The sequence below is a fragment of the Pinus tabuliformis genome, chromosome 3_2 (assembly GCF_031772625.1).
Source record: "Pinus tabuliformis cultivar Carrire ecotype Pingquan chromosome 3_2, CPIR1, whole genome shotgun sequence".
Taxonomy (NCBI): Eukaryota; Viridiplantae; Streptophyta; class Pinopsida; order Pinales; family Pinaceae; genus Pinus; species Pinus tabuliformis.
Window position 1 is genome coordinate 327,200,370 of NC_142302.1, and position 72,089 is coordinate 327,272,458.

A 72,089-nucleotide genomic window follows, 5' to 3' on the forward strand; every position below is an offset into this window, starting at 1 on the left:
TTCTCGGGCATTCACTAGTTTTATACCATCGACCTCCGTTACATAACTAACATTTCGGTATAGAACTGACTAGTTACATTTTACCCAAAATTACATAATTGGTTGTTAAACTAACAAATAAGAAACATCATCTATGGCAACTTATCTCACTTGCCAATAATAAGGCAATTTAAAGGCTGCTAAAAGAGCTCAGTTAGAATTGAACCTGCAGAAGTCAGCAAGAAAGCTAAAGTAGAAACCCATCATGGCTCACCTACAACTAGCTTCAGAGGCACAAAATTTGGAACAGAAACAGTAGCATTGAAATTGGAATAAAAAAAGAGGCCAAAGCTGGAACGGAAGCTAGAGGCACTCAAACTCGATTTGAAATAGAGGTCCTGCACAAAAGCTTATGCAAGTAAATGTGTCAAATTTGTGTGTAATGCGCACTAGAGATGGGATTCAAGGGGGGAGGAACATTGCTGAGTGCACCAAAGAAACAACAGGGGAAGTACTCAATGAAGCATATAGTGATGTTTCAAATAAGACTGTAATCAATAGGAACACGTTCAAATTCCAAATTGAAAATTGAAGAAAGACAGTAGAACTTATTGGCACACACATTGCTAATCCTTTTTATAATGAGTTGTCATGGAAAATCGAGAATAAGTTCAGTAATATGCACCAGCCGTGTTAGTTGCCTCTCTTCTCTGTTGAAACCTTAATCTATGCTTTGTTTGAGAATATAGTATTGCATCTCGAAAAATGTCTGGCAACAAATTGTACTGGAAGTGGCAGCAAGTTACAGACAAGTCTCTTTTTCCAGCAAGTTCATAAGAGGCTCGAAGGGTCACCTTCCGGTGGTGTTACTGTTCCTACCAGCAGTGCATCGTTAAGGCCTTCTCCTGCAATACTTTTGGATCATGCAAAATGGGGAATCATGTTGACGTCATCCATCAGGTAAAACATAGTGGAGGGCATTGATCTTCTTTGTTACTGAACTTATCTAATTTTGCAAAGCTCAAGGGAATACAGGGAATATACATGTGGCAAGGACAGTTTCACTGGTGTGCTGATACTGAGTACTGCATGGCTACAGACACCTTTGCATCTTTTGAACTGGTCAGTACAGATTCACCTTCAACGTATCAGGAGGCATCTTGTGTGTGATGGTATGAGGCATCTTGAGTCATATGGTGCCTACCCTCGAAAAAAAAAACTTCAAATTTTTAAAGAAGTAAAACAAATATTTAAGATAAAATCGATTTCATCGATGCATGATCAAAGATACATTCAAAATGCATTCCCCCGCCTTTATCTACAATTGAAATTGCTAAAAGAAAATAGAATGAAAAATCCTCATGAATCTTACAATAGGTGATATTTTTAATATAATTGTAGAGACATTTTTTTTTTATGCAACCGTACATTATCAGCATTATTTTGGCGGTCGACAATATTTTGAAGATACGGATATTCTCTAGTCAGTCACAACGATTCTGGTTTAAAGCAGTGTAAGAAGATACTCATGGATGTCGAATAAGTAAAACAATGTCAATATTAAAATGACTGACCGAATCCATTATTGCACTGAGAAGCCCTATAGAGTGTTATCAGCTTATTTTGCTCCCTACGGTTAGTACCTCTGAGTCATTATGTTGTTGACCTTTTTCTAGGCCTTAATTATATTTTTTCCCAGTGTTATGCCACAACCGCACAAAGCTAAGCTTGTACGTGCGGTTAGAACCTTCTAACCACACGTAGGACACACTGTTCGTGTGGCTATAGCCGAGATTTCACTGTTTTGTATGTGCGGTTGGGAGACTTGTTCTAGAGACTTATGGTTCCTAGGACATCAGATTGACTCATCACCTTATCCTATCCATCCGCGCTGGTTGAGACTCATTTTTAGAAGCTTTTTAACTTTTCTTTGTCCTAAGCATCTGCATTCATCCTCCTGGCAGTCCTCTTCAAGTTTATACTGGGTCATCTTAGAAAGTGAAGCTAGTTTTGGAGAGGGAGCTTCAGATAGTTTATGTTGTGATTGTGATTCAGATTTGAGGGCTTCATGTTGTTGTGACTCTGCAGGAATGATGAGAGGAGAACCAAAGCTTGAGATAGTTGATATACTTTCATTTATATGGTTAATGAAATCTATGTTCCTTCATCTTATATTAGTATTTGCAGTGATTTGTATGTGTAATTTCTGGATGTTTTGAGTTGACGATCCTCTGCGGAAAATTACTTGCCATCTTCATTTATTTGTATTTGTGTGCAAGCTTTGGATTAGAAGCGGATGAAAGGGATCACTTGATTGGAGCGCAAGGATTTTGCAGCAAGCCCAAAACCCTTCACCGACCTACGATGAGTCAAAGTACTCGCTCATCTTTTGTAGAATTAGAAATTGCATAAAAGTTGCATGCATGGCCATCTAGTTTGAAATTTTTTGTTGGATTGTCTTAGTCATTCTTTTTGTTGTCTAGTGATCTCAATCCAGCATAGATCACAGAGCAATAGCTCCTTGGATGTAGAATTTATAGCGACATAAAGCCCATTATAGGGAGATGTGTAGACGTTAGGTGTGATGTAAGAAAGATAATGTTATTTCTATCATTTTTTAAATGTACACTTGTTTAAATTATGGTGGGAAGTAATTGATGGTAAATATGTGATTTACGTGAATATGCGCTATGTTCAAGGATTTTATTTTTGGATTAAAAAATTACTACACAAATATCTAAAAATCATGCATGAATATCGGAACCATATCCATATATTATAGCATTTATCCACATAACATTATATTATGCAAAGGCTACAATAAAACATTCAATTTATGGTCCAATCAAATGTTTGAAAAATATTATAAGTTGCATTAATCAATGCTAAACTAATATTTGTCAATGGGAAAATCGATTGCTAGAGTCATGTCTTGATTAAAGTTAATTAATAAGCACATAAAAACTTAATATTTACAATATAACAAGATTCTTAACCATGGATATTCACCCCCACTTTACCATGGATATTATTAACTTGTAAATAGGCTTTGTTACAATATCATAGTTTATCAATACCACATGCCCAAAAACCATAACTCATTTCACAATCAAATTATTTTATTTTAATTTAATTTTATAATATTTTTAATTTAAATCTAAAAGAAAAAAGTTATATTTTTCAGATATATCTAAACTCTCTACCCTCACTACTACTAAATATATTCCATGGATATTCCATAAAGATTAAATTAAGGTTTTGATAGAATGAAAAATGAAAATACTTTTATATATAGAGATTATGAAATTTATATTAACTCCGGAACTACCAAGCACAGATAAAAATCAAATCTCTTTTTACTTCAAAAGAGGTTTGCACCTCAAGAGATTTGATCCCTCTCGACGCTTGGTAGAACCTGGGTTAAGATGGATCTATGCTAGCATTGGACCAAATAATCACTACATTTGCAACTTTGCTTGGCAAATCACACTTAATAAGATATGTAATATATAGATATGACCTACATTAGCACAATAGTCAATGCAACTTCGCTGGTCAAGAATAAGAAATAGAGTAGTTTAATGAGGCCACAGCTTTGTCCAGAAAATAGTGGAAATTTCGACAAGATTTTGACAAAATCTGGCAGAAATTTTGGGAAATCTTGATTACAGCTGTCAAGCTTCAACATTTTAAGTATCCTAGGAGCTTTTGATGGAGCTGAATCTTTTTCGCTATCAAAAAATGATTCAAACACTTCTTTGGTTAGATTTTTTTTTTTTTTTAAATGGCCATATTCCAGCAAAACGACAATTTTCCCGACCAAATTATAATCTCAGTAGGCAACGCCATAATAAATTGTTATCCCTCAGATTATCATACTAATTTCCAAAACAATGTCCTTCCCCAAATCCGTTTCATTCTAAGCTTTCAATATAGCAAGACAGCATTCTTTACTCTCATGGACAACAATCATGAAGCAGTATTTGCTCAAGAAATAAGACACTCTTCATAAATAGCTCAAATTTCAAAATATAATTAATCACGTAGTTGTCAATATTCAAACCAGATTAATGTGGCAATAAATTAATAACTGCGATGCTCAAGACGAACTCCCTGGCTCGGGAATCAGCTGTTTTTTGGTTTTGCCGTCAAAAAAGCGTGACTTATTTTTTTCCAGCATCTTACAGCAATATATTGAAGGTATTACCAACCAGAAGCTGTTTGCCAACACAAAGTAAAGCCAATAGTAATATCGACCAGCAGAGAAGTTGTCACCTTCCAAAAATGCTGTAACAAAATATACAATGTCACCATAAAGTTGGCCCAAACAAATTGCCAATTGGAGTGTGTAATTGTATGGCTTCCTTGCTGCTATTGCATACCTGTGGCCAAAAGAAAAATGGAAAAAGTTAAAACTATGCCTTGGTTCTTATTTAGGAAGGCTTGCATCCATGGATTCTAATTTTCCTATTCATTCAACTACAATATCTAGTTGAACAGGTGCAATGCAACAGGAAATTTCTTGTTTCTCCAATGGTGGAGAGATAAATTGTATGCCTTGTTAATGTGCCTGTAATCCTTGCAAATGGATTTAGGCCTAAAATAAATGGGGTCAATCACATGAATTCCTTGTATGCATATAGTTCTCAAAAAAGGATGCATCATAATATTTAACAATTTGAATTTTAAGGGATCTTAAAGCTAATATTCATAAATCATTAACACAATGGAAAGCATTGAAACAACATATAAGTGTGTAACATTTGGTTCGTGTTCTTACACAGCAAGAAGGCAGGCAGGTCCCTCTATTACAGCAGTGATTCCTTCTACTGTAACTACAGCAGAATCTCTTGCTGCATACCTTGAATCACCCTTGCTGTACTCTTTCCCTGCCAATTTATCCACAGGCATGCCACAACCAAGTCAGCAAACTACAGTTGAAACAGATAGAGAAGGTAAAGACGGTACATTAAATTTTTGGGGAAAGTAAAGAGATTTTATATCAGGAAAAGAGAGAGAGAGCTCACAAACTTCCGCCAGGTAAAAAGGAGATTCGAGCTTGTAAAAGTTTGGAGAGAAAACAAAATACCCTTCGAGAACCAGATGAGTTAACCCAGTAAACGCCCACCAACACATAAGAATTCTATCAATGGATGAGATCTTGGAGCATCTTCCTGTAGCCAAAAAAACTCATTTGAGCATTACTCGAAACCCAAAACATCTTCTCCCTTAAAGCCAAAATATTTGACTCTAGCTTCAAACCATACTATTATGCGTCACCATTTTAGAGTTAATCTGCAGATTGCCATGGAACGTAACAAAGTTGATTTTATGCATTTCATTTTAAAACTGAAAACATTTGAGAAATTCTTCCATGTACAGATATCAATTGGCCTAGCCTGGATCATTGAGAAGAACGTTATCCTCTCCACCCAAGTTAAATTCTCACAAGTGACGTGTTGAGCTCTTTACGTGTATATTGTTGTGATTGCAAAGTTTTTCTATGTACAGATATCAATTGGCCTAGCCTGGATCATTGAGAAGAGCGTTATCCTCTCCACCCAAGTTAAATTCGCACAAGTGACATGTTGAGCTCTTTACATGTATATTGTTGTGATTGCTTTGAGCCCTGTTGTTAACCTTACCTTGTGCCCTGAAGAATCTAGGATATGCCCTACATACCATACTTGGAATGAGGGGAAGTGCCCAAGGGATTTTCCCTGATATGTTATTACAACAACAAAAAAATATTCCAGGTAGAGACAGTAAGGAATAGATAATATTTGAATATCAGAGGCTCAAGAAGTGAGATTGCGAATATGAATGGTTTGTGAATCCCTACTCTGCATGCTTACCATTGAATTGATAAACGACCATGATAGTCCAATCACACAGGCTCTAGGAATAAGCTGAGGATACACAGGATGGGGTGATGTGACAAAGGCACTAATGTCTTTCCTGAGGAGGGTGTCATTCATCAGTCATATTGTTCTTCCATAAACTCCAAACCAACATATTAACAACCTGGAATAGAAAGGGATGTTTATCTTCGAGCTATTTAATGATTCCGTACTACTAACTGTTGGTACTTTAAGTCACTACATGTGAATTTGGTCCTGAAGTTTCCATCAACCTAACTCTAGCCGACCCAATTTCAGCGACAAACAAACCAATAGTTTCAGTGTTCTATCACTAACTAATTCTATGATCTATCCAGAACCAGGGACCAGCCAAGACAACTAGCTTCTCTTTCTCTGAGGAAGAGACTACAACAAAAAAAGGTCTTTGGAACATAAGTGGAAGTTCAAAAAATTTAATCGAGAACCAAGATCCTTTGAAAATCTAGATCAAATCTCTACTTGAGAGAACCATAAATGTACTAGAGGAAGAGTCACTTATAATTTTGAGAATGAGAAGATCTGCTTTAGAATTGCAGTTCCAAGGGAGTTTGGGCATGGCGAACAAGGAAGAACCTTCTTGAATAGTAAGAGTTCCTCAAAACCATTTTGAATGGAAGTAGAAGCAAATAAAATTAGTGCGCGAATTGAAGATGCCTTAAAGGTGCTTAGAAGCTTAGTACCCAAGAAGGGGTGGAGACAATGGGAGCAGAGAGAATTATTAGAAACTGTAACTAGTTTTGGTCTTCATAATTATCATTGTACTTGTATCATTGTATATTTGGGATATATGCTAGGTATATGTACTGTTTTTATTTTAATAGAAGCAGCATTTTTTTCTTCTGAAAAAAAAATAGATATATATATATATATATATATATAAAATCAAAAATAAGAAAAAAAAAAATATTTTTCAAGCATAAATTTATGCTCAAAAATTATTATTTCATTAGTTAAGCACATTTTTCATGCTTCTATGATTTGATGAGTCAAAGAATCAAAGCGTTATTTGGATGCTTCTAGGATTTGATGAGTCAAAAAATCAAAGCGTTATTTAGACCTATGGTAAAGAAAAAGAAAAAAAAAATTTAAATATATATTTTGGATCAAAAATACCTTTAGATGCCAAATCGTCCTGCCCCAAAATACGTGTATTCGCACAACATAAATAAAAAATGATTTGAGCTCATTTGGACACACACTTCGCTTGATTAGTTCTGAACTTTAGCAGAAAAAGGGTCAAAGTCTGCTATTGAAAAAGAGTTTCTTATATTACCGGATCCGTCAACCCCAGTGGTTGAATACACGGATCCCCGTATCGGAGACAGATTCAGACTCGGATCCACCCAGCATCTGTCCGCGTCTAAAACTGTTCAATGTCCGCACAAAACCAGCACAGCTAATAATTAACAAGGAAGTTGGCTACTCTGGTTCATTAATTTTTCCTTTGGTTAACCATATTATAAACTTTAATGCAAGATTATAAGTTACCGCAGTTTGGATATTCGATATCCTAATCAAGTTTTATTTTTATTTAAAGTATAAAAAAGCGAGTTTCATGAAGTAAGTTCTATAAAGTAATTTTATTAATCATTTAACTTAAATATAAAGTAATTTTAATGATCATTTAATTTAAATATAATAATAGTTAATGCTCATTTAATTTAAATATAATGTAACTTTAATAGTCATTTAATTTAAATATAATAATAGTAATTAATGTTTGAATATTATGATACATTAATTGTAATATAATTAAATTAATAATTAATTGTAATATGATTAAATTAATAATTATTTTAAAAGTATTACATAGAAGTTTATATTTAAAATTTTAAATAAAAGTTATAAATTTTTTATTTATATAAATTTAATTAATATTTATCAATAATATATTAATTCTGATATTAATCATCTAACAAATATTTCTATAAGTATTATATATAAAAATTATATATTTAAAATTTAATATATGTTTTTATTTTACTTTTATATAAATTTAATTTTTTAAAATTATAAAATATTTTATATTGTTTGTACTTGTCATATCCAGATACGTATCCTGGCGGATCTGTATCTGAATCCATATCCGTCTCTGGATCCAAATCCTGGTAATTTAGAGTTTCTCTTGAACTCTGTTTTGTGAAAGTTTGTTTGTTGGTCTCTTGCTGATGGATTTGTTGTACAGAAAGGAGGGTTTGATTTGGCATCTAGAGGTTGTACAGAAAGGAGGGTTTGATTTGGCATCTAGAGGCTTGGAGTCTGTTTATGGTCATGGATATCTCACTTTGAACTGATTCTCTAAGAAGAGATTTTTCTAGGTTTTCCCCTTGGAGGGGTTTTGCCCTAGCTTGGAGCCTATATCTTGTGTTCGTTATGTTTTATACGTTTGATAATTGTTTGATGAAAAAAAGCATAATTAAATTAATAAAAAGCCAACAAATTTCACGAGCAGTTATCAAAGAAAGAGAAATCTAATATAATCTGTAAGCCTCCCAATTTCTCAACAAGAATCAGACCTTCCACCTTGTGAGAAGAATCCTGAAGAGAAAGCTCACACATGGCCTGATCTTATAGAAGGACTTGAAGAATCCCCAGGAGTACTGAGCGAAGGTAGAAAACCAAAGACTACGAATGGGTGATCAAGAAATCCTACTGCACCTTAAGACAGATCTTACACTCACTCCTTTAGTCCAAATTTCAACACCACCTGAGAAGAATCGAGAATCTCTCACCTAGATTGGAAAAAAAATTGCACAAAAGAATACCTCTCATAGGAGTACTTTCTAGTGCAAAGATTTTGTGGAAATGAACATCTACAGAAAACTTCTTGAATATATAAAATCTCAATGTTGATTGAATCATCCAGAACTGATTCTGCCCTATGAGAATGTGCCTGCCAATTGTAGAAGCTATTATTCACATAGGCATCTTGCATCTTTTTGCCCCTGCCATAAAACGTCACCTTCCTTGGAATAGAAAGGCACACAGGAGCCAACTAAGAAAAGGAAAAGAATAAGAATGGAGACGAAAAAATGACATTCTCACTAAACACTGAAATGAAAAATGTTGTAACTAAACACAAAAAATCGGTCATGTATAAATGAGCTGTTTTGTATGTAAGCTAATTATTTGTAATGTAACAAGTTAAAGTTCTGGTTGTAGCCTCTAGGTCTTTAGAATGTTCGTTGTACGACTGTACAAGACAACTTATATTAAGCAAGACCAAAACAGAGTGATTAGTGTTCATAAAGGCATAATTACGTATAAAGGTAACTTGGGCTTAGGGCTTCACTCCCACTTCTGTATAAATAGGAGATTTCCCCATCTCTATGTAACTGAATTCTATCTACCAGACAGTCAAATCATATTACTCTTTTTGGAGTTCTTCCTTCATGAATCCAGATTTGCAGAAGCAATTCAATCTTGGGTGTGTAGGTGTTCCAAATATTTTTGTGATTTTGGTGCCTTTATCAATATCTCCTCCTTTTAGTTCTTCCATGGCGAGCTTCTTTCTACTATTATTTCATCTTCGTATGATCATTTTGTTGCAGGAGTGTCTATTTTGCACTTTGGGCATTACAAGTGGTATCAGAGCAATGATTGTGTGCAAAGTGCACAGAAAAAGGAATGTAAATTGCAAAAGCCATAACTTTCCAGTTTTGACAGCAAGCTCAGATGGGAATCAAGGCGGTGTCATTTGAAAGTGAGCTCCGAAAGCCTTCAGAAAACTGGTAATAATAGAAATTCTGAGTAAGTATTCAAAAAGTTACAGCTCATCAGACTCAACCTTCTTGAACTGTCATTTTTGCAGGTGGAAACAGTAGACTAACTTGTGAGAGACAACTCTTTGCTCAAACCTCTGAATCAGGAGATTCAAAGGTGGTTTGGACCATAGTCAAGAGAAGCATCCATATCTAACTTTTCAGCCCAAATGGACTAGTGGTTGCAGAGATATGAATATTTGAATTCAAAGTACTCAAAAGACTCTATTGCTGAAATTTCTGAAGTTCCATGTTAAAAACTGATCTTTTTGTTACTTTTGGATATTGGCCACAAATATTCACTATGAATTTTATCCTTATAAAGGAATTTAAAAGTTCAATGAAAATAATAAGATAAAATATACTAGATAAGATAATTTATTTATGAACAACAAATGAACACATGATTAACAGATACACCCTGTGTAAATACAGTGTGGGAGTATCAAAAACAACTCATAGATCAATACTAAGAACAAAAAACAAAAAGAATGAAACAGAACTAGGTGCCTAGATAAGAGCTATAAACCAGCAGTCTAACAAAAAGAAAAGATAGTGTAAATGTAGTGATATAGTAAGAGGGCCAGCGACTGGAGATCTCAGTGCTGTGTGTGTGTGAGAGAGAGAGAGAGAGATGATGTCAAATCCTGCTGATCCTGATGGCAGAGGATGAGGGAGGGGACCAAGAGATGGGCTCACCGTTGGAGTCATCAATCACTATGAAAAGGCCAATGCAATAGCGGATGATATCCTACTGGGAGTGACCAGGGATAAGGGGAGCCAGTGGTACAAAAGCACAGAAAAGATACTAAAGAAATAAGGCAATGAAAGATATTGCTCAAAAATGATGCAAGAAGAATACGAAAATGAAGATGTTTGGTGTTAGGGCCCTATAATACTAGTGTAGCCCCTATATTGTTATTGTTGTGCCCTATAGAAGTCCACTATTGTTATTGTTGTGCCCTTAGATTAGTATTATTATGTAGGCACTAATTATAGTTTTACGCTTTAGACTCCTATATATACCAAGGAAGTCTTGTCATTTGAATCATTCAAAAATTGTTCATTTATGTGATGTAAAAGGAGGTTGCCCCCTCGAAGTGGCTTATTATCAAGGAGATGATCTATCTTTTCTTATGTTTTTGTGTTATTTTGATCTAGGTACGTAACATTTGGTATCAAAGCACATGAATCTCGGGATTGTCTTCCTCAAAACTAGTCATCTTGGAAGTTTTGCTATAACTTCTTTTTGGCTAGGGCTAAGGGTCTAACACTTTTTACAGTAAGAATATTGCAAGTCGAAGTACTTTGGGTTAGGGTTTCAGAAAAATATTCACTGCGGTTTGAATGTTATGATCAATAAAAGTTAGGGTTTTTTACAAGCCCTGAATTTAGTCTTCAACAGGTGTCCTGCGGAAAATCAGCATAACTTCCTCTTCAAGCATCTGATTTGAATTCCTAAAAAGTTACTGAAAAAATGCACGAACTGTAGTTTTTCTGGTACCAGTTTCAAAGCCTAAGGTTGATACAGTGACACGTAGAAGCCTGTGAAAATTCACTATACTGAACCAGTGCATAATCAGGTCATCATGGGAGATTTGGCATAACTTTATCTTGAAGAATCCAATCTTGATCTAACTTGTGTGGTTGGAAAGAAGACACAACAAGCTACCTCAAGATAAAGTTTCAGATCTTGGGAGGCTGAAATCACAAAGATACAACAGTTTTAAGGTCGGCCAGATCAACAAGCTCAAAATCAAGCATAACTTTTAAAACTGCATAACTTTTGTTTGAAAAATCAGTTTGAAGTGATTTAAAGGGCATAGTGAAGCATAGATATCATTATTTGGATCCAAATGTCTCCCAAACAAAAAAATGCTACACCCATTAAGCCCCAAGAATTAAGACCCGAGAAAGCTCTACTATGACACATGAAAAAGAAAAAGAAATTCAACACGATATATCAAAATTATGATACCAAGTGCAACAAATTTCCTCTCAAAAAGAGCAACCAAAGGTGAACTAGAAGCGATAATGAATGTTAAGATGGATGGTTTAAAAGCATACATAAAAAGGGGCCATGGAAGGTTTAAGAGCAGACATAAAAGGGGACATGGAAGGATTGACAAAATTGCTACAAGAAATGCTTCCTAGTGGTGACAAGATATTCAATGAAACTCATGATGAAAACAAAAGGAATGTGAATCATGATTTTAAAGACTCCAAATTTGGGTGGAAGACCAACCACATTACAAAGATCGATATCAGAAAGTTTGATGGCAAGTATCCAGTAACATGGATACTATAGATGGAGCATTTTTTTGATCTACACGATGTGCAACACACACAAAAGGTACGAATTGCATCTTTATATTTAGAGACCAATCAATTTGTGTGGTATCGATGGCTTTGTTCTCGTAAATCAATTGTCACTTGGACAGCTTTTACAGAGGAATTGATAGCACATTATGAGGATACAAAGAGCAATGCCTTCTTTATCCAATTGATAAATCTCAAACAAAGAGGTTCAATTGCGAAGCACATTGAGAACTTTCAACATTGAATATCAAGGTAACTATATTCCCGAGGAGCATCTAACTGATGTCTTCATAGGGACTTTAAGAGATAACATCCAACACGAGGTTCACCTTTGGGAACCTAAGACATTGGAGAATGCGTTCAAGGTGACGAGAAACGTTGAAGCAAAATTATGGCAACAAGGAGGTCAACCACTCACAACTATAAAGATGGAAGTGTTGTCACTCCTAGCCTCCCACAACCTACAAGGTTGACACCACTACAACTGGAGGAAAAAAGAGCAAAAGGGCTTTGTAACAATTGTGGTAGCAAATATAGTAAAGGTCATAAGTGCACTGAGAAGAAATTATTTTACATAGATTGTGAAGAGGAGGAAGATAAGGAACAAGAAACATCATAAGAAGAAGATGTACACCAGGGACCAACTCCAAGGGTTGAGATAGAAGAAATCAATCCGACCAAATCTTATAATGCATTGGTTGTAATCCAAATTACCACTCCTCAAACTCTCAAGATAGAAGAATATATCAAAAAGAAAAAGGTAATAATGTTGATTGATTGAGGTGGTACCCATAATTTTATTCATTGTAAGATAATAAAGGATTTGAATTGTTTTATATATCTAACACCAAAGTTCCAAGTGACGGTTGTAGGTGGAGGAACTATAAATTGCGTAGGGAAGTGCCATAATATCAATCTAACCATGGGGGAATATGAATTGAATAGTCCAATGATTGTCATTCCAATGGGTGGTGTTGATGTTGTATTAGGGGTACAATGCAAGGTTGCGGGGGAGCGCCCCCCCCCCCCCCCCCCGAATCTGCTCCCGAAGCGCTCTCCCTTTGGGAGCACATTAAGACCGCACTCCCAAAATTTGCTCCTATAGGAAGTGAATTTCAGGAGCGCGCTCTCTAGCTTTTTTCACAAAAAAAAAAAATCAAACACGTTCCAAACGCATTTTTTTTCAAAGAAACAAGAATTTTTTAGTGGGGCAGCCTAATGATCAAGCCTATGGCCCTAGTATTGATATGAAATTCATGGTAATGTTAAATTCTTAAATTAAAAGTAACAATCTCCTTTATCTTTCATTTTCATCCTTTTACTTAAATTTTTAAGATTACCATGAAATGACTTAGGATGTTTGAGAGTGGTTCCAACCTCGTTGGATTTCATATGAAAAAAGTAGAGTTTTAGATCTCACTCAAAATACAACAGACTTATCAGTTCAAGATTTCAAGATTGGGGGGATTGCCATGTTTCCATTGGATTTTGTCATGTACTAGGATATGAAACTCGAATTTAATCAAGAGCACCGATCCCGCTATGTGCCTTGATGTTAGTGACATTGGTTGTCAAACTCGTCTATCATGACCCTACTAAAAATGTACCCATCACTCTGTCGAAAAGTGTAACTAGGTTCGGTCTTCATAATGACATAAGTAATCATGATTTCACGTATTTGATGTAAAGAGAAAAATAAATTTATTATTTTCATTCTTCAGGCATGGGTTTCATGCTCAAGGTTATTTGATTTCTAGGTCAAGGGTCCATTGAGTGCTTCTAGGGCTTGTCTTTGAGTCAACAAGTCATAAGGGTCATTGTAATATTTTGAAGACCCATTTGGGCATCATGTATTATGAAAGAGAAAATTATTTGAGTCATAAAAGACTGTCCAAGACAAGTCAAACTTGTTGCAACAAGTCGGCCTTCAAAGGATGATAAGTCGGCCTTCCAAGAGGAACATGTTGGCCTATTAAGGGCATCCTAGTAGCCTATATATAAGAGGGAAGTCGACTTCATTTTGAGGATATCCATCATTCATCAAGAAGTTTGATCACGAGAAAAGAAGAAGTGTCATCTCAAGCGAAGAAGGAAGAGACAAGAAGAGAGATAAATCGAAGTATTTCAAGCACTGTTTTGGGTTTTTTTCCTCACACATGTGAAGTTAGGGCATCAATCTTGTTGCATCAAGTACCGAATTGCAGTCATACTAGGAAGCCGAGAATTGTCTCTAAAAGAAGTCTCCTTTGCAAGTCAAATTACCTAGGAGAAGAAGCCATCCCAAGCGAAGGAAAAAGAAGGGTAAAAACACCATATTCTCCCACACGTGCAGAAACTAGGGTTTTTGCAGTAGCTGAAATTGCAGTCATAAGTTGAGGTCAAAGAAGAGAGTTGCAGCAGTTGTGAAGTTGGTTTGACTTGTATTGACATTGCTAGAAGAAAGTTCTTCAAAGGAGAGGTTTGACTTGGTGTTGGAGGGGTCTTTGTCAAGGGTCATAGGTCTTGGAATTCGTCATTTGAAGTTCTATAAGAAGAGAAGAATTCTTGTGGGTTTTCCTCTCAAGAGAAGAGGTTTTGGCCTTGGCTTGTAGCCTACATTTTGTGTCCTCTTGTCTATTTGATCTCCATAGTTTGGTAGTTGTTTGATGATAAGAACATAATAATAATCAAGTTAAGTTAAAACACATCACAAGCAGTTATCAAAGTAAGAGAAATCACCTAATCTAGCTGCCCTAGATTCCTCAACTTGGTATCAAAGCTAACGTGACAAGACAAGGAAAGGCAGTTTGAAGAAGGATCATCAAAAGGAGTATCAAGAAAGTCAAGACATCAAAGAGGACATCAAACCATCAAGAAGGACTAGCCTACACGTCATCTTTAAGAAAGGATCTAAGGAGCATCAAGGTGGACTACCCATCTCATCGCAAGGATCATACCATCTAGAAGCAACATAAAGAGGAAGATCTCAAAGACTCTACTTTCAAGAAGGCCCCTACCTCCACTCAATCAAAGGACTTTACATTTGAAGCACCATGAGAAGCCTCCACATTCTACATTATCATCCAAGGAAGTAAAAAAGAAGCATTGCAATCATCATCTAAGACATCAAGGTGATCTCCCTCACATTGAAGCAAAGATCACATCTCAAATATCCTTGAAGAAGATCATCAAAGAAGCAACATCATCAAGAAGTCATCAAGTTGAATATATCATTATCGAGGAGCATCTTCACTTGTCAAGTAAGTATCTTTATATCTATGTCTAAATCTACTATCAAAATGACTTCATTCTGCAAGGAAAGCAATAAATTGGTTGGGTCATCAAATTTCCTTGCACGGAAGAAGTGGATAGATTTGATCCTCATAGAGTGAAGTTGTTGAATATGTAAAGGGCTCCAACTTGAAACCATCTCAAGAGCAAGCTCAAGCATTATCAAAATATATGAAAGGGGAAATAAGGGCTCAAAGAATCCTTATAGAATCAATTAAGGATTCACTCATCCCTATGTAACAAAGATGAAGACATCAAAAGCAATCTATGAAAAGTTGGTAGAATTGTTTTCTATAAGCACTGCTAGAGAAGTTATATCTTTGAGAACCAAACTATACAAGCGGTGAAGGTATTAAAGGAAGAAGGGATAGCCTCATATCTTACGAGGGTGTCACAAATAAGAGACCAACTACAAGAGTTAGGGTAAATAATGTCCGACAAAGGAATGACCACCGTTGTGCTCAATGCACTACCTAATGAATGGTGTAACTTTGTATCAAGTATCTATGGAAAGAAGGAAGCCACTCCATTCAGTGAACTTTGGTCATTATGTAAGATTGAAGAAACTAAGTTAAAGGCAAAGAGTGAAGTTGGATCAAACGAACAAGTTCAAGCATATGTTGCCATGGCCAAGAGAAAAGGAAAGTTTGGAAAGTTTGGTCCTCAAAGAAAGAAGAAGATCGATATGTCAAAGATACAATGCTATGAATGTAACGAATATGGGCACTTTAAAAGGAATTGTCCCAAACTCAAGAAAGACAACAAGAAGAGAAAGGAAAGAAATGAAGCCCATGTCACTGAAGAAGTGGAAGAACCTAAAAGGAAGAAATCAAATAAAGAGGAAGTGAAAGATATCTACTATGACTGAGATAATCTCCTTCACTTAGTTCTATTCATTTTTGTAAAAGATAGCTATCATGATAGGAAGCATCACAAGAATGATAGGATGCATTAGAGCTTAAATAGAGATGACATCATCATAAAAGCATGGAAGTATAGCTAAAGTAGAAAGTCTACATGGTTGTAGCAGTCATAATGATAAAAAGGAAGTAGCTCACGGCATCTCCAGTGAAAGCATATAAGGACAATTGAAGTAGCAATCTATATGATTGGAGAAAGTCATCTAGCATAATAGAAGATAAAGAAATCATCCTACATCATCATCATTAGGAAGGAGCATTTACAAGATGAGGATAATCAATATCCTCCATTGGAATCTTCATTAGAAGGTTCACCTTTACTTGGAAGAAAGCAAGTGTCTCACTGACAGTCTACGGTCCACCTTCTGTGGGATCCACTGGTAAGGTATGATGACGAAGATGTGTAGCATGTTGAGTTGTTTGAAGCACTTTCATCTTCAAGCAAGGAAAAGAAGTTGCTAAAAGGAAGTCTAGATGACCAAAAGAAGGAAAAGGTATGTATTTGATAGATAAAGTCATGTCATCATATAGTTGCAGATAGCATGGTTGAATGTTCGATCTCATAAGCATGATCGAAGAAGAAGGATCTCTTCCATTAGAATGAAGCATGAAGGCGTGTAGATAATGTGCCTTGAACTCTTCTACATATTGATAAGATGAAATCAACATAATATGACCTCATATGGAATGAGGGAGTTGAAATCATGGTTCCTATGATGAAGGAACTATGTATAAGAGTTCCTAGGGAAACAATATGTGAATAAAGGAAGAAGAAATGCAACAATTGTCACGTAAGATAAGTAATCAACATTCGATAACTAGAAGAAGTAACTATGACATCTCCATAGAAGAAGAAGGTATGAAGACCATGATATGTATAATGGAAAAAGAAGACCTTCGTAACATATGTCTTGGAGATGGGTTCATACATGTGCAGGATGTTGATGTTGCAAGAAGTTGTTGTCACGACGAAAGGCCACCACAAAAAGGTAACCTTGATTTGATGTTCATTTTGATTTTTGAAAACATCTAGATCGGTTGTTACAGGGTTACTAAAAGAAGATTGTAGAAGTCACCTACAATACTCATGTGACTGGACGGAAGATCTTGAAAGAAACATGACTTGGAAGAGGTAGTTGTATGAAGAATAGTCAGATGTGGACTCGAAGATCACTTTCCGATAAAGAAAAGAATGACATGACTATTGGTTCAACCTTATGGTTCATTGAAGGAAAGTGATGGAAGATCGATGCCCTAATAAGAAAAAAAATCTAGAAGATTAAGGCTCCATGATGAAGAAGTTTAAGTTCATGATATCGAAAGAGGAGCCCAACAAGCAACTAATAGTACCATGATCTCCACCAAAGAGAAGATAGTTGTTGATTGGAAACAAGTCCCTAGTTAAGAAGGAGCTTGAACAAGTCCCCAGGTAAGAGGGAGCTTGGGTATATTCCTTTTATAGGAATGTGTAGATCCTCCCTAGTTGAGAGGGAGAGATAGACACATCATTCTTGTCTTCATGTTATGAAGAAAGAATGGAGGATTAGGTAAGCATCTGAGATTGATTCTGATACTCTTTGAAGATGTGGTAGGGCATCCAATAGGCAAGAGTAGTCAAAGAGGAAATTCCTTGAGGATGTGTTATTCCAAGATAGGAATTGTCCTAAAAGGACATACCCTTTGAACACCCAGGTGGGGGATGTGCCTTGAGAGACAATGATGATGGTGTTCATTGGTCTTGCTAGCATTGTGCTCTGATCTTGTGGAGAGATAGAGTTGTTCGTCAAGGCCTTAATGTGACAATGTTGGTTGGTATGATCAGATGCACTGGTATAAGCTGATAAGATAGCTTATGAGATGGATTACCAATCAGACTCTTCTTATGGAAATTCTTCAATATGAGAATGTACAAGTACCTTGTATGGATTATGAATACCTCCCTAGTTAATATGGGGTGTTGAAACGTGTAACTAGGTTCGGTCTTCATAATGACATATGTAATCATGATTTCATGTATTTGATGTAAAGAGAAAAATAAATTTATTATTGAATGATGATAGAAGAAGAGCTTAGTGAGAGTATAACTTCTAAGAAATTGAAGATCTGCAGCTCTTCTTGCTATCTTTATTATGAAATTTTCGAGTAAAATTTCAGAATAAATATAGCAAGAAGAGTTGCAGACCTTCAATTTCTTAGAAGTTATACTCTCACTAAGCTCTTTTTCTATCATCATTCAGTAATTTTCCTGATGATGGATCCCTGTTGGGATTTGAAACGTTGACAAGTATGATTATTACTATGGGTACTCCGAGATTCAACTAAAAGAAAATGAACCACAGATGCCTGAAATCCAAAATTATATCCCTGTACGGAGGGGATACATGGAATGAGACCATTTTACTCGAAAATTTCAGAATAAAGATAGCAAGAAGAGCTGCAGATCTTCAATTTCTTAATATTTATACTCTCACTAAGCTCTTCTTCTATCATCATTCAGTAATTGTCCTGATGATGGATCCCTGTTGGGATTTGAAACGTTGACAAGTATGATTATTACTGTAGGTACTCCGAGATTCAACTAAAAGAAAATAACCACAGATGCCTGAAATCCAAATTTATTATTGTCATTCTTGAGGCATGGGTTTCGAGCTCAAGGTTATTTGATTTTCAAGTCAAGCACCCATTGAGTGCTTCTAGGGCTTGTATTTGAGTCAACAAGTCATAAGAGTCATTGTAATATGTTGAAGACCCATTTGGGCATCATGTATTATGAAAGAGAAAATTATTTAATTCATAAAAGACCCTCCAAGACAAGTCAAACTTGCTGCAACAAGTTGGCCTTCAAAGGATGATAATTTAGCCTTCCAAGAGGAACATGGCCTATTAAGGGCATCCTAGTAACCTATATATAAGAGGGAAGTCGACTTCATTTGAGGACATCCATCATTCATCAAGAAGTTCGATCACAAGACAAGAAGAAGTCCCATATCAAGTGAAGGAGTGTCAAAATTGGCAACTAGGGCCAAATTCCACCTTATGACAACTCATATGATGGAGATGATTATTGCATTGGATTCCTCTTTTCAAGAGGTCCAATTTTGATATAAAGATCATCTCATTTTGACAAGCAGAAGTAGAATTTTGAATTTATTCTCTCATGCAAAATTGTCAAGGTCGGCGTCAGTGAAATGTAGGCTCAAGAAGCCCAATAGATATGTCTCCACACCCTCAACGAATTGTATAAATAGGAGTGACCTCTCTCCTCATTTGGACATCACTCAACACATCACATCATCTCTCTCTCCTCTCTTGATTGGTTCGTACAGCTTGAGGACAATCTCTCTCTTCTTTGCATGTGTGGCAGGAGGCCGGATTTTCTTGGACAGAATAGGTCAAATTTCAAAGGAACAGACCAGCATTGACCAAGGCTCATTTGACCTCCATTGACTTCATTTTTCAAGGCAGAATTTCATTCTTTGGAGGCCACATTTATTGGCATAGAAATCGAGGTGTTTCTCTCTCCTTTGACTAGGTTTCACTGAACTGCTTTGGGCTGACTTTGACTCTCCTGCAAGGCCGAATTGGATTGTTGTTGACCGAGCTACTTGGAGGACATTTTGATGTTGATTTGACCAACGTTGACTTTCTGGTTAGGGCTACAGTTGACTGTTGTTGACCACTGATTTTGACAGGGTTGTTTTGTCTATGTATTGGGCAAGTGAATTTGATCTGTGTACTCTCTCTCTCTATTGAACTATTGAAGAATAATACGAAGATTTGATCAAAGGGTTTTCCCCACATTGGGGTTTTTCCATGGCATCCGCCAAATCTTGTGTCCTCTTGTCTTGGCTTGTCTTCTGCACATGTTTTTATGTTCTATCTGCATTTACTATCAATGTGTTTAAGTTAATGTGATTGCTACTTTTGGAAATTGTCATTGGGCTAATAAGGAACATTGAAGTAAATTGTGCTAAAGCATAGAACATACCATTGTTATCTAAAATTAACATGGTATCGAAGCTCAGGTGAAGACAAAGCCCAAGCAAGAGTGAGGAAAAGCAATCACTAAGGGAAGTTGTTGGACAAGAACTTGGAACTAGTCCCAGTGACGACTACATCTTACTTCAAATCCAAGGATAAGCTTAAGGACAAATTTGACTATCATGCATGCATGATGTCTCTAAACTTGACTTTGGAAGAAAATGATGCCATGGACTATGTCAATGGGAGAGAGTAGTGGAGCCTCCTTCAAATGCATCCGTAGCTGCACAAACAAAGTACAAGAAAGGTGAGGTTAAAGCTAAGAAAAATATTGTTGATTTTATTCACAAGCCTTTGGTTGCCTATATTTTTGATTTAGAAACATCTAAGGAAATGTACGACAAGCTAGTTGGAATGTTCAAAGTAAATAATGCAAATCAAGCTCTCTTTCTCAAGAATAGTTTGAAAGACATCAAGATGGATAGAGGAGAATCCATTTAATCCTACTTCATGAGGATTACCGAAATCAAGAATGATCTCCTATCTATTGGAGAAGTCATTGGTGACAGGGAGCTCACTCTTATTGCATTTGGAGGCTTTACAAGAGAATGGGATGTCTTCAATACTACCAACCTCAACAATGATAGGATTCTGGGATTTGATGAATTATTGGCTAGATGCACTCAAGAATAAATAAGGGTGATGGGAAGAGACAAATCCTCAAATGTAAACAGTCTTATCACCTTCTCCACTCATACTAAGAAAAAAAACAATGTTGGTCCAAGAAAACAAGGTCAAGGGTTCAAGTCAAGATTCAAAGGAGGAAGAAAAGGAAGATGCTTCAATTGTAACAAGTTTGGCCACTTTGCTAGAGAATGTCCTCACAAGAAGGATACTCCAAGAGATGATGATAACAATAACAACAACTACAAGGGCAATGGAAATCAAAGGAACAACAGGTTCAACAACAAAGGAAAGAGGAATGCTCCCGCTGCTCGAAATGGAAATGGTCGTCCTCCCAAGAAGTCGAGAAACTCCAGGTATGAAGAAGTTAATGTTGTAAAGCAAAAAGAATTTTATCTTATTTTTTCCCTCACCACCGCCTCTCCTCTGGATACATTGGATCATTGGTTGATTGATAGTGGTGCCTCAAGGAATTTCATTTGGTACAAAGAGGCTCTCTCTAACTTGATTGAAAAGAAGACAAATATGGAGATTATACTTGTGGATAATGCCACTTATCCCGGGAAAGGAATTGGGACTGTTACTCTCCACTTAAATCAAGGTCAAACCCTTCATTTACAAGAAGTGTTGTAGGTACATGATCTGAAAAAGAACCTGGTCTCTATTTGTGCGATGGAAGACAAAGGTTTCAAGGTGACATTCATTGATGGGAAATTTCGTGTTTGGAAGAGGAACCCAAGAGATGCATTCACTCTTGGATTCAGGGTTGGAGGTCTTTATTAGGTTGGAGGAAGTCTGTTGGGAGCAATGACTTGCGATACTTCTCTTCAACCCGAATTATGGCACTGAAAATTTGCTCACCTTCATTACAAAGCCTCACCCGATGTAAGGAAGATGGTCACAAGGATGCCCGAATTCAACTTAGATCATGAAGGTGTATGTCAAGGTTGTGCAGCTAGAAAACATACAAGGGGACCATTCCCCTCAAGTCAAAGTCAAACGACCAATATTCTTCAACTGGTCCATTCTGATCTATCAGGTATGTTGCCTGTGACATCTTTGGGTGTATATTTGTACTATGCAATTTTTGTGGATGACTTCTCTCGCAAAACATGGATCTATTTCTTAAAAAAGAAGGACGAAGTGTTCAAATCGTTCCACTCTTTCAAAGCCTTAGTCGAGAATTAAAAAGGGAAAAAGATCAAAATATTGAGGACCGATAATGGGACCGAATATGAGTCAATGAATTCATGGACTATTGTTGAGAAGTTGGGATTAAGCAGGAGACTGCTACTAGATATACTCCTGAGCAAAATGGAGTTGCCGAAAGAAAGAATCGAACTATCATAGAAGCCACCTGTGTCATGCTTCATGACCAAGGTCTACCAAAGTTCTTATGGGGAGAAGTTGCCAACATCGTTGTGTATGTTCAACACAGATGCATACATCAAGCATTGAACTTCAAGACACCCGAAGAAGTATTCGCCAATAAGAAAACTGATGTTTCTTATTTTAGAATTTTTGGTTGTCCCATATATTTTCATGTGCCAAAAGAGAAAAGAAACAAACTAGATGCATTTGGGAAGAAAGGAACATTCGTGGGCTACAGTGAAACTTTGAAGGCATATAGAATCTATGTGCCTAGTCAAAGGGAAGTTTAAATAAGTCATGATGTCACTTTCGATGAAAATTTTGCCCTTAGGAAAGTCCGAGATCTTCCTATCCCTAGGAAGGGCAATGACGATGAGGATACAGGAAAGCCAGATGAAACTCCGTCTGATGAACCGATGGCCGATGTGGAAGGTCCGATGGATCCTATTGATCCACCTCCTAGTGAGCCCACTACTTCAAGAAAAAGACCTTTGTGGCTCAAGGATACTCTTGAAGATGTTGAAAAACATATTGCACCGAGGGGGACATTTCGTGAAAGCAAGAAGCCAAACAGGTACCAAGGGTACTTAGTTGCCATGAGTACCATTGTACAATCTGAGCCTTGTACATTTGAAGAAGCCGTGAAACACCAAGTTTGGAAGGATGCGATGAATGAGGAATATGAGTCGATCATGAAGAATGATGTCTGGGATGTGGTTCCTAGACCCAAGGACAAGTTAGTGATCACTTCAAAATGGCTCTACAAGATCAAACATGGAGTTGATGGGAGTGTTGAAAAGCTCAAGGCCAGATTTGTTTCTCGAGGCTTCTCTCAAAAGAAAGGAGTAGACTACAATGAGATATTTGCACCAGTTGTCCAATATACCACCATTCGTTCGATCATAGCCCTTGTTGCTTCGCAAGGATGGAGCCTACACCAAATGGATGTCAAAATTGCCTTCTTGCATGGCTCGCTTAAAGAGGAAGTCTATGTAGAACAACCCAAGGGGTTTGAAGTTCAAGATCATAAGATACATGAATTAGGTTGAAGAAAGCCCTCTATGGGTTGAAGCAAGCCCCTAGGGCTTGGTATGAGAGGATTGATAGCTATATTATGAAGCTGGGATTCACAAGGAGCGACGCTGACCCGGACCTATACTTCAAGGTTGAAAAGGACAGACCTCTCATTCTGGTCCTTTATGTGGATGATCTCTTTCTGACAGGTGATGGCTCTCTCATTCATCAATGCAAGGGGGAGTTGCATTCCAAATTCGAGATGAAGGACCTAGGACTGATGCACTACTTCCTGGCACTGGAGGTCTGACAAAAGCTAGGTGAGATTTTCCTTTCTCAAGGAAAATATATTGTTAAGCTGCTTGAGAGATGTGAGATGGTCAACTACAAGTCCGTATCTACTCCGATGGAACTCAACTTCAAGAATCTATGTGGAAGTGTTGTTAGGCCTGGATTAGCGAACCCTTTCGGGTATCGTCAACTTGTGGGGGCCCTCATGTTCTTGGTCAACTCTCGTCCTGACATATGCTTCGTTGTGAACACATTGAGTCAATTTATGGTCGAGCCTCATCACATTCATTGGATTGCTGCCAAGAATCTCTTGAGATATCTTCGGGGCACAATCCACTATGGACTGAGATACATTGTCGATAACTTGAGGCTACATGGATATTCGGATGCTGACTAGGCTGGCAGTATGGTGGATCGTAAGAGCACGTCTGGGTGTTGCTTCTCTTTGGGGTTTGCTTCAATATCTTGGATGAGCATGAAGCAGAAATCAGTTGCTTTAAGCACCGTCGAGGCCGAATACATTGCTGTGAGTATGGCCTATTGTGAAGTTGTTTGGTTGAGGAAGCTCTTCAGTGAGCTATTTAAGCACGTGCTACATACCACTGTGATCTTTTGCGACAAATATAGTGGGATTTTCCTATCAGAGAATCCCCTATTCCACGACCACTCCAAGCACATTGATATCAAGTACCACTTTATCCGAGATATGGTACAATAGGGAGCAATAAGGCACAATCACATCAAGACGGATGAGCAAGTCGCAGACATTCTCACGAAGCCTTTGGGGAAGGTCAAATTCTTAACCTTCTGAGAGAGACTTGAAGTCGTGGAACGACCCTCCTATGAGGGTCCCGTATGAGTTGCACACTAAGCTCTGGGAGCTCCTGGGGGCTTGGGGTACTTTTTGGAGCTATGAGCGACCATAGGGTGAGTGGTTCACCTTCCCCCGTGATACCCCATAATGGTTGACATGTGTGTAGGGTGAGAAGTTCACCTTCCCCTACCATTGCGAACACATGTATGTAGGGTGAGTAGTTCACCTTCCTCTACGATTGACATATGCATAGGATGAATGGTTCACCTTCTCCTATGGCATATGAGCAAGATGAGTGGTTCACCTTCTCTTGTCGATGCCCCAACACACATCCTACCCATGGAATCCGGGACTCATGGGAAGTACCTCTCATCTGGCCAATGAGTTGGGAAAAGATGGTTAGGGACCATAGCACTACCAATGGACGCATTGTGTATTGTCATACTCCCTATGACTAGGATGCCTGGTGTTCAACAACTTGATCTGGGATCAAGGACTGACTTTGTCAGTGGAGAGTGGTATGATCTTATGACTCACTCTCGATCACTTCTTCTTCATTATTACTTCATGGTTCAACAGGGTAGTGATGACAGAGATGGTACATGATGACAGGATGACATGATAATGACAGATGGATTGGCAGGTGGAATTTTCCCTAGTTGAAAGGGAGTGTTAAAATTGGCAACTAGGGCCAAATTCCACCTTAGGACAGTTCATATGATGGAGATGATTATTACATTGGATTCCTATTTTCGAGAGGTCCAATTTTGATATAACGATCATCTCATTCTGACAAGCAGAGGTGGAATTTTGAAGTTATTCTCTCATGCAAAATTGTCAATGTCGGCCTCAGTCAATGTAGGCTCAAGAAGCCCAATAGATGTTTCTCCACACCCTCAACGAATTGTATAAATAGGAGTGACCTCTCTCCTCATTTGGACATCACTCAACACATCACATCATCTCTCTCCTCTCTTGATTGGTTTGTACAGTTTGGGGACAGCCTCTCTCTTCTTCGCACATGTTGCAGGAGGCCGAATTTTTCTGGGATAGAACAAGTTGAATTTCCGAGGAACATACTAGCATTGACCAGGGCTCATTTGACCTCCGTTGACTTCAGTTTTCAAGGCAAAATTTTGATCTTTGGAGGCCGCATTTATTGGCACATAAATTGAGGTGTTTGGGACAGTTTGACCAACATTGACTTCAGTGTTGACTTCAGATTTGACAGCATAAATTACAGCAGTGTTTCTCTCTCCTTTGACTAGGTTTAACAGAACTATTTTGGGTTACTTTGACTCTCCTGCAAGGCCGAATTGGACTATTGTTGACCGAGCTACTTGGAGGACATTTTGATGCTGATTTGACCAGCGTTGACTTTCTGGTTAGAGATACAGTTGACTGTTGTTGACCACTAATTTTGACAAGGTTGTTTTGTCTATGTATTGGGCAAGTGAATTTGATCTGTGTACTCTCTCTCTCTCTACTAAACTATTAGAATAATAACAAGATTTGATCAAAGGGTGTTTTCCCCACATTGGGGTTTTTCCCTGGCATCCGCCAAATCTTGTGTCCTCTTGTCTTGGCTTGTCTTCTACACATGTTTTTATGTTCTATCTGCATTTACTATCAATGTGTGTAAGTTAATGTGATTGCTACTTTTGGAAATTGTCATTGGGTTGATAAGGAACATTGAAGTAAATTATGCTAAAGCATAGAACATACCATTGTTATCTAAAATTAACAAGGTGACAAGAAGAGAGATAAATCGAAGGACTGTTTTGGGCTTTTTTTTCCCTCACACGTGCGAAGTTAGGGCATCAATATTGTTGCATCGAGTACCAAATTGCAATCATACTAGGAAGCCGAGAATTGTCTCTGATAAGTCTCCTTTGCAAAGTCGAATTACCTAGAAAAAAAAGCCATCCCAAGCGAAGGAAAAAGAAAGGTAAAAACACCATATTCTCCCACACGTGCAGAAACCCCTCCGAAATTGCAGTAGGGTTTCTACAGTAGCCGAAATTGCAACCATAATTGCAAGTCTGAAGTTGAGGTCGAAGAAGAGAGCTGCAGTAGTTGTGAAGTTAGTTTGACTTTGCTAGAAGAAAGTTCTTCAAAGAAGAGGTTTGACTTGGCCTTGGAGGGGTCTTTGTCAAGTGTCATAAGTCTTGGAATTTGTCATTTGAAATTCTATACGAAGAGAAGAATTCTTGTGGGTTTTCCTCTCAAGAGGAGAGGTTTTGGCCTTGGCTTGCAGCGTACATTTTGTGTCCTCATGTCTATTTGATCTCCATAGTTTGGTAGTTGTTTGGTGATAAGAACATAATAATAATCAAGTAAAAGAAGAAGTTAGAATACATCACAAGCAGTTATAAACGTAAGAGAAATCACCTAATCTAGTTGCCCTAGATTTCTCAACACACTCAAACAAAATCTTGCCTTGACATGCTACATTTTTTCTATCTTATGTTAATGTTTAGAGGGTGATATTAATGACAAAGATCCCAAGATATGCAATGATTTTGATGATATGTAGGTATTTGTTTTAGCATGATTTTTTTGGATGCTAGAGGTCATCTAGAGTCTGATTGTTGATGTGTTTTCGATTCAGAGATGGATTGAACTTTATGTCATTCTGGTTATGTGCACCCTTACATGCTATGTAGAGGAAAACTTGTAACTTGTGGACCTGTGGTTGATGAAGATTGTAACTACTAGATGATTGATGTTATATGGTTTAATCCATGTTTTTAAGTTTTTATAACTAATTCATCATTCTACATGCTTTTGTTGACATATATGCATCAAAATATATAAAAATATATATTATATAAAATTCACTCATCATTCGCTCCTGACCCAATTGATTTTGAAAATGTCACTCCCCGCTTCCGCTGTCACTCCCAAGCAACCTTGGTCCATTGGTTACAATCTTTGGGGAAAATAGCTTTTAATTTTCAAAAACATTTCTTGAAAAAAAAAATTGGCAGGAAAGGAATTTGAATTAAGGGGTATCGCAGGAAGACCTAGTAAAATAATCAGTTCTAATGGCATGACAAATTCTTTAAAGAATGAACAGCAAGGTGTAATTGCACAATTATGCTCACTAGATGTTCAAAACAAGTCATCCATTTCTCTAGATCTTCAAAGAGTCCTTGACAATCATTCCAAGGTATTTGATATTACCAAAGGTCTCCCACCTATTTGAGATCATGATCATGTTATTCACTTGATTCCAGGAAGCATTCCTCCAAACATAAGACCTTACAGATATCCCTATGCCTAGAAGAGTGAAATTGAATGTATGGTTGCAGAAATGTTAGAGGCTGGTATAATTCAACCTAGCCAAAGTTCTTTCTCTTCTCCAGTAGTATTGGTGCAAAAGAAGGATGGATCATGGCGTATGCGTCTAGATTATAGAGAGCTCAACAAGCTCACTATTAAAGATAAATTTATTATTCCTATCATTGATGAATTGTTTGTTATATTTCCTTAAAACTCAACAACTAATCTGTGAACTATGTTAAGTAAAGAGCTTAAAACTGAACTTTAACTTCAATCCACAAATATATTGAGTTTTCTTACTTGCATGCAGCAGAAAATAATTAACAAATGAAGACAAACACACCATAAATAGTACACAACAAATTTTACCCAGGAAACACCAACTGGGAAAACCTGCAAACGTGGTGGCTTTTATTAGCTTGCCTCAACAAAAGTATTCTTCAAAAATGGATTACAAATGTGGTGGGAAACTTTCATGATAATCTGCAAATCCTCAACCAACCTAGACAGCCTTGCTCTGCCTCACGACTCAATCCGTATGCACACTGTACGGATCTGTACAACTTAATACGACCTGAGTACAGCCTCTTCTACACCCTGAACTCGGCCCGGCTAAAGTATGATGGATGTTGGATAAGATCTGAGGTTTGTTTGCCTCTCTTTCTCCTTGAAGTTGCACTGATCTGAAGTCCTAGTTCGTTAAACCTTATTGAAATTTTGAAGTTCTATGTTGTTACAATCACTTAAATACAAAACTTCTTTATGCTGCAAAATAAGTTAAGTAATTGTAGATAAAACATAAACCATATGCACAATGGAAGACAACCAAGAACTCAATGAGACACAGAGAAGTTAGGTCAATGACGAGGGCAAAACCCACAATTTTGAAGTTCTATGTTGTTACAATCACTTAAATCTGGAACTTCTTTATGCTGCAAAATAAGTTAAGTAATTGTAGATAGAACATAAACCATATGCACAATGGAAGACAGCCAAGAACTCAATGAGACACAAAGAAGTTAGGTCAATGACCAGGGGAAAACCCACAAGGGGAAAACCCAACTAGATTCTTCTTTTGTTAGAAATCAATTGTTCAGCAGAGATACAAAGTGCAATGAGAGAATGAAGAAGTTAACCCAAATCTGAAGAAGATCTCTGATAGCAGTAGTTGATGTAAACATTGAATCACTTTGGCTCTCCAAGATCTACTCTTGCTCTTCAAGACTCACTTTCTCTCTCAATCTTCCTCTAGCCTCTCCAAGTCTCTTTCTCAAGTTCGAATCTCCTTTTACAAAGCACAAATATATAGGAAGAGCAAGGAGGTCATCCACTTGTCGACACATGACAAGGATCTCGCTCATCAAAGGCTCATCATTGCTTGGGGGGATCCACTTGTCAACACATGACAAGGATTTTGCTCATCCAAGGCTCATCACTACTTCGGGGGATCCACTTATCAACACATGACAAGGATCTCACACATTCAAGGCTCATCACTGCTTGGGGGGATCCACTTGTCAACACATGACAAGGATCTCACACATCCAAGGCTTATCATCCATGACCACCCTCTCTAGGAAGGGTCACATCTGTTAGTCCAAGTTGCTCTCTGAAAACCAAGAACTTTCCTTTCGGAAAAGGCTTGGTAAGAAGTCGGCAATCTGGTCATCAGCCACTATATGATGAAGTCTTACTGCTCCTCTTTGCACCATATCCCGAATATAGTGATATTTGATCTCAATGTGTTTGGACTTGTCATGGAACACGAGATTTTCAGCAAGTCGAATCCCACTCTTATTGTCACAATAAATTATTGTAGTATCCAATACTTGCTCAAACAACTCTCCAAAGAGCTTCCTTAGCCATATTGCCTCACAGCTAGCCATGCTAGCAGCAATGTATTCTGCTTCAGTCATGCTAAGGGCAACAAACTTTTGCTTTCTGCTCATCCAAGATATCATGGCAGATCCTAAGCTAAAGCAGCACCCTGATGTGCTCTTTCTGTCAGTAGAGTTACCAGCCCAATCAGCATCAGAGTATCCATGTAGCCTTACATCTTCGGTAGTATATCTCAATCCAAGATTGATGGTCCCATGCAAGTACCTCAACACATGCTTTGTAGAAACTTAGTGTGCATGAGCAGCCTTAATAGTATTGACTGCAAAGCATATATCTGGTCTAGTGTTCACTAAGAACATCAGTGCCCTAATCAGCGGACAATGCTCGAAAGGATTAGCCAAATCAGGTCCTGCAGCTTTACCACAAAGCTTCTTGAAATTCATTTCCATTGGAGTATTCATGGACTTACACTCGGTCATGTCAAACCTTTTTAGTAGTTTGACATCATATTTTCCTTGAGCAAGGAAAATCTCACTAGATTTTTGCCATACCTCCAGGCCCAAAAAGTAGTGCATCAAACCAAGATCTTTCATTTCAAATTCAGAAGCTAACTCCCTCTTACATTGGAGAATAAGAGGTTCACTACCGATTAGAAATAAATCATCAACGTACAATACAAAATCAAAGGCATACCTTGGATTGTCTTAAAGTAAAGATTTGGATCTACATTGCTTATGGTAAAACCAAGCTTCATCAAGAAACTATCTATGTGAGCATACCAAGGTCTTGGAGCTTGCTTCAAACCATAGAGGGTTTTCTTCAGCCTACACACGAGTTTTTGGATCATGTACTTCAAATCCTTGTGTTTGCCCCACAAATACTTCTTCTTTAAGGTAGCCATGCAAAAAAGTAATCTTTACATCCATTTCGTGAAGAGACCATCCTTGGCTAGAAGCTAGAGCTACAATAGATCGGATGGTGGTGTAACAGGCAACAAGTGCAAAAATTTCATCATAGTTTATTACCTCTTTCTGACAGAAACCTCCAGCCACAAATCTAGCTTTATATTTTTCAATACTACCATCAATGCCATGTATAATCTTACGCAACCATTTAGAATATACAATAGATTTACCTTGGGGTTTTGGAACCACTTCCCATACATCATTATGAATGATGGATTCATATCATTCAGCCATTGCATCTTTCCATACTTGGGCCTTTACAACTTCTTCAAAAACGCATGATTCAGCTTGAATAATGTTGCTCATGGCTACAACATATCCTTGGAACCGGCAAGGTTTCTTGTTTTCTCTAAAAGTTCCTCTAGGGGCAGCATGTTTATCAGCATCTTGAAGAGTGTCACGAAGCCATAAAGGTCTCCTTTTAGAAGGAGGACCACATGGAGGAGGATACAAAGGATCCATGGGCTTCATGGGTTCATCAGCAAGACCAGTTTTAGCTTCAAGATCTTCTTGTATTTCAAATACATCATCTTGACCATCAACATTAGCAAGAGGACGAGGAGTGTCTCTTGCTTTTCCAAGAGTTGCATCTTCGTCAAATGTTACAGCCCTACTAAATTCTATATTTCTTTGACCAAGTATGTATATTCTGTAAGCTTTAGAATTCTCACAATAACCAACAAACATACCTTTCTTACCTGAAGCTTCCAACTTGTTCCTTTTCTCCTTTGGGACATGGAAGTAGACAGGACAGCCAAAGATCCTCATGTGCCCAACTCCGAGCTTCTCGCCAGTGAAATCTTCTTCAAAAGTCTTGTTGTTTAGGGAAAGGTGAAGAGATCTATTTTGAACATAGGCTGTTGTGTTCACAACTTCTCCCCATAGAAATTTTGGCAACTTCTAATCATGCAACAATTAGCTTTGACAGCTTACATGATAGTTCTATTCTTTCTCTCAGCCACACCATTTTGTTCTGGGTTATATGGTACAATGGTCTCTTTTATCCAACTTCTTTGCGGAAGTCAATGAAATCACTGGAAGTGAACTCTCCTCCATTGTCGGATCTGAAAATTTTGATCTGCTTTCCAGTTTGCTTTTCTATTAGAGATTTGTAATCTTTGAACATGTTAAAAGCTTGACTTTTATTTTTCAGAAAATAAATCCATGTCTTGCGAGAAAAATCATCCACAAAGATAATATAATACAAGTAACCACCAAGGGAATTTATAGGCATTGATCCACATAAATCAGAATGTACAAGATGCAATACCTGACTGGTTCTACTTTTTCTTGAAAGGAATGGTCCCTTCACTTGCTTTCTGCTTGCACATCCTTGGTGTTGGACACCTAATCCTCAATGGGTTAGTGTGGAAGTCGAATGGACAAAAGCAATCCAAGAGACCTTGGGATCTGAAACCCAAGAGTCACATAATGTACTATAAATGTATATCTCCTGTTAATAAAAAAAATGTACTCACATGATTTATCTTTCCTATTCTATGTTTCCCATGTGTGTTTAACATGGTATCAGAGCGGGCGTATTCCTGCCCTGCATAATTAATGTGAGCCATTTGTCTTATGGCCTTTCTGTGCAGTCATTTCTGCCATCAATTCTGCATCTCAGGAATATCTTCTCACGAATATTTCTTCAGCTAAATGTTAGCTGCTCCTGACACTGCCAGCGCTGTCCAAGCGGTTCTGAGATGTCTGTCTGTCATTTTTATTGATTGCGCCCTTTGTCATATGCGTTTTAAGTAAACATCGAACGTTGTGGTAGGAACGCTGGTATAACAGCACTGTGATTATTCTCTGACATGGTATCTGACATGATATTATTTTATTCAGAAGAATGTCAGTTTGTCATGGATTTTCTGCCAATTTTATAACCGCCCTCGCTCCTCTGACATAGTCCTACTAAGTTTCTCTGCTACGCTGCTCAAATTGTGCTAAGACTCTGAATTTGGACTGTTGGGCTTCCATATACAACGCTGCCCTCTCCACGCTGCTGGCCTCATAGACGTTTAGATTCTCCTGCAACTCCTATTTTTCTGCCACATACCCAGTCCTGAATCCTGTGGTCACATTAATTCTCCTGCGCTAAACTAGGGACTGTGCATTTCTGTATTGTGGTTGGTACACTCTCAGGGAAGTTTTTGGAGCATTGAAGCAACGTATTGCGACTTTGGTGCATGACAGAGTTTCACCGACTTTTGAAGGCGCTGAGTATTTTATTTGAGGAACCAAGTCGCTGATGTGTAGAGGGACGAGTTCCTTTTTCCTGTGCCTATTTGGGCTGCCAACAGAATTGACAACGGAAGTCTGCCTCAAGAATGGCGTTATTCTGATCAAGGACAGCCAAGAGAGGAGGCCCCTCTGAATAAGGTTTGTTGAAACGGAGGAGCGATTGTCTGTTCTACATATTTCACAAGCCCTTCAAAGGGGGTCCGATCCATAATTGGAACATGCAAGCATCTAACTTCAAAAAGCTCCGCAAGAGTTTGATGATGCAAGATAAGTCCCAGTCCAGTCCCATCCATTCCTGGTAAGAAAAGCAGGAGTGGAGCATCCTTGGGAGCGCTACTGCACTCCAAAGGACAAAACCAGCGAGAAGGTCCACCGTCAAGTCGAATAAAGTCGAGTGCTCTGTCTAAGTAATCCTTTACGCTCAGAAGCTCGTACTCTCGTCCCTTAGATAATCCCGTTGGCAAAGATTTCGTGACTTCTGTAGCACCATAGTATTTTGTAGTGCTTTTAGCAGCCCCATTTTCTCTTTCATCCAGGTATTCCCCTCTTCCAGCAGAAGAAGCTTCTCCATTTAGTTTTAACCTGCCGATTGATTCTTCCGCTCTATCCGGCAACGGTGTGGTCGACCTGTCAGGTGCAAGAGTGGCGACTATTCCCCTCGTGGAGCAGTTGGACACATCTCTGTTCGGAGTATCAACATTCCGATGAACACGTGCGCCGAAAAATGAACTTCTATAATAGACCTTCTTTGAGAATATTGATGCTGCTGGCTGAGGATGCAATTGGAAGGCTGCACGATTTGCGGGACTGCAAGGCTGACAAATACTAGAAAAGCTTGTGCTTGTTGCCACTGTTGTACGTGACTCGTGGAGGAGACCGGGCTTGCCGTGAAGGAGGTAGCCTTCTGGGGTCTCGTTTCAAGAAATCTGGAAAGGTTTTCCCTGCCGGTGTTGTATCCCTTGTCTCTTTGATCATGACTGGTGGTTATCTTCATAGCATATTGCGCAGTTCTCATCATGAAAGTATATGAGGTTGAAAGCCATTTTGTGCGATGAGTGTTTATAATTGTAGATTTGGATCTCGGAAATTTCTTTGTGTATGACATTTCTGGTGTATTTTTTACATTAAGATACCGCCCATATATATGCGCACTTGATATTGCCCAGGATCGATGAGTAGAAAATTTGGGTATTTATACACTCTTTTTCTCTGAAATCAAGACTTCTTCTGATCAAGCACCAATGTTTGCTGAAATTCATGAGTTGAGTTTCCACAACCAAGGGACTGTACTCTCTGTGATACATTGAGATTGAAGTTCTGCCCACGAAAGGGCAAGTTTCATTCTGTTTCAAGGGACAAGTTCTTTTCCCTTCTAGTGGTCGACTTTAGTCTAAGAAATAGGTTGAGTTTTCCATCACAGTGAGTTGTGCTCTTCCTGTAAGTTGCTGGTGTGAACAAAATGCAAACAGAAAATCATTCTGGAAGATTGTGCGAGTTGTAGTTGGGGAGAGGGTAAGGGCATAAAGAATGATCTAGCCCCAAGGCTACAAACTTGTATTTTCTGTGGTTGTTTCAGTTGAGCAGCATATCACTGTACTTGTGCTTGAAATCTTAATGAGTATAGACTATTGGAAGTGATGTTTGGTGATGTACCTCTGCTATAGAGGGTCTCAAACTTCCTCATCTCATTGGATGTGTGGCTGTGAATATATTGAAGACACTCCATATTTATTTCTCTGTCTTGGAGCTGAATACGTTGCATATATTATCACTGTGGTGTTTTCTCTGTAATGATGGAGCTTCTTTGATGTTATAACACTTATCTGCAGCCACCGTTCTTCCTAACATTTGCTGGTATATTCTACTTCAGATCTCTGTTATTGTTAGAGTTGATATATCAGAGGTATATGTAATCCATTCCTGTAGTTGAAGTTCGAATTTCAAAGAAGAAAGAAGTCATTTAGTTGTGCATCCATACAAAGCGTATCTTGGTATACCTGAGCATTTTAAGGGTGAAATATATCTATTGTATCTGTGTTGGAAGGACTTTGAGCCTCTCATTCTTGCTGGACACAAATCTGTTAGTGATTGGCTAAATTCTTAGCTGGAATTAGTTGAGTGCCTTTTGAATACCTTCGGTGAAGTTTTTTACATCATTGGGGTCATTTCCAATCAAAAAAAGGGGTTGAGATTCTTGGATTTATTATTGAAGGAAGAGGTCGAGCTACCCTTGTGTATATTCGTGGAGTTTGAGCCGTGTCTCCATTGCTGGTATTCGCAGATTTTTTATTCTTTTTGCATTCCTGAGCTTCCAGAAGGGATATAGAGGCAAGTTCTATAAAGTTTGAAGGAATCAGCTACAAAGTCTAGTCAGATGTGAAATTTCTACAGAATTTAAAGAACAGAATCTCTGAAAGTCTGGTATTGGACAATGTATTTTTCAAACTGATATTCTTAATTTTTGAAATCTTCAATAGCTGGGGTTTGTCTAGACTTGCTATAGTCTCCACTAGGATTGTTGAGTGTTCATTTCTTTGTTGAGACAATGGCTAGATTTGATGATGTATTAGAGTTACTGAATACACTAATACACTCCACTATTGGTGGGAAGGTAAATGTTAGCAAAGACACTCTTTGTGACATTCAAACCTGCCTGCATGATGCACAAGAAAAGATTGATTTTTTGCAACTAGAATCTCAGTTCCAGCAAGATGAGCTTCAACAGATTTGTCATTCCAAATTGTTTTCTGCTCAAAACAATATGTTGTTCAAGGTTAAACCAGCAAGTGGTGAAATTAGTAAGATTGAGGTTGAATCAGATCCAGAATCCAATAAAGCAGCAGTTGTACATGCAGATGCAGAAACTCAGTCTGCACTTCCCAAGCCCATCATCAGACCTTGGGAACAGCTTGTCCACAACAAGCACAGAACTGGTCTTGGATATGACAAGGACTTGTCCTTTCATATTCCAGACTATGCCAAGCCCATTCAGTTTCAGAGTGCTGGATTCATTCATGACAGTTCACCTGCTCTTCATGACAGTTCAGCTTCAGCTGTTCCAGACTCTGCCCCTCTTCCACAGCAACAACAACAACAAAAGCAACAGATCGTGAAATGCCAACACTATGACCGAGTTGGCCATTTGAAAGATCATTGTTTTGATCTCCATCCATGTAAGCACTGTCATAAAACCAGTCATTCTTCACACAGGTGCTTCAAAAACAAACGTCCTGCAAGAACAAAGATTCATCTTGGATGGATCGCTTCTTGGCAATGGGCATCAACAGCCAAGAAGATATTCCAAACACATGTCAGAACTTGTTCCAGAATATTGAACAGTCTTGCAGTTGAGTTTTCTCCATCTTCTCACCTTGTATCTGACAGGGGGGGAAATGATGGTCATCTACAAGCTTCAAAGTCACATCAAGCGAGCCTGAGCCACAACCTGCCACACCAGTTTCAGAGTTGTAGCCAGAGACGAAGATGCCTGAACATGCCTTCAGTTGGCAATCTAGGACACTTCCTCTAGCAAAAGACTTCAGCGTCTTGCCAGTTTTGGAAGAGTTCCAGGAACACAATTGAGAACACTTCCTCTAGCAGAAGACTCCAGCTTCTTGCCAGTTTTGGAAGAGTTCCAGGAATTGCATTAAGCATTCCAGAGTTGTTGGTCATCCTTAAACCATCACAGGTTGAGACTTCCCTTTTCAGGTTGAAGTTTTACCTTTATGTGGGGTGGGACCTCCCTTTTATGGTTGAAGGTTTCCCTCTTTAAAACAATAGGATCACTTACTCTAGCAGAAAACTTCAGTTTCTTGCCAGTGTTGGAAGAGTTCCGGGAACTGCACTAAGCGTTCCAGTGTTGGTGGTCATCCTTAAACCACCGCCCTTTATACCAACATTTCATAGAGCACATTCAACCTAGTGTTGCCATGCATTTTTTGCACATTTTGTATTACAGCTCTCTTCTTGGACTCATACATAACCCTTCGGATTAAGGGGGGGAATGTTGGACACCTAATCCTCAATGGGTTAGTGTGGAAGTCGAATGGACAAAAGCAGTCCAAGAGACCTTGGGATCTGAAACCCAAGAGTCACATAATGTACTATAAATGTATATCTCCTGTTAATAAAAAAAATGTACTCACATGATTTATCTTTCCTATTCTATGTTTCCCATGTGTGTTTAACACTTGGCAAATGCCATCATGATCAGATCTGATTTTGGGCATTCCGGAAACCATCATTCGCACATGAGGTAATGCTTCGTAGTGTAAGTGATCGAACCTTCAGTGCCAAAGTTCACTTTGATGATTGATGTCATGGATTAGTGCTTGAATAGGTCTTCCATTAATTTTGTACAGACTTCACATCTAAACCCAGAGTGAGGGCATCTCTCATGTTGGATCTTGATGGCCAATTGAGAACTGTACCATTTATGAAAGCAATTTTCATTCCTTTATCTTCTAAAGCTGATATGGATACAAGATTCTTCTTTAAACCAGGTACATATAAAACTTCTTGAAGAGTCAAAGTTTTACCTTGATCCAGATGGAAAGAAACAAAACCAGATCCCTTTATGGGATATGTAGAGTTATCTCCAAGAATGATCTTCAAATCTATCTCCCTCTCAACTAGATTAGAGAGTACTTCTTTGTAACTAGTAAAGTGCCTTGAAGCACCACTATCAACCAACCAACTATCACAAGAATCTGCAGGAGATGAACTAGAAAGAGCAGAAACAAGAAAGTACTTTGATTGAGTCTCAGCTGCATTATTATCATACCTTTGGTTCCTTGAGGAACGATAGTTTCCTCTACAAGCAGAAAGAGCTTCTCTTCTTCTTCTATAATAAGATTTGTTGGAGCGATTATTGAAGTTGGATTTTGATGCTCTTTTGTTTTCTGAATAGTCACAAGCATAGTGGCCATGCTTGCGACAATTGTAGCATTGGAATTTTGATAAGTCTCTAGTCCATTGAGAGGAGTTGTTGGGAGCAGAGTTTCTCCAATAGTGCATTCTTCTTCCTTTCTTCTTTTTGCTTTGTACAACAAAGGCAGTAGGTTCTCCCTCCTCGTGCTTGGGAATTCTCCCTCTGGATCTCATTCTGGCTTCTTCTTGACTGCACTTTCTCAGTAGCTCATCAAATGTATGAACCTTGTTATTATCATTGATGGTAGTACTAAAAGTTTCCCAAGAAGAAGGAAGACCTTCGAGCGAAATCAGTATCAATTCTTTATCAGAAACAACTTCACCAAATGTTGACAGTTGACCTTTGATTTTTGATATCCTCATGAAGTATGCCCTCTGCTCATCTTAACATGCTTGAGTTGATTCATCATAACAAGAATTTGACTCAAGTTGTTCACTTGATACATTTCAACTAGCTTGTCATACATTTCTTTGGATTTCTTCAAATTGGAGACATAAGTGATGAAGTGGTCTCCAAGAGAGTCAAGGATTAACTTTTTGGCCTTGACTTCTCCTTTCTTGTATCTGGCCTTGATAACGACATTGGAGTTTTCAGCTAGTTCTGCTACCTCTCCTTCAACATACTCTAGAACATCATGTTCCTCAAGGGTAATATCTAATCTGGCCTTCCAAGGGAAGAAGTTTGATGCATCAACCAGTTTTACTTCATTCTTAAAGTAGGAGGAAGACATCTTGATCTGCTCAAAGTTTCAGTAGCAAATAGAAAGGGACAGCGAGAGATATTTCAGCAACAAAAGGGAAGAGAAATTTCAACAAAAAATGAGCAGCAAGTAGAAGGAACGGCAAAAGATATTTCAGGTAAAAGAGAGTTGTAAATAGATCAAACAACAAGCTATATTTCAGCAAAAAGAAAGCTGCAAATGGAGCATACAGCAAGCTATATTTCAGCAGAAAGAGCATTTCAAATGGAGCGGACAGCAAGCTATATTTCAGCAGAAAGAGAGTTGCAAATGGAGCAGATAGCAAGCGATGCTTCAACAAAAAGAGAGGTGGAAATGGAGTTGACAGCAAGAGATATTTTAACAAAAATAGAGCTGGAAATGGAGCTTGTCTTCACCAAAGCTCTGATACCATGTTGAAATTTTGATGTTCCATGTTGTTACAATCACTTAAATCTAAAACTTCTTTATGCTGCAAAATAAGTTAAGTAATTACGGATAGAACATAAACTATATAAACCAAACCATTTGCACAATGGAAGACAGCCAATAACTCAATGAGACACGAAGATGTTAGGTCAATGACCAAGGCAAAACCCACAAGGGGAAACCCAACCAGATTCTTCTTCTATTAGAAATCCATTGCTCAATAGAGATACAAAGTACAATGAGAGAATGAAGAAGTTCACCCAAATCTGAAGAAGATCTCTGATAGCAGTAGTTGATGCAAACATTGAATCACTTTGACTCTCCAAGATCCGCTCTTGCTCTTCAAGACTCTCTTTCTCTCTCTCTCAATCTTCCTCTAGACTCTCCAACTCTCTCGTTCCCAAGTTCGAATTCTCTTTTCACAAGCACACGTAAGTGTGTCAAATGAGGATGAGAGGCACAAATATATAGGAAGAGCAATGAGGTCGAATTCATGAGTGAGTAACTCCTATGCCTTGAGGAGGAGTTACATATGACATGATTGAGAGACTTGAATTTCTTTTTAATAATAATAATATAAGAATATCATAAAGAAGATAATAGTAATAATAATAATAATATTGATGATTAAGAAATTAAACAATTGAGATTGATTAAAGGCAAGTTAAGTGAATTTCCATCATGTATATATGATTACGAATTGATGGAAGGTGATTTACTATTTTTGGAAAGTCAGGGTTGCAAAGATAGACATGACTTTCTATTTTTATAAAGTCACTTTAGAAAGGTCATAAATGAAATTCTATTCAAGGAAATTCATCCCATACCTGTCAATTTCCAACAACCCTAGCCTAAAGTATTCTCTTCTTGCTTCCTTGAACAACCAAGTCTCTAGTGCATGAATGAACCTCAATTGTGCCATTTTCCTCCTTTGAAATTGACCTAGGCCCACCAGTCCCACGAAGGGCAAAGATTAAGTCTCCCTGGACAGTTGAGATTGTTCCAATTCTTGACTACATAAAAATTTAATTTTCCTAAGTCGAGGAATAAAGAAAAAAAAAGACTACGCCCCTGTCAATTTCCAACAACCCTAGCCTAAAGTATTCTCTTCTTGCTTCCTTGAACAACCAAGTCTCTAGTGCATGAATGAACCTCAATTGTGCCATTTTCCTCCTTTGAAATTGACCTAGGCCCACCAGTCCCACGAAGGGCAAAGATTAAGTCTCCCTGGACAGTTGAGATTGTTCCAATTCTTGACTACATGAAAATTTAATTTTCCTAAGTCGAGGAATAAAGAAAAAAAAAAGACTACGCCTTGGTCCACTTGTTGGTCCCTCTACCAAAGTTAGTGCACCTCTAAAGTTGGTTGAACCCTTCTCTAACTCCATTTAACATTGTTGGATGAATTACATGAAGCAATTTACTTCACCAAGCTGGATTTTTGTTCTAGATATCATCAAATTAGAATGAAGACAAAAGACATTCCAAAAATAGCATTCAGAACTCATGAAGGTCATTATGAATTTTTGGTCATGCCTTTTGCATTACTAATGCACCTTCCACATTTTAAGGTTTGATGAATTCCACTTTCAAACCCTTCCTTAGAAAATTTGTGTTAGTATTTTTTGATGATATACTAATCTACAACAAGTTTTGGAAAGATCATATTCAACATCTTGACAGGGTGTTCAAATTATTAGAGGAGAAACAATTGTATGCAAAACCCTCCAAATGTTTCTTTGGGGTACAGGAGGTGGAATATTTGGGTCAAAATTTCAAATTGTATCTCATGAGGGTGTTAAGGTAGACCCTAACAAAATTAAAGCCATCAAGGAATCGAAAATCCCCACAACCTTAAGGCATCTTCAAGGAATTATCTGGTTGACAAGGTATTATCACAAATTTGTTAAGAATTATGGGCAAATATCGGCACCTCTAACAACATTACTGAAGAAAGTTGCATTTTCTTGGACTCTAGAAGCAACTAAGGCCTTTGAACATCTTAAAGAGGCAATGTGTCAAACTTCGGTCTTAGTTACACCAGACTTCACAAAAACTTTTGTCGTGGAATGTGATGTCTCAGGAAATGGCATTGGTGTTGTTTTAATGCAAGAAGGAAAACCCATTGCCTTTGAAAGTCATCCAATCAAGGGAAAGAATTTACACAAACATATTTATGAGGAGGAAATGCTAGCAATACTACATGCCCTAAGGCAATGGTGCCCTTACCTAATGGAAAGACACTTCAAGGTAAAAACAGATCATGATAGTCTTAAATACTTCTTGGAACAAAGATTATCTTCAGAAGAGCAACAAAAATGGGTCACAAAGATGTTGGGTTATAACTTTGAAATCATCTACAAAAAAGGTAAGAAAAATGTTCTTGCAAATGCACTCTCAAGAAAGGATGAGGATGTGGAGTCATTGCTCTGTGTCATTTCTATTATCCAACCGAAATGGATAACTGAAGCAAAGGATGAATGGAAGAATGAAAAAGAGGTGTGGACACTCATTCAAAAGTTGTAGCAAGATCCCAATGCATCTGATACATTTATCTAGAAAAATGATTCACTGTGGTACAAAGATCACTTATATCTATGTAAGAACTCCCAACTCAAACAAAAGGTTCTTTTGGAATTGCACACCTCTCCTATAGGAGGGCACTCAGGATTTTTAAAAACTTACCACAGGGTCAAGAAGGATTTTTTTGGGATGGCCTTAAATCTGATATTCAGAAGTTTGTGGCAGAATGTTTGGTTTTCCAACAAAATAAAGTTGAGACAATTAAGACCCCGGGTCTTTTACAACCATTAGCCATTCCAAGTCAGTGTTGGGAGGAGGTCTCAATGAATTTTATTACAAGTCTACCCAAGTTCGAAGGAAAGAGTGTCACCATGGTGGTACTTGATAGACTTACCAAGTATGAACACTTTTGTGCACTATCTCATCCTTTCAAAGTCAGTACAGTCGCTATTGCATTCTTGGAGACAGTTTAAAAGCTACATGGAAACCCAAAGATCATTATAAGTGATAGAGATCCCACCTTCACTGGAAATTTTTGAACAATTATTTTCTTGTCTCGGTACTCAATTGGCTCATAGCTCATCTTATCATCCTCAATTTGATGGGAAAATTGAGATAGTGAACAAATGTTTAGAAGGATATCTTCGTTGCTTTGTATCTAATAGACAAACACAATCAGTCAAGTGGTTACCTCTAGAAAAATGGTGGTATAACACTTCCTTCCATACTGCAGGAAAAATGACCCCATTTATGGCACTTTATGGATATCATCCACGATCCATTACACCGTCTCTAAGATACAAATCAAAGGTTCAAGCAATGGAAGATCACATCGAACATCAACAACAAGTTCTCCAACTCTTAAAGGATAACCTAACTATGGCGCAGAAACGAAAGAAGCAACAAGCAGATCAACATCGCAGCGAAAAATGTTTTGATGTGGGTGATTGGGTATTTTACGACTACAACCATACAAACAAATGTCCCTCAAGCAAGCTAAGATGGATATTGAATTATCACCCAAGTATTATGGCCCTTATAAGGTGTTGCAAAAGAATGGTACTATGGCATACAAATTGGAGTTGTCTGCATCTTCACGAGTACACCAAGTTTTCCATGTTTCATGCTTAAAGAAGGTTATAGGTGACAAGGTCCTAGTTCAAACTATATTGCCAGGACTTGATAAGGAACGAAAAGTCATATTGGAGCTTGAAGCAATCACTGAAACAAGAATCCAGCAGCTACGGAAAGTTGAAACGATCAATTTCAGTGTATCTCATTTAATGGAAGAAGTTACCTACAAAAGATTCCACATGGGAAGATGAGTATTTTATTCAGAAGCAACCAAAACTACTCAAGCATTGAGGACAACACTTTTTTGAAGGAAAGGAGCATGTTAGGTCCCTATAATACTAGTGTAGCCCTATATTGTTATTGTTGTGCCCCATAGAAACCCATTATCATTATTTTTGTGTCCTTACATTATTATTGTTGTGAAAGCCCTAACTAAAGCCCTAACTATAGTTTTACCCTTTAGACTCCTATATATACCAAGGAGGTCTTGTCATTTGAATAATCCAAGAATTGTTCATTTATGTGATGTAAAAAGAGGTTGTCCCATCGAAATGGCTTATTATCAAGGCATTGATCTATCTCTTCTTATGTTTTTGTGTTATTTTGATCTAGGTACATAACACTTGGCTAGACTTAGATGATCAATTCAATGCAAATATGAGGAATATTGAAATTATTGAGATTAATCATGTGCAAGTGGAAAAGATCCAAAACATTCATTCCTCTCCACCTCAAGCAACTTTGCAAGTGTGTGTATGCAATATTTGATGAAATGTCTAAGCCATACACGGATCCATATGAACCATTCAAGTATTTCCAACCAAGCACAATTTTCAACTTCATCCATCAAGAATATTGATGAAGATTAATCTTTAAGCTTCTATCATTTTAAATGGGTTCAGAAGATGCCCTCCCAAACCAAGGAAAACCTATGTTTTCGCACACATGATCTTCACCGAGCACAAACCGAAGAAGCAAAAGAAGAAGGTGAAGACATAAGGAAAAGCTACTGTATGATCCCCAAGCTTTGTGGACAAGGCTCCTAAAGAGGAAGGCATGTTTTGTGTCTAAACAACAGTTTTTTTTATATGCAAATGAGTTAGTTTGCACAGAAACTCATTATTTTGTAATGTAATATGGCAAAATTAATTTCTAGGTCCTTACGACATTCGTTGTATCATTTGCACGAAGCTGCTTATCTTAAATAAGCCAAATTAAAATTATTAGTATTAATAAGGGCACACTTACCTCACAAAGGTAACCTGGGCTACAAGTTAGGGATTCACTCCCTTTTTGTATGAAAGGGTTCCCTCCCATCTATGTAATCAAATTTCTATCTATCAATCAGTCAAATCATATTACTCTTTTTGGAGAAGTTCTTTCTTCAATAATCCACATTTGCAGGTGCAATCCAATCTTTGGGTGTGCAGGTGCCCCTGCCCATTTTGTGATTTTGGTCTGTTCATGAATTTCTTTTAATTTTTGCTATTGCCAACTTCTTTATTCTACTATTTCTTATTCATATCAGTTTACAGAAGTAGTGTCTTGTAACATGCCTGATCCCTGTCTTTAGGAATGGGGCACCAATGTCGTCTCTTATAGGCAATATCATTGACATGGGTGAATGTGAAGAAAGACAGCAAAACTCCCCTGTATTGAAGTTTGTTCTCCATCCCCTATTGAAAAATATATACATCAGCTAAAACTTTGGTAGGTTTCAATTCTTGAAAAGAAAACATATAACATAAGAACCTGGTCGATGCATTCTCGCTCATGCACCAGGAACTGGAAAAGCATTCCTTGTCACTAGCTACACTCAATGTTTGTTGACAAAGTACCCAGAAGAGATGCCCTCGATTGTAGTACTAAAGACTATGTTGTGGTCATGGATGAAGGAATTTAAGGACTGGAAAGTGGAGGAGGTTCCTCTATAACACCTCTATGAAATAAGGAACAAAATAGAACAATTAAGATGCAACCAGCTTGAAATACTTGAAATATTAATGGAAAGGAGAGAGAAGAAAAGCATACTTCCTATCAGCTATGCTCAGTTCTCAAACTTGAGAAATCTGAGAATGGTAAGCCCACCCACCATCAAAGCCGACAAATTATTTTTAGAGTCCAGGGCTTTTGGTTTTAGATGGAGGACACTTTCCATGAAACATCAACACAAACATACTCCATACCTTCATGAAGTGCAAGCTAGACACTGGGTTCTATTCTTTTAGCGTGTACAGGGCTGTTGGTTTTAGATGGAGGACACTTTCCATGAAACAGCAACTCAAACATACTCCATACTTTCATGAAGTGCATATCAGATGCTGGGTTCTATTGTTGAGTACACTCTTTCAAAATAATATTACAGAGCTCTGCAATCTTTTCAAACTGGTAAGACCAGATAATCTTGAAGAAAAAGTGCTTATAAGCTATCTTCAAATGCATCACAACAATTGTAAAATAAAATAGAGTCATCAGATGATCTAATTGGAATTCTTATATTCAAATGCATCGTGGCATTAGCATATGCCTCAGCAACTGATCATGGCACTTTCTGGAACTAGGTTTTGGGAGCAGGCAAGAGATCTGGATTTGGCAGGCCATCTGGCAGAGCAATGGGACTCTTTGGTGAATAGGTTATTTATTTGTTCTATAAAATTCAGGGATCTTGATGATGAACTTGCATGGTCTCACAACTCCGCAATAGAGTATATAGCAGGTACTGATGACATGGCTATGTTCTTTGCAGAGCCTCAAGAGATTGTTAGCAGTGGAAACCGGCTAGGAAAATTCAAGCTCCTCTGAAGGCCAAGCTCTTTTGCTGCTTGGCTCTGAGTAATAAAGCTCCCACTCGGGATATTTTGGAAAGACAAGCTTGTTCAGGCTATTGTGTTCTATGTAAATTAAGTGTGGAATCCCTCCAGCACATCCTCTCAGACCGTTTATTTGCTGAAGAAGTATGGAAAGTGACCTCCTCTTTGGCTGATATTTCATGTTTTTGGAATGGTTCCACACTAGTTGCGAGCTTCAAGAAATGGATGGAAGATCCACTATTGACAAACCATAGAGCAGTACAAGTAATAGCTTCTTGGGCAATCTGGATCGCATGAAACCACATTCTTTTCAAGGATATGACTTACGCCACCATAGAGGTTTTCTATGAAATTAGATAATTCATATGAGAGAATCTTGCAAACTCCAAGACAGAAGCCACCAAAGCAGATAGGAAATTTGGAGATAGACCAAACTATTCATTGGGGGTTTTTCGATGGGGCTAGTTCCAGGGCCTAGTGGTTCGAGCAATATCCTATCCTTTTATCCTTTCCTGAGTTACTCTTTAAAAGAACATTTGGGTACTGGTAGTAGTAACTGGGGCAGAGTTATGCCCTAAGCTTCTTTTGAAATTGGCTATTGATAAGAATGGTCAAACTCCAAGTTTTTGGGGACTCGGGGCTGGTGACAGAATGTATAAGAGTTTTCAGACTTCAAAATTTGCTTTTGCACACATTACTGTATCATATCTTGGAAGCTGCTGGATTTTTTTCAAGAAAATTATTTTCTTCATTTTAATAGTGTTGAAAATTGGCAACTAAGGGATGAATTTCCTTGAATAAAATTTCATTTCTGACTATTCTCGAGTGACTTTCCAAATATAGAAAGTCATGTCCATCATTGCAACCAATGACTTTCGAAAATTACTAAGTCACCTTGCTTCAATTGGTAATCATGTATAGATGATGGAAAATCACTTAACTTATCCTTAATCAATCTAAATTGTTTAATTTTTTAATTTAATCGTCAATATTATTAATATTATTATTATTACACTTATGATACTATAATATTATCTAAAGAGGAATTACATGTCACCTCTCCTACTTGGCACTCAATCATGCCACTTCACATCTCTCTCCTTGATGGCAAATCGAACTCTCTCATTCAATGATACATTACTCTCTCTCTCTTAAAGGATTCATTCCTCTCTCTCTTTAATGCTCTTACGCACCTCTTACACTCTCTTACACACTTTAATGACTCGTCATAAAAAGATTCCTCTTACACCTCTTTAATGCATATGTTACACTTCTCCTTAATGGCTCAAATTACTAAGGCATGTGTTCTTCTTTATGGCATAAGTCACTAAGGCATGCATACTCCCTCTTGATGGCATGAGTTACTAAGGCAAGCGTACCTCCTTTATGGCATAAGTTACACTCTTATTTTGGCATATGTAACTTCTCCTCAAGGCATGGGAGTTACTCCATGAATTCGACCTCCTTGCTCTTCCTATATATTTGTGTCTCTCATCCTCTCTACTACTCACTTGTGCATTGTGAAAGGAGAGTACGAACTTGAGAAAGAGAGAACTAGAGAGACTAGAGAAGAATTGAGAGAGAGAGAGAGAGTCTTGAAGAGTAAGAGCAAAACTTGGTGAGCCAAAGTAATTCAGTGTTTGCATCAGCTACTGCTATCAGAGATCTTCTTCAGATTTGGGTGAACTTCTTCTTTCTCTCATTGTATTTTGTATCTCTGCTGAACATTTGATTTCTAATAGAAGAAGAATCTGGTTGGGTTTCCCCTTCAGATTTGGGTGAACTTCTTATTTCTCTCATTGTATTTTGTATCTCTGCTGAACATTTGATTTCTAATAGAAGAAGAATCTGGTTGGGTTTCCCCTTGTGGGTTTGCCCTGGTCATTGGACCTAAACTCACTGTGTCTTATTGAGTTCTTGGCTGTCTTCTATTGTGTATATGGTTTATGTTCTATCTACAATTGCTTAACTAATATTGCAGATTAAAGAAGTTATTGGATCAAGTAATTGTTACAGCATAGAACTTCAGAATTTCAACATAGAGGACACAACTCGAGAGTTGATGAGTTGTCAAAAGCCGCTGTCCATGGCCAACCTGGTCTTTTTCTATTGGAAGGGAATTATGCCTTCCTCTCATAACATCTGATTAAAATGATTAAGATAAGCTGAATGGTTTATCTTTTTGGGGGGTTTTAATTCTTTGAGGACATGTGGATGGTAATATTTAGCTGTTTCCTTTTATCTAATTGGGCTGCAGTCCTTTTTGATTATATATTTCTGAATGTATCGATATAGCCGATATATGATAGACATATGCTGAGTTATTTAAATACTCTTGCTAGAATGCTTCAGCATTTTCTGAACGTAACGTTTCTTTACAAGGAATATAACGCTACAATTTTTTCCTTGGAAAAGGAAAATTGAAAAATAAAATGACAAATTGGAAACACTATATGGGTCTGGATGAAATGATCTTTTGTGGTAAACTGGAAAATTATCAGCAGAATGGCAGTAAAGAAAAAAAAGCCTCTGCAACATGTGATCTTCAAGAAGTGGTTTCATCACGTGTCCATTATTACAACAGAGATATTCTCAAATATTTGCTTCGCATTACAGAGGTTTTGTCATCTGAAGACTCATCAAGTCTCAAAAGAAAGCACTTGAGAGTAAAAAATGCTCCCCAGGTTCTAGACTTAGTAGAGACATAAAATTTTCTGCAATATGTATACACCCTTTACTGTAGAAGATAGGTGTTGAAACATGAGATATTTCTTCAGGCTGATTAGATTCTGATAGTAGCAGTGCTGGTGATACAACTGCAGATATCAATGGTGGAGTGAAGACCAAGTTCATCCTTGACATGCTGTCACTTTGTGAGTTGAACAAGAAGAAGCTACCAGTTTTCAGTCAGTTCTTATCTCCTTTGGCTTTACTTGAAAATATGATTCTTAAAAAAAACATAATTGCAACGGCCATATTGGCCTTTCCTGTGTGGAAATTTAGGAGCAATATGAATTCGACTAATCCTCCGTACACTACGGATATGGTATGGTCCACACCTATAACCCCTAATTTTTAACCGTCCCCAATAAAAACATATCCGAAACCTCAAAATAATTTAAAAACACTTGAAAACCCTATATATATAAAATACATTCCAAAAGTTTCAAGGGATGAATTAATTTTCAGGTTCATTGCACATTCCTAAGGCTCCAACTCTTCTAAAATATGAAACAAATTGCATAAAATTGTACCCGTGAAAAGTATACTTCCATATTTGAGCTGTACTAGATTTGTATTGGACCTGTAATAGATCTTTTGGTTACATGTTTTTCCTGTACTGAATCGTATTCAAATATTGATACTGTAAAGAAAAGAACTTGTATTGGAGGTGGTCAATTACTAAGACTTGATGGTAGCACCGCTCCAGAAGCCAGGAAAAGAATTAGTTCAGCAATTCTAAGGATGAAAAAGGTTATTTTTGCTCCAGTTAGGGCATCAAGGGACTGACCTTACAGGTGCTGCAGAGTTGTCATCCTTGATATTCAATGTAATCTTCCTATCACTCAACAGGCAATAAGTAGAGCCTTCAGAAGAGGACAGCAGTAGAAAGTGTTTGTATGTCGCTCAGTAACTGCAAATACAATAGAGGAAAAATTCACAGAGCTTCATTTCATAATTTTTTATGCAAATGACGCATCTGAGAACTGAAGATCACTTATGTATGAGATAGGCGATAATGAAGTGAATACCCCTTCTTTGACAGCAAATTTGTTAAAATTGGCAATTAGGTCATCTTATTTATGGCAACTGATATTTTTCATGGATCCCTCTCATCGAGAGGTGTAGGATTGATCTAAAGATCATCCGATTCCGATAAGTATTCATGGAGTTATGAATTTATTTGCCTTATAAGACAATTCGACAAGGTCGGCCAGCAACCAAATAAACCCCTCATGTGCTCAATGTTTTAGTATAAATAGAGGTGGTCTTCAAATCATTTCAACACACTTGGGATCTCTTCCTCTCTCTACTTGTCTTTGGGTTTTAGTAGGAGAAGAGATCCTAAGGAATAACGTTGCCCTGATCCAGAGGGTAGAAAGCCGGAAAAGTCGAAACTACCGGAAAAGCCGGAACTACCAGAAAAACAGAAACCACTGGAAAACCCAGAACTGCCAAAAAACCGGAAAAGCCAAAACTGTTGAAAAGCCGGAACTATTGGAAAAGCCAGAAAAGCCGAAACTGCCGCAAAAGCTGGAAAAGCCGGGAAAGCCGAAACTACCAGAAAAGCCGAAACTACTTGAAAATCTGGAACTACCAGAAAAAATGGAAAAGCCGGAAAAGCCGAAACTATTGGAAAAACCGGAACTGCTGGAAAAGCCGAAACTGCCAGAAAAGCTGAAACTGCCGGAAACGCTAGAACTGCCGGAACTGCTGGAAAACCCAGAAAAGCCAGAACTGTCGAAAAAGCCAAAATCTAGAAAAGTCGAAAAAGCCGAAAATGCTAGAACTGCCGGAAAAGCCGGAACTGCCGGAAAATCCAGAACTGCCAGGATTGCCGGACCTGCCAGGAACAACCGGAACTGCCGGAATTGCCGGAGCATTTGTCTCCAAAGGAGAGCAGCATGCAAGGGACAACTAACTAACATTGGGATAGTTGTATGGTACTTAGCAGCAAATACACCAAGCATGCAATGTTACAGCTAACATGCAAGGGACAACTAGCATGCAACAACAAGCATGCTAAGAACAATAAGCATGCTAGGGACAACAAGCAAGCAAGGGACAACAAGCAAGCAAGGTGCAGCCAACACATAGGTCAGGATGGCAACATGGTGCAACAATGGCACATAATGCAGTACAGTGATGGTACAGTCATGATTAATGAAGCGTGATGAGATGCAACATAGTGATGATGGGTGCAGCATGGTGCAGCGCGGTGAGGTGCAGCATGATGACGAAATGCAGCACAACGATAAGTGAAGGAGTCACCTTGGAGAATTAGTTGAAGCAGCATGTCTTCAACTGATCTCATGTATCATCTTCTTAGAGTTGATCTATGCTCTTACCTAGATAAGTCAGTTGAACTATTGAAGAACATATAAGAAGAATTGATCTTGTGTCCTCTTGTCTTGGCTTGTCTTTTGCGATTTATGTTTATGTTCTATCTGCAGTTTACTTTAATGTTGATGTAATTGCTAATCTGGAAAAAATATGGAACTAACTGTGAAAATTGAAATAAATTGCTCTAACCATAGAACATACCTAAAATTAACAAAAGTGTTGAATGAAAATGTTAAGGCCTCCTACAAATGGAAAATAACCTAAGCTGTTTCAATAGAAAGCAGAATCTGTGAAAACAAGGTCTCTACCATTTTCGGTTTGTGTCCACTGTAGCATATTTTCATTAGATGCCATATGTTATATAGCTTAACAACATTCAAAGGAGATAAGAAATGAATGAAATAAGATCAGTACTAGAGAGTTATCAGGACAATTTATGGAATTGTTTTCTTTCTGTAATATTATTTCGGTAGAAGACTTGCAAAAGAGAGTGTAGGAGTCAGTAGGAATAGTTAATCTAACTGAAATCATCTTATATTAAATCTCGCATCTTGCTATTGAGAATTTATGAATGAAATTGAAATCTCAAACTCTCATGCCCTCGACTGACGCCCCCTCATACGCTTATTTCAAGAAGAGGCGTCCCCGTTCCCAGGCAACAATGAGCTGTATTTTCTCGCATTGAATAAGTCTCTGGAATATATCTAACAAAAAGCTGAGATTAATATATGCAATAGGCACCCTTTAAAGGTTGCATCGTTAGTTTCTGCTTAGAGTTGAAAATCCTCAACACAGAAATTAATGATAATAAATGGTGAATACAGGCATGGCCCCTTTACCATAATATGGAGACGGAATAAAATGTACTATTGCATGACATCACGATTAAACCATATTGTATTATCCTATTGAGGAATAATGACATCAGTTAGCTTTATGTCCTTATACAGAAAGCCTTGTGTCAGTATGAATGGAATACTGATATGGCTAAGCCCAATCTTCGTATGAATCCCAGTTCTACAAGAGAATCACAGACGCAATTAATCATACCATCCCTACGGAAGGGCGCACCAGACTTTTCCTGTATCATGTTGAGGAAATCTGCTTTTGAAGGAGAAGAAAGGACCTATATTCAGAAACCGTACAAGCGTAGGAAGTTAGGCCACGGATTTCGGGGAACCCTGATCTTGTTTTGTTTGACTAGATCGGAGATAGCTCAGCAGGCATATTGCTCTGAGAGGCGTTGCTCATCTCTTGAACATAGCCAAGTGTGAACTACACATTAAGTAACAACTGTGAACGCTTTCTTGAAAGCAAACAGACTGAATTGAAACAAGCAAGCGATGGATCTGAATAAAAAAACTGAGTTTCGCGGCCATCAGACACTTGGGTGTGCTTGTATGTCTCAGTTTCATGAATATGAATGAAGAAAGAATAGATGATGATACCTGAGATGAACCAGATGAGAGTAACAACAAGGACAGAGGCAATCCCATACACACCCACAATCTGGGATTGAGGGAGGAAGAGAGGCACATATCCAGGCAGTTGCAGGTCCTCGGGATAATATGGATGACCAGCCATTTCGCTTTCTCAATGAATCTCCAGCAATGTCTTGATCTTCTTCCTTTTTACAGTTTGCAGGTTTTGAAGGAAGTGAATGTGATTTTCTTCGGCATTATCCACTCCTATTGTGTTCAGATTTAGCAAGGTTCCTGACTCTCACAGCACGATAGCCATGGGCAGCTGTTTTTTCTATTATTTTAACCTTCTTAACTGAAACAAAAAAACGTATAAAAAATGTTTTGTACTTAAATTATATTTATAGCTGAAAAAAACATATAAAAAATGTTTTGTAAAAATTATATATATTAGATCTCAGATCTGGGAGGCCAGTTCATATTTTGGATGAGGAACTATATTGCTGGAGACAGGGTCATCCTTGAGACCGGTCAAACCTAGACACCGTGCCCCTTAGGATTGCTAAAGTTTGAACATTGTGTGAGGTACACTCGGGCTTATGTGAACTTAAAATTGACAGGATTAATACAAACCAATTACGATACAGCTTCATGTTTTATATATATATATAAATAAACATTTATATATACTCTATAGCTGCATATATATAAACATGAAAAGAAATATGCATCTCATTTATATATATATGTTACTTTTATGTTTAACTGAAGATATTATTTAATATAAATCAATTAGTGTGGTACTTCATCAATATAATTATAAGTCAATAATCAATTAATCTATAATTTATTGATAGAGTTTATATATATGTATGGATGGGATTAAAAATTAATTGCTCATGGATAACACAAATGAATAGCTTGGCATATGATTAAGAGGATATAAATATAGATACAATATTAATGATGAGTCAAAATCATATTTTAGTCTTATATAATATTTTAAACTATGTATTTTGTGGATATTACTTGTTTGTTTCATTTTTGTTTTGCGAGTAATACCTTAAACTATTTATGCATGTGGCTAAAAGCTCATTTTCTTCAAACACAAGGAAAGAGGGCAATGGCCCAATACTTATAAGTATCTTGTTTGAATGAAAGTTTCTTTCTTATAAATCATTAGTGGATTATTATAAGGGGTCACGTTTTGTTTTTATACAATTATGCAATTATACATCTAGATAGATATGAGGATGTTACAAGACATGTGATCCTAAGCATCAAAAACTATTCATGATTCGAAAAAATAAACAAATAAATAATATTGGATTGTAACACTGTAACAGCCCACCCCACCCCACATTTACCCACTTTGACCTGCTCACTTGGGTAACATGAGATGAGAGTTACTATGCAATATGCACTTATGGAAAACAGGGTCCACATGTCCATAACTGACTGCAAACACCCAGTGACACATGATCACATTGTTATCAACCTAACATGACCCAACACTATTTCTTTTCAATTTCATTCCCTTAAATTTAACAGAACTTTCTATTTTTGGCAGTTTTCGAGTTTTAAACTTTTGAGGCCGTTTTGAGGGCCAAAACAACATTTTTAAGGAAAACAAAGAAAATTGAAATGCTTGGCCTCCTCATGGAGATCTTTGAAATGAGGTATTATGATAGTCAAATGAATATCGTATGCCAAAATTACGACCTCGGGAAGTTGGAGGCCTAAATTACTCATGTATGCAAACACTTTGTGTACATAGTACCTGTAGGTTATAAATACATATCTATTCACTAATTCAATAAGCTCACCAGAGAATCATCAAAAAGACTTTATGCCCTCTCCACATAACTGCAATAACACTTATTAGTCCATGCATTCATTAGTCATTCATTAATTTATCAAAACATGACTAGCATATAACTAGCTAATAACCAGCATATAAACCATGGAAAACCAATCATAAACATTAACATGGTATCCATCACAAGTGCTCATAAATCACAATAGGAAAATACTTCATATTAACATATGAAAATTCCAACCAAGTTAGGGATTTCCAGATACCACCCAACCATATATTGGGTTGAACCAAATCTCTCTTCCATCCAATCACCCCCGCACCATATTCTAAGCATGAATGTGGGATCTCAAGGAATAAACCAAAACAAAACCAAATTGGGACTTCTAGAGGCCAAACCACCTTAACCCTCAACCACAGTGATTCCACCTCCACAGTCAGACATCACTAACACCAACCAAATCGGTTTCTACCCAAGTCGTCCAAGGCTCCAGGAACTAATAATTCAACCCACAATTGTCGCAAGGCTCTAGAGCATTTGTCCAACCCGACTCCAAGGACTAGAAACTCAACCCGCCAAGGGCTCCAAAGCATTTATTCCAACCTAGGCTCCAGGACTAGTAACTCAACCCAAGTTATCTAGGCTTCGAGAGCATTTGTTCCAACCCACAACCATAGGGAAAAACTGAGAGCCAATTAGAAAAACAAGCAAGTGCAAAAACCCACAACACCATGGCTATCTAGGAAATGGCAAGGCAGGGCTCAAATCATTGTCAATCTAGGCAATCCTCCATGCCAATAACAACACATAACCAGAAAATCACATGCATATACCATGCATCCAAAAATGAATATAGAGATCATACATGCAACCTGTTATCTACAAGTAATCCAATTGTAGTTGTTGATCCCACTGTCTCCTTGTGCTTCCTTGGTTCTATTAGCCTTGTTGGCAAATGGCCCAAAAATGGATCCAAATATGCTCTTGAAGTCTTCAAAATTTGCCTAAGATCATCCAAAGATTGAAACAAGCGCAGGAGGAGAGCCCTTAAAAGGGAGGAAAAACATTATCGGGAGGCTAAAACATTGAAAAACAGTGAAAAAACACATATCGGAGGCTTAGACAGTGCAATGCACAGCAACTGTTAGATCTGGTCGATCAACGGCCCAGAGCTACGTGGCAAATCGCAATCGGCGCTACACAGAGGAGGATTTAAGACTGGGTGCAAGACACCCCCGATCAACGATCTCCAATGATCAAATCGGCGGGTCGCAATCAGTCGATCGCAATCAGCGGGAACATACGCCGTGTTATATAAAGACCTTTGGCCTAGGCAATATGCGATTGCAACAAGTCGCATCGCAATATCACGTCGGAACATTGCAAAGGAGCAGGGCCTTTACACATTCATATGCGCGATGCTATAACCGGACCCAACGGTTATATACGTGTTATTTCATAAGATTTCAAATCCGCAGGAAGTCCATTTTTAATGTATTTTGTGTATTTTCATTATATAACGAAAATACAAAGGGAGCCTTGGGTTTGCGATATGTGATAAGACCCAGACCCGAAAGGGTCCGGGAAGGGAAATATATAAGATTTGAAGTTTGGAGGGAGCTATTTTCGTGTAATTTTCACGACTTTTTCAGTGTTTTTTATACAAAGCAAATACACAGGAAACATGCCGGGTGCGACTTGCGACAGCGGCCCAGAGGGTGGACCCGATAGAAGAATAAACCAGTTTTAAGGACTTTTGAAGTCCGGAAGAACAAAGATGGGCGGGATTTGCAAAGTTGCAGCTTTTTTCTGTGTTTAACAGAAAAAACAATCATTCTAAACATTTAAAGGAAAACAATTGTCGGGAGACAGAGGCCGAGAAGCGATTATGGAGCATCATAACACGATGGGTATTGAAGGCTTCATTGTCAGCAACCTGAAACATAAATATCATGGGCATCAACAACGCAACACAGCCCGAAACAGAATCGGTCATGAAGCATCAACAGCGCAGCTTATCCAAAACCAACAAATGATCATGGGGCACCTCTGGCACGAGAGAGCTCCCTGCCAACACAGCAAACTACTTGAATGCGGTTACTCTTTTGTCAGAAGAAGGAACCTCTAAACCCATGCTTGCCTAGTCAGGGCATCAAACAGTTAACAAGACAGGGAGGATAGATTAAGACCTCTCGAGCCTCAGAAGGCTCGAGAGCATCGTAAAGAGCTATAAATATCTGAAAGCAAAATGTAATAAGTGTTCAACTTCTGGAGATTGTTGCTACTCTGTTCCTTCAAGCTTCTCATTTTCATTCTAGCAATATAAGCTTCTTTTGTTGTTATATGTTCAATGTCCATTTTCTCTTCTATTCTAAGCTTGCACTTGAACAAGTTGTTCATGTTTCTTTTGTTTCTAAGGCCAGATAACTGTCATCTTATCTCTGCTTTGATAAATTAGATTTGCAAGTTTCTTTTACTGCCGGTAGCTAGCCGTTCATATATGTTTGTATATGCATCTGCTGGTATAGTCAGTATTCTCCATCTATCCATTAAATCTACAAACTATTGAACATTAGTGGTCTAAAGCCTTGTATTGTTGAGGGTGTTCATGCATGTCTTGAGTGAGAATAGAGCTGAAATGGTTATCTGACTTGATCCAAACCATCATCCATTCCAATAGTTCAGAGAAAAATATTGAAGATTATATGTTACTAGGCATCTCCGATCTGCAACCTAGGAGAGTTTCCTGGAGAGATAACATAATTGGCGTCATTGTCGGGGAGAGGAAACTGAAGCTCAGCTTCCCTAGGAGACGACACAGATCCAGCTTTGATGATGGACAAAGTCTGGGCATTTTTTTGGTTGTAATCATCTATCTGGCGACTCTACTGAAGGACGAACCTCTTGGCGACTCCCCTTCATAGTTTTGGCTCAGTTTGTGAGGCACACTCGGAGAAATCCTCAGAAGTCACAAGTTGACCCAGTACCTGACCCTGAAAAAATCATCAAAGAAAGAAAGGTATTGTAGAAAGGAGCATCAGGTTCAGGTAAACCTAAACAATATTCTATATCTCTTCAAGAAAATCCTGCAATAGAACAAATACATGTTGAGAGTATAGCATCTAATACTAGCAGTGAAGAAAAACCCTCAAAGATTCATAAAGCTCCTTTTTCTTTAGGTTCTCCTTTAGTTGTAAGCCCAAAGGAAACCTCACCTCCTATCCATCATACTCCTTTAGTCTTGTCAGTCACTCCTCAGCCCTCTATCATTCAGACTTCCAGTACTCTTATAGCCACCACAGCTATGGTGGGACCACAAGTACCCACCAAAATGGAAAGAATCATAGCTGCTTGGTATGGACCTCTAATAATGCCCACTCCTTTGAATGCCATGCCTACTGGAGAATATCAAAAATATAGGCCTAAGTTCACTGGGACTGAAGGTGTTACAGCTAAAGAACATCTTGAGTCATTCTATAGCTATGTTGATAACCTGGACATTAGTGAAGATGATGTGTGGATGAGAGTTTTTGTCCAAAGCCTAGATGGAGAGGCTAGAAAATGGTTTATAGAACTAACCCCAAGATCTATAGCAGATATTGAGGCTTTAGATGATGCATTCCTAAAGCATTGGGGGGATAAGAAGGATCTCCTCTACTACCACACTGAGTTTGGGAACTTAAAGAGGGAAAATGGTGAGTTTCTATTTGATTTTAATAAGAGGTTTAATCGTATGTACAGCAAGATACTAGCTGAAGTAGAACCCACTACTACCTATGTGAAACTCACCTATGCTAGTGCTTTTGATTCTGACTTCTGCCTACCGTTGAGGGAGAGGCAATGTGCTACTTTGGCTGACATGCAGGATGCAGCCTTGGAAGTGGAATCAAACATCATGGTTGCAGAGAAGCTCAAGGGAAATGTTGATAGAAGAAGACAAAGGGGCAAGTCTTCATCATCTTCAGATCCCAAGATAAATAAAATGACCAAAATGATAGAGTCATTAGCCTCTGAAATCTCCAAATTAAAGGTTGAGCAGCACCCTGTGAAAGGGAGAGTTCCTAACACCTTTGTTCCTAGAAATCCAAATCCAAATCCATATAGAAGAACTAATGAGCAGTTGCAGATTTTGCAAAGAAGCAAAGATGCCAATGAAAGCCAAAGGGTGAAGACCCCTTTCCAGAATGTAGTCATGGAAGAAGAGAAGTTTGAAGAAGATGATGAGATCCATTTTCTGGAAGACAAAGGCAATGCCTCCTTTTTTACCTCAGCTGCCTATGAAAATTCATTATTTAATGACCAGATTAACCAAGAATGGGATGGTGAAGCTGTTCTACAAACTCAAGATCAGCAAAGCTATAATCTAAGTTCGAAGATGAATAATGCCAAGGAAACCCCTGTTCAAAGAGCTGCTATCACTGCAATACAGTAAGCTAATAAGCAGAAGCAACCAGCAGTTGATCCTATCATCCTCAAATCTCCATCTCATGAGGTAAGAGGTCTTGGCAAGTCTCCTTATCCTTTCAATTTTCAATCAGAAATTCAGAAGCTAAGAATACCTATGCCTTTGATTGAACTAGTGAAAAATGAGTCCTTCAAAAGATCCATCCTCGAGGCCCTTGAGCCTAAAGCCTTCTAAGCCTCCACTGACTATGTAAATCTGCAAGATGGCAAGCTAGCTTTTATTCTTAGCCCAATGATTAAAAATTGTGAAGAAAACTCCCCATCATTCTATGTCTCTCTGACTATTCATGATAAAATCCTTCACAACTGCCTTCTTGACACTGGAGCCAGCCATTATCTAATGCCCAAAGCTGTCATGGATGAGTTGGGTCTTGTGGGATTAATCAAGGACCTAGCCATCACTTTGTCTCAGCTGCCCATGAAAAGCATGATGATGGATATTGTGGTAGCAGATGTACCCCCCAAGTTTGGCATGTTACTTTCCAGAGGTTGGATCAAGAGATTAGGTGAATCATTACAAAATGATTTGTCCTATACTACTGTCCCAGTTTTCGGAGGTGAGAGCAGGAGATTATACAGAGAAGCTCAATTGGCTTATATCATTAGTGATGAAAGGAATCCCACTAATCATCCCATCTATGTTGTTGACACTGATCTTGGAGCTTGTATTCTTCGTATTGAAGAATCCCAATTGGCCTCCATGCGGCTTAAAACACCAGTTTGCCAGGTCGCTAAGGAAGAAGGCCCATAGATTTTGGACATGCTCTTTGATGGGGCTTGCTCTAAGGAAGCTATAGGGGCATGTGTATTCCTTGTGTCCCCCACATAGGAATGCATTCATTTATCTTTCAAATTAACTTTTCAGGTCACAAATAATATAGCAGAGTACGAAGCCCTGATATTGGGCTTAAGCACTGCTAAAGAAATGGGAATCAAAGGCCTGAAAGTGTTCGGAGATGCAGACCTCATCATTCAGTAGGTCAACAAAACTTTCCAAGCAAAGCATCCAAGGCTGAAAGCATACAGAGATGAGGTATGGAGGCTCAAGGATTCTTTTAATAATTTCAGCATTTCTTACATTCCGAGAATGAAGAACCAGCTTGCCGACTCCCTTGTTGTGTCTGCTAGCACGTTTATTCCTCCTTTGCCTCCTAAATTGACGTATGAAGTTCAGGTGAAATATAGACCGTCTCTGCCTGACAACGTCAAATACTGGAAAGTTTTTTAAGACGATGATGAAATTAACAGGTTTCTACAAGTTGTTGAAGAATTTTCTGAAACGCACATCGACCAAGAAAATGAAACCATGGAAGAATGCAACCAGTCCAAGCTAAAGGACGAGATCGGCCGAGGAAGCATTGTCTATTTGCCTAGTAACCATATACCCAAGGGATTGGTGCTTCTAGAGAAGCTATTCGATCATAACGATGTGCCTTATAAGCCTGCCAAAAAAGAAAATGAGTCTGCTATTTGTAAACATAATATAGGGAGCCCAGCCCATCCGAAATACATAAATTTGTCCACTCATTTGTCTTCTGCCCAGAATTCCGAGTATTGCACCCTCATGAAGCAATTCGCTGACATTTTTGCCTGGGAATACAGTGATCTTAAAACCTATGACATAAACATCATTCAACATAAGATTCCACTGGAAAAGAACACCATCCCTTTTAAGCAGAAATTAAGACCTATCAACCCTCTCTTATTGTCGTTGATTGAGAAAGAAATCAAGAAGTTGTTGGATGCCAAAATCATAGTTCCCCTAAGGTATTCAAAGTGGATAGCTAACCTTGTGGTAGTAAGAAAGAAAAATGGAGAAATCAAGCTTTGTGTTGACTTCAGAAATCTGAACAAGTGCTCTAAAAAAGATAACTACCCCCTGCCTAAGATGGAACACTTGCTGCAAAGAGTTTCAGGGGCCAGAGTCATGTCTTTCTTAGATGGATTTTCAGGTTACAATCAAGTTGTTGTACATCCAGAAGATCAGGAAAAGACCGCCTTCACTACTCCTTGGGGCACTTTCATGTACTCTAAGATGCCTTTCGGACTAATGAATGTTGGGGCTACTTTTCAAAGGGCCATGGACATAGCCTTTATGGGAGAGAAGAACAAGTTTGTCCTTATTTATCTTGATGACATAACAGTCTTCTCCAGTAGTCACAAAGACCATTTACAACATTTGAAGAAGGTCTTCCTAAAGTGCAGACAGTTTGGAATTTCGGTGAACCCAAAGAAGTCACAGTTTTCTCTAGAAGAAGGCAAACTTCTGGGACATATTGTTTCTACTGAAGGTGTGAAGATTGATCCAGCGAGGGTTCAAGAAATTCAGACATTATCCATCCCAAGGTCAAAAAGGGGCATTCAATCCTTCCTGGGTAAGATTAACTTTGTAAGGAGGTTCATTCCAAACTTTGCAGAGCTAGTAAAGCACATCACTTCCATGCTGAAGAAAGGATCAGAATTAAAATGGGCATATGCTTCAAGAAGCTCTTTTGAAGCCATCAAGTAAGCTATCATGGAAGCTCCCACTCTAATCAGCCCAGATTACACTAAGGAGTTTTGTATCTTCTCTTTTTCCTCTTATGATACACTTGCAACAATTCTGTTGCAGAAAAATGATGAAGGCATAGAGCACCCCGTGGCCTTTTTCAGCAAAACTCTAAGGGATGCTAAACTAAGGTATGACCTTATTGAAAAACAAGCTTATGCTCTCATAAAATCTTTAAAGGCATTCAGAATTTATATTCTGCATTCCAAAGTAGTTGCATATGTACCTTCAGCCTCAGTAAAATATGTCTTAACTCAGCGAGATATTGATGGAAAGGGAGCTAAATGGATTGCAAAATTTATAGAGTTTAACATAGAGGTGAAGCCCACTAAGCTTGTCAAAGGTCAGGGCTTGGCTAAACTTATGGCTGAAGAAAATTGTAGCTTGTTAGACATAAATTACATGGGTCCAAATTCAGATGGTGAGCAGACAAAGGAAGCAGCAGAAGAGCTAGAGCGGAATCAGTCTTTGGCTGAAAATCTAGCCACCTGTGAATGGTATTCCAGCATAGTTCATTTTTTGTAGAAGCTAGAAGTCCCTCCAGGGCTTAGCTAACTCAGATCAGCCAAATTCTGCATTAATAAAAATATGCTTTATTGGAAAGACCCATCAAGAATCCTCTTGAGATGTCTAGATAAAGAACAATATGTGGAAGTCATACACCAATGCCATTCTAGCATCTGTGGAGGGCATCATTATTGGAAAACCAGTGCCTACAAAAACCTGAGGGCTGGGTATTATTGGCCTACTCTGTTCTCTGATGTGTTTTCTTTTGTGAAATCTTGTGACAAGTGTCAGAGGTTTGCAGGAAGACAACAGCTAAAATCTTTGCCCTTGAAGCTAGTACATGTCAATGGTCCCTTCCAGCAGTGGGGCTTGGACTTTATAGGTGAGATCAACCCACATTCCAGTGGTCAACACAAATGGATCTTGGTAGCCATTGATTATTTCACCAAGTGGATTGCGGCTATTCCCACTAAGAATTCCAATCATCAAGTTGCCATAAAGTTCTTGAATGAGAATATTCTCACTAGATTTGGTTGCCCAACCAAACTAGTCACTGATAATGCAACAACTTTCAAGGCAAAAGAATTGGTGGACATGACTGAATCCATGGGCATTCAAGTGGTGTATTCTACCTCATATTATCCTCAAGGCAATGGCCTGGCAGAATCATCTAACAAGAGTCTGGTAAGCGTAATCAAAAAACTATTAGAGGACAACAAAAAGAGCCGAGATTCCAAGTTGAAGTTTGCACTATGGGCTGATAGAGTTACCATCAAAAAGTCCATAGGAAATTCTCCATTTAAGCTGGTTTATGGCGCTGATGTTGTTTTCCCTATCCAATTGATTCTCCCTGTGGCTAAATTCTTGCAAGAAGAACAAGATGAAGAGAATGACATGGTAAAAAGAATGAATAACCTGGTTGAACTACAACATATCATAGAGCAGTTGGTTGAGAATTCAAAAACTCATCAGAAGAAAATCAAAGAAACCTTTGAAAGGAAGGCAAAAGTGGACAATTTCCAAGTTTATGACTAGGTTCTTAAATGGGATTCACTTAAGGAAAAGAATGGTAATAATGGTAAGTTTGACTCCTTATGGACAGGCCCATTTGTCATCGCTCAAATTCAACAAAAGAATACCTTTAATCTGCACAGTCTGGAAGGAGGAAATGTTTTTAGTAGCCCAGTAAATGGGCGGTTCTTGAAACTTTATTTCATTTAAGGCTTTAAAGCCTTGGTATTATAAATATGTTTTCTTTTTCCAGTTTTTATTTTCATTGCAAAATACATTCCATGCCCAATGAAATACTAGGAGGAAGATTTGATTTTGTTGTTACAGGAAAGGCATCGGTTTGAGATTCTTGAAACCTCACAGAGAGGCTTTCATCCCCAGAAGGAGCCAATGTTAGCCTTATTGGAAAATGACCCAAAAATGGATCCAAATATGCTCTTGAAGTATTCAAAATTTGCCTAATATCATCCAAATATCGAAACAAGCACAGGTGGAGAGCCTTTAAAAGGGAGGAAAAACACTATCGGGAGGTTAAAACACTGAAAAAACAGTGAAAAAACACATATCGAAGGCTTAGACAGTGCAATGCATAGCAGCCGTTAGATTTGGCCGATCAACGACCCATATCTAAGTGGCAAATCGCAATCGGCGTTACACAGAGGAGGACTTAAGACTGGGTGCAAGACACCCCCGATCAACAATCTCCGAATCGGATCGGTGGGTCATAATCGGCGGGAACATACGTCATGTTATATAAATACCTTTGGCCTGGGCGATATGCGATTGCGACAAGTCGCATTGCAATATCGTGTCGGAACATTGCAAAGCAGCGGGGCCTTTACACATCCATATACGCGATGAGATAACTGGACCTGACGGTTATATACGTGTTATTTCATAAGATTTCAAATCCGCGGGAAGGCCATTTTTAATGTATTTTGTGTATTTTCGTTATATAACGAAAATACAAAGGGAGCCTTGGGTTAGCGATATGCGATAAGACCCAGACCCGAAAGGTTCTGGGATGGGAAATATATAAGATTTGAAGTCCGGAGGGAACCATTTTCGTGTGACTTTCACGACTTTTTCAGTGTTTTTTATACAAAGCAAACACATAGGAAACATGCCGGGTGCGACTTGCGAAAACGACTCAGAGGGTGGATCCGATAGAAGAATAAACTAGTTTTAAGGACTTTTGAAGTCCGGAAGAACAAAGATGGGTGGGATTTTCACCGTTGCAACATTTTTTTGTGTTTAACAGAAAAACAGTCATTCTAAACATTTAAAGGGAAACAATTGCCGAGAGACAGAGGCCGAGAAGCGATTATGGAGCATCATAGCACGATGGGTATCGAAGGCTTCATTATTGGTAGCCCGAAATAGAAATATGATGGGCATCAACAGTGCAACATAGCCCGAAACAGAATCGGTCATGAAGCATCAACAACGCAGCTTATCCAAAACCAACAAATGATCATGGGGCACCTCTGGCACGAGAGAGCTCCCTTCCAGCACAACAAACTACCTGAATGCGGTTACTCTTCTGTCAGAAGAAGGAACCTCTAAACCCATGCTTGCCTAGTCAAGGCATCAAACAGTTAACAAGACAGGGAGGATAAATTAAGACCTCTCGAGCCTCAGAAGGCTCGAGAGTATCGTAAAGAGCTATAAATATCTGAAAGCAAAATGTAATAAGGGTTCAACTTCTAGAGATTGTTGCTACTCTGTTCCTTCAAGCTTCTCATCTTCATTCTAGCAATATAAGCTTCTTTTGTTGTTATATGTTCAATGTCCATTTTCTCTTCTATTCTAAGCTTGCACTTGAACAAGTTGTTCATGTTTCTTTTGTGTCTAAGGCCAGATAACTGTCATCTTATCTCTGCTTTGATAAATTAGATTTGCAAGTTCCTTTTACTGCTTGTAGCTAGCCATTCATATATGTTTGTATATGCATCTGCCGGTATAATCAGTATTCTCCATCTATCCATTAAATCTACAAACTATTGAACATTAGTGGTCTAAAACCTTGTATTGTTGAGGGTGTTCATGCATGTCTTGAGTGAGAATAGAGCTAAAATGGTTATCTGACTTGATCCAAACCATCATCCATTCCAATAGTTCAGAGAACAATATTGAAGATTATATGTTACTAGGTATCTCCGATCTACAACCTAGGAGAGTTTCCTGGAGAGATAACAGGTACGTTTGCCATTTTTCTCCAATCCAAGTGAATACTAGTGTGCTCCAAGAATACTCTAAGTGTGTTAGAGTGTAAGAGAGAGAGAGAGTGAATGAATTGAGAGAACCAAAGCCATCAATTGATCATCTTATGCCTCTATTTTCTTCATTTTCTTCTATTTTCGCTTCAATTTCCTCCTCGTGCAAATTTGTTACCCTTCATCTCCCTTTTCTCCTATTTTCCTTTATTTTCGTAAATAAATGTCAATTAATGTCTTTTTGCCTTTGCCAATGTCTTTGTCTATTTCCATAGCCATTTATTAATCACTAATGATACCCATCACTATGTTTTACCCAGCATTTAGCTTGGAATACGTGTCCCGTGACCTTGGTCTTATTTTATTTACATAGAAAATCAACTAGGGGTTGTTACAAACATTCCCTCCCACCCCGTTAAACTTTCCAAGTAGGATGGAAGGTGTTACTTTAACCCAACCTCTATTATCTCATCATGGAAATGGGGTTACAAAATTCCTCCTTTCCTAAAGTTAGCAGAATTAAATTTAAATGGTACCATTGCATTCAACTCGTAGAGAGTTTTCTAGCAATATAAATTTTATCTCAATTTGATGCCCAAATCAAAGGTTATGCCCATTTAAAGTTTCATTACTTAACCATACCACATAGGCAAGGACCTGCCATGTGGCACCCACATGGCATCCTCATGGCAACCCCAATTGACCCGAGTAGCTCCACATCACCCGAGGTGCCAATGTGGCTAGGGCTCAAACTTGGTGACACTTTCCACGTCCCCTAGACCATGGGCCCCTGAGTGTTTGACCCATACCTTATTTTTTTGTTATTTTATGTTAAAATTGTTCAAACAAAAATATGATGTTCAAGGGACTTCTCGTCATATGACACCTCCATTTTTGTCTCCTAGGACAAATATTTTTCCATTTTGCCACCGCACCACATTGCCTCCATAACCCAGTGCCAAGGCAGGCCTTGGCCTTATGGCAGGGCAGGTGCAGCATGTTGTGAAATTTATGCATTAATTGATAGTGAATTACCCATTCCCCAACTTCCATCGACCACGACATCATGGTCCCACTGCAAAGGATAAACCATAGAGCACCTCTGAGGAGTCACACTCCATGGTGATGTGGCCCTCAAGCATGTGGACCCCATGTTAGTACCATGTGGACCCCACGTTAGTACCATGTGGCACCCACTACCATGTGGTGCTTCCAACAGTTTCTACGTGTTCAATGGATTTCACGTTTCCAATCCCTAAAACTCTAATTCTGACTACCATGTATCACATGGTTAACGTGCCACATCAACACCCTTTCCATTTCATCGTCCCACATCATCGGAAACACTTATGTGGCATCCCACATCACCTCATCTGACCTACATGTCCTCGACCACCTCAACTCAAGTCTGTGGGTTCCACCGAGCTTGACCCTTCTCATGTGTGTCAGAATTTTCACGTTATGATGGTTTGGGGGTAGTTCAATCCTTTGTGGGTTTTAAGACTTTCATGTTCCCTAACAATTGGGACACACAGCTTCTAGTTCCCCGGGACATGAAATCCTTGACCCATAAGTTCGCATCCCTCAGGAATTACATTGCAGTTTCCCTAGAATGTGAATTCCCTATCCCCAACACATAGGTTCCTGTCCCTGGGACCTACATTCCCATTTGATAATGGGAAGACTTTTCGTCATGCCCCATGCCTCCTGTATGTAGTGTTATGTTCCCATAGGAGCCTACATAACCCTTGGCGTGGCCCGTGCCGTGTTCATTAGAGTTTGAGCCAGTCATTATGCGGCCAATTAACCGGGTGATTAATGGTTAATCACAAGGATTAACACAACTCCCTACTGTTATGAAATTTTTGGCTTTTATTCAGGTTTAACAAGCCCATTTAGCCCAATATTACGTCAGTCAAATTGTGATGCATTGAGTTATAGTTCCAAGGTACCTCCAGGGACTTGTTCAACTCTTCTCGATGCATGACATCACTAAGAACACCAATACTTCCCAAGAATGACTCCCTCATTCCCTCACTAGCAATTTGGCATTTAAACATGGCCTAAAAAAATAATGTTTCCACCATGCCTACCAATAAACATTAGAAATCAAACATTCCGTGGCTAACAACACTTTGTACTTATAAATACAACAACACCAGGCCCTCCACAAGAATGGATTTCAACATTACTGTTAGCTCTATTATGCGGCGCTGACTTTCTAATGACAGAGAGAAGCTTGGTCTAGTTGGTTGTGTCCCAAAAGGGGCTTACATTGGTCACTTTTCTCTTTCTTCCCTCACCCCTCTTACTTTTAACCTTCCAAATTTCCTAAACGAACCTTCCAAATCTGAAAAAATTCCCTTTGGCCTCAGCCTTAAGCACAAAGCTAAACTAACCATAAAACCTTATCCATATGCCTTGCGCGCTTGTAACCCATCATGTCGCATCCCCACCGTTGATCAACCCCCGCCAATCCAACAACTCACATTGCGCTCGATAAAGGTGACATGCTCGACCACTTTCCACCATCAGATCATCTCCACCGAGATCTGATGGCCTTCGCTCATATTGCATGGGTAACTAGATCAAACGATAGCACGCGATGAGGGCGGTTTTTCTCTCTCATCCGCTGCTACGTGTCGTTCGTTGTGTGGAATTGCGCTGCCCCGAGCAAATTACCACTTAGTGCCCGAAAGCAGTGCGATGAAAACTGTTACCGCTAAAGTAAACCACCCTCACCCGTTAACACACGTGCAGCTCCATCACTCGATGATCATCTAATCTGTCCACTGAGGATCCAACGGCCCTGACGCACCTCGCTCCCACTTCGGCCAATAACCTTCACCAAGCTATCTCCACCATTCATCTCCTCGATTCGACAGTCATCTCTCTTGCTCATCCCAACTATCCACATACCCATGCACCCTACGCCCTACGCCCATTCTGTTGCCCGAGGGAGGAGATGACTAGCTTTGCTTGACTAATAACAGTCGGATCCCCAACAACCACATTAAACAAAAAGCATGGCCAAAAGGAAAAAAGGACATGGCACGACTCTGTAACAGAATTTATCAGTCATGGACTTCACTGCTGTGAGCATTCGAACCACCTAAAGGATAGCATAGCAGTTGTACATATCAGATTTACATAGTGAAGCAAGCAACCTCGTTCAGAGACTCCATCAGGTAGTTAAATGCAGTTGGTGGTCAATTAAGACCCCTCCATACCTAAACGGCCAGGTGTCATTGTAATGTAGACTTATAAATATCCAAAAGAAAGATGTAATCAGGGTTGGCATTGGATGTAAGGTTCAACTTCTAGAGACTGTAGACACTTTGTCGCTTGTAGTGTCTCATCTTCATGTTCAACAATACAAGCTTCTTTTGCTGTTAATTGCTCACTACCCATTTTCCTCTATTCAAATCTTGTGCCTGATATGTTGTGTTCTTGATCTCTTAATGTTTAACACTAGATAATTGTCATCTTATCTCTGTGTTAGAATGTTGAATGCATCATTGAATAGGTTACTCAAGTTTCTTTCTATGTAATGCAGGAGAGTTGTCATCATGTCTTTGCATTAATAGATTAGATTTGCAGGTTTCTGTACTAGTTGCAGCAGGCCATCACATGGTCTTGTGTATCTGCTGGTGTGTTTAGTATTCTCCATATTCACCTAAATCTCTAAACTGTGAGCATCGGTGGTCTAAAACCTTGTAGTCTGAGGGTGTTCATGCATGTCTGGGGTGAAACAGAGTAGAAGCGGTTATCTGGCTTGAACCAAACCATCATTCCTTCCACTAAACCTTGCAACAATAGTTGAATTTATATGTTAACAGGCATCTCCGATCTACAACCTAGGAGAGTTTCTTGGAATCCTAACATAATTGGCGCCGTTGCCAGGGAGAGGAGATTGAAGCTAAGCTTCCCTGGGAGATGACATAGATCCTGCTTTGATGATAGACAAAGTCTGGACACATTTATGGTTGTAAACATCTTTCTGGCGACTCTACTGGAGGACCAACCTTTTGGCGACTCCACATCACAGTTCTGGTTCAGTTTGTGAGGCACACTCGGAGAAATCCTCAGAAATCACCAGCTAACCCAGTGCCTGACCCTGAAAATACTGTCAAGTAAAGAAAGACATCACAAAAGGGAGCATCAGGATCAGGTAAACCTAAACAATCTTATGCATATCTGCAAGAAAGGCTTGTAACAGAATACATACATGGTGAGAATATAGCCTCTAGTACTAGCAGTGAAGGGAAATTTTTAGAGATTCATAAAGCCCCCATTTCTTTAGGTCCTCCTTTGGATCTCAACCCAAAGGAAACCTCCCTTCCAATCCATCAGTTTCCTTCAGCCCTGTCATTCATTTCTCAGCTTCCTATCATTCAAGCTGCTAGCACCCTTCCATCCACCCAAGTTATGGCAGGTCCACAAGCACCCACCAAAATGAAAAGAATCATAGCTGCTAGGTATGGATCCCTGGTCCTGCCTATTCCTTTGAATGCCATGCCTGCAGGAGAATATCATAAATATATGCTTAAGTTCACTGGGATAAAGGGAGTAACAACTGAAGAACACCTTGAGTCTTTTTATAGCTATGCTGATAACCTAGATATTAGTGAAGATGATGTGTGGATGAGAATATTTGTCCAAAGCCTTGATGGAGAGGCTAGAAAGTGGTTCAGAGAGCTGACCCCTAGGTCTATAGCAGACATTGAAGCATTAGATGATTTGTTTTTAAAGCATTAGGGAGATAAGAAAGACCTGTTGTACTACCATATTGAGTTTGGCAACCTGAAAAGAAAATGGGGAGTCATTGTCTGATTTTAATAAAAGATTCAATCGTATGTATAGCAAGATACCAGCTGAGGTGAAGCCTACCCCCACCTCTGCCAAACTCACCTATGCCAATGCCTTTGAATCTGATTTTTTCCTGCTGTTAAGAGAGAGAAGATGTGCTTCTCTAGCTGAAATGCAAGATGCAGCCTTGGAGGTGGAATCCAATATCATGGCTGCAAAGAAACTCAAAGGACATGCTGATAGAAGGAGGCAGAGAGGTGAGTCTTCCTCTTCTTCTTCATCTTCAGATCCCAAAATGGACAGAATGTCTAAAATGATAGAGTCATTGGCTACTGAAATCTCAAAGCTGAAGGTTGAACAGAGTCCTGGGAAAGCAAGGCTTCCTAATTCATTTGCTCCAAGAAATCCAAATCCATATAAAAGAGAAAATGAACAATTGAAGATCATTTAGAGGGGTAAAGAGGCTAATGAAGAACAAAGGGTTAAGACTCCTTTCCAGAATGTAGTCATGGAGGAGGAGAAGTTTGACGAAGAGGATGAGATTCACTGCATGGAAGACAAAGGCAGCGCCACTTTTCTAACCAAAGCTGCCTATGAGCAGTCATTATTCAATGACCGGATCAACCAAAAATGGGATGGTGAGGCTGTTCTACAAACTGCGGATCAACTTAAATATAATATGAGGTCAAAAATGAATAATGTCAAGGAAACTCCAGTTCATAAAGATGTTGTTCCTGCAGAACATCAAGCCAATAAGCAGAAGCAACCCGCAGTTGATCCTATCATCCTCAAAGCTCTAGCCATAGAGGTAAGAGGCCTTGACAAGTCCCCTTCCTCTTTCAGTTTTCAATCAGAAATCCAGAACTCAAGGATACCTATGTCCTTGATTGAACTAGTGAAGAATGAGTCCTTCCAGAAATCTATCCTTGAGGATCTTGAGCCTAAAACCATCCAAGCTTCCACTGACTATGTAAATCTACAAGACGACCAACCAACTGTTATTCTCAGCCCAGTGATTGAAAATTGTGAAGACAACTCCTCGTCATCCTATGTTCCTATGTCTATTCATGATAAAATCCTTCATAATTGCCTTCTGGACACTAGAGTCAGCCATAATCCAATTCCCAAGGCTGTCATGGATAAGCCCGGTCCCGACATTACCAAGCCTTCTCAGTTGGCTTCTATGCAGCTTAAAAAACCAGTGTGCCAGATCATAGAGGAAGAAGGCCCATAGTTTTGGAACATCTTCTTTGATGGTGCTTACTCTGAGGAAGCTGGAGGAACAGGTGGAGTCCTTGTGTCCCCCACATAAGAATGCATTGATTCACCTTTTTTATTTACTTTTCAGGTCACAAATGACACAACAGAGTATAAAGCAGACCTTCTTATTCAGCAGGTGTACAAAACCTTCCAAGCAAAACATCCAAGGCTGAATGTGTATAAATATGAGGTGAAATATAGACCATCCCTGCCCGATAATATCAAATGCTATAAAGTTTTTGAAGTAGGTGACCAAATCAATAGGCTTCTGCAAGTCATTGATGGATTGGCTGATATGCACATTGACCAAGAGAAAGAAACCTTTCATAGAAAGGCAAAAAGGGTCAATTTTCAGTATGGCGACTGTTTTCTCAGAAGGAATGCATCAAAGGAAGGATATATTTTTGATGGCCCATTCAATGGGCTGTTCTTCAAACTTTATTTCAGCTAAGGCTTTCAAGCCTTGGTATTGTAAATATGTTGTTGTCAAAGTTTTTATTTCCATGCTAATTAGACTCCATGCCCAATGGAATGCTAGGAAATACTTCCGATCTTGTTTCTTATGTAAAAGGCAGTGGTCTACGGTTCTTGAAACCTCACAGGGAGGATTTCATCCCTAGAAGGAGCTAGTGTTAGCTCTGCTATGCAGCGCTGACTTTCTAATGACAGAGAGAAGCTTGGTCTGTTTGGTTGTGTCCCAAAAGGGGCTTACATTGGTCACTTTTCCCTTTCTTCCCTCACCCCTCTTACCTTTAACCTTCCCCATTTCCTAAACGAACCTTCCAAATCCGACAAAATTCCCTTTGGCCTCAGCCCTAAGCGCAAAGCTAAACTAACCATAAAACCTTATCCATATGCCTTGCGCACTTGTAACCCATCGCGTCGCATCCCCACCGTTGATCAACCCCCACCAATCCAACGGATCACATCGCGCCCAATAAAGGCGACCCGCTCGACCACTTTCCACCGTCAAATCATCTCCACCGAGATCTGGCAACCTTCACTCATATCGAGCGGGAAACTAGATTGAACGATAGCACGCGATGAGGGCGGTTTTTCTCTCTCATTCGCTGCTACATGTCGTTCGTTGTGTGGAATAGCGTTGCCCCAAGCAATTACCACTTAGCGCCCAAAAGCGGTGTGATGAAAACCGTTACCGCCCAAGTAAACCACCCTCACTCGTTAACGCTCGTGCAGCTCCATCACACGATGGTCATCTGGTCTGTCCATTGAAGATCCAATGGCCCTAACGCACCCCGCTCCCACTTCGGCCGATAGCCTTCACCGAGCTATCTCAGCCATTCATCTCCCCGATCCGACAGTCATCTCTCTCTCGCTCATCCAAACTGTCCACCTACCCATGCACCCTACGCCCATTCTGTTGCCCGAGGGAGGAGATGACCAACTCTGCTTGACTGATAACAGTCGGATCCCCAACAACCACATTAAACAGAAAACATGGCGAAAAGGAGAAAAGGAAATGGCACGGCTCTATAACAGAATTTATCAGTCATGGACTTCACTGCTGTGAGCATTCCAACTGCCTAAAGGGTAGCATAGCAGTTGTACAGATCAGATTTACATAGTGAAGCAAACAACCTCATTCAGAGACTCCATCAGGTAGTTAAATGCAATTGGTGGTCAATTAAGACCCCTCCATACCTAAACGGTCAGGTGTCATTGTAATGTAGACTTATAAATATCCAGAAGAAAGATGTAATCATGGTTGGCATTAGATGTAAGGTTCAACTTCTAGAGACTGTAGACACTTTGTCACTTGCAGCGTCTCATCTTCATTTTCAGCAATACAAGCTTCTTTTGATGTTAATTGCTCGCTGTCCATTTTCCTCT

General features: G+C 38.7%; 1 pseudogene across 1 annotated transcript; it reads right to left on the reverse strand.

Moving 5' to 3' along the window:
• Positions 1-3,988: 3,988 nt before the first annotated feature.
• Positions 3,989-52,050, reverse strand: LOC149180838 (putative 3-beta-hydroxysteroid-Delta(8),Delta(7)-isomerase; annotated as a pseudogene). Its single transcript, XR_016256973.1, has 4 exons — positions 51,634-52,050; positions 5,007-5,153; positions 4,760-4,868; positions 3,989-4,361 (listed from the first exon to the last, which is right to left on the reverse strand). The product of XR_016256973.1 is annotated as a putative 3-beta-hydroxysteroid-Delta(8),Delta(7)-isomerase (transcript).
• Positions 52,051-72,089: the final 20,039 nt, after the last annotated feature.